Source organism: Oncorhynchus tshawytscha, linkage group LG05 (genome assembly GCF_018296145.1).
Source record: "Oncorhynchus tshawytscha isolate Ot180627B linkage group LG05, Otsh_v2.0, whole genome shotgun sequence".
Taxonomy (NCBI): Eukaryota; Metazoa; Chordata; class Actinopteri; order Salmoniformes; family Salmonidae; genus Oncorhynchus; species Oncorhynchus tshawytscha.
In genome coordinates this window covers 25950734-26011681 of record NC_056433.1, presented here as the reverse complement: position 1 = coordinate 26011681, position 60948 = coordinate 25950734, and the positions used below count along the sequence as shown (strand labels likewise).

The following is a 60948-nucleotide window of genomic DNA, read 5'->3' as shown; positions in this document are numbered from 1 at the left end:
TAGAAGGGAAGTGGGAGGCCCCGGTGCACAACTGAGTAAGAGGACAAGTACATTAGAGTGTCTAGTTTGAGAAACAGACGTCCCGGAGTCGCCTCTTCACTGTTGACGTTGAGACTGGTGTTTTGCGGGTACTATTTAATGACGCTGCCAGTTGAGGACATGTGAGGCATCTGTTTCTCAAACTAGACAAACAAAACATAGATAATACACAACAGATCAATGTATGTGATGTAGCAGATTTATTTGCATATCAGATTTCCACTTGTAAAAGTGTTGCACTAGAAAACCTTTGGGGTATCACAGTGTCATTTTCTTAGCTGTTACAGTACAATGTCAATGGGGGATATACTATTACTGGGGAAAAAATCTATTTGACTGGCAGAAAGATCCATAGAAACCGAGCTCTAATTGCTACAATAAAAGAACAGGTTCCCTGTGATTTTTTAACATAATGTGGACAGCAAAATACAGTATTGCACTTCAGTTCATGGACAAGTATCAGGACACATGACTTCCACCTTGACAACAACATGTCATACAACTACCTCATTCTGGCCATTGCACATTGCATTGTTCAAAATAGTTTGACATATCAGCTGTAGTTCTAGCATGCAAGTACTATATTAGACATCAGATATTGGCCAATGTTAATTCAAGTCTAAACAACGTATGTTAGCTGACATGACGGCAATATCAAATCAAAACAATATTCAACAAAAGACGAAAATGCTGTATCAGTGCAAAGAACGGAATTGGAACAGAAACAAGTCTATTTGAACTCACCTAAGACAATTTCATGGTTTGTAAATTGCAACAGAGAAGAACTACTGTGACACAATCAATATAACTATTATTTGCTCACGTCATTGTGTTTTTTTGAACCATTTATAGTAGAGCATGGTGGTTGCATGTATAGTAGAGCATGGTGGTTACATGTATAGTAGAGCATGGTGGTTGCATGTATAGTAGAGCATGGTGGTTACATGTATAGTAGAGCATGGTGGTTACATGTATAGTAGAGCATGGTGGTTGCATGTATAGTAGAGCATGGCGGTTGCACAAACTCTCATTTGAACCTGTTTGTTAGTCCAGGAGTTGGGGTCTGTGCAGCTGCTGCACAGAAGAACAGAAGAAATCTGACCAGAGAAGATTAAGCCATACCACCTCAATTCACCTTCATGGAGAGAAGAAGGACAAAGGTCTTGTTGTGTCCTAGAACATCTGGATCATAGACTCCCTGGCCTTGCCCACTCCAACCCATTTGACTGGAAAGAGAAAAAGTTGATTCCGTATTGATTTATTGAATTTTAAAATAACATGTAAGTCCTGCATTTGGAAGAGAATACTTACTGGGTACACCAACGTGGTTCTCCACAAAGCGAATGTAGTTCTGGGCTTTGCCTGGCAGATCTTCCCACTTCCTACAGGCTGAGGTGTCACTCTTCCAGCCAGGCAGTTTCTCGTACTCCACCTCCACTTTCTGCAGGACGTCCATGTTTGCTGAGGGGACATGGGTCATAAGGAATATAGAGAAAGGTTTCGTGTTAACAATTTCCAAATGAATCTTATAACGCCAACATCATCTTCTTTGTTTGATTCACCACGTATACATGTATGAAGCGAATATGTACACTTGTAGACAGTCAGTCTTACCTGGGAAATAGGGAATCTTTTTGCCCTTGAGTTTATAAGACACTCCCACTTTGATTTCATCCATCACATCAAGGATATCAAGTTTGGTTAATGCAAACCTGTTATTGAAAAAAACAGGGTAAAAACGTAACATATATCTATAATCTCTTGTCAACTCCTAATTAAATAAAGGTTAAATAAAAAATGAAAATGTAATTGAAAAATGGCATCTAAGCTTAAAGTTCCCAATAAGATCCACTAGGTGGCAAAGTAGCCCAACTTTTCTATTAAAAATACAGGACTGCACAACCGTAGGGCAGGGCAAACCCTGCAGTGAAACTCACGCCGTGAAGCCGTTTATCATATTGGCGTAACGCAGGATGACCAGATCCAGCCAACCACAGCGTCGTTTCCTCCCTGTGGTCACGCCCACCTCATGGCCCCGCGTCTGCAGCAGCTCCCCAACCTCCTGTAAGAACGGATGACAGCAGAGAAGCTGGTCTGAGCAATCAACTACTCTATTCTGTGTAGACTTGACTACTTCGAGTTGAATTCTAACATCATGTTCTACAATATAGATCTCCTCTAATTTGTATTTAATGTATCATGTTTGGGGTTCCACTCACATTGAGTTGTTCTGTGGGGAACGCCCCGATGCCCACCCTAGTAGTGTAGGCCTTCACAACCCCGTACACATCACCAATGTTCAGAGGTGGGATGCCCAGTCCTGTACACACACCACCCACGGTGCAGTTTGATGATGTCACAAATGGGTATGTACCTGGGAGACGAGCGCAAGGTTTTAAAGGAATGCATTTGTGATAGCCTCCTGGATGTGCACCAGACCCAGAACTATCGGGCAATGTCTACTTTTGAAATGTCCTTATTCCATTATAATGACTATATGTGGTGTCAACAGGTGTAAACAAGGACTGTGTAGACCCAAACACAAACCTACTCTAAGGATACATACCATGCCTATGAACATACCATCATTCTCGGGCCAACAGTGCTTACTCATATTCATGCATCTATACCCACCTCGTACGGTCAGCCATAGGGGAGTATAGTATTTCCTTACCAAAGTCAATGTCAAGCAGGGCAGCGTTCGCGCCCTCCACCAGAATCTTCTTAGGGGGTCCATTAATAGCGTCGTACATGAAATAGACACCGTCTCGCACCATGGGTCTTATCCGCTCAGCATACTCCTAAAAGGTTAGACAGGGTGCATAGGTGAGATTTGTTTATACTGTATGGATAGATGGATCATGAGAGCAGAGCTACTGTAATTGTCATCTGCTTCTCCGATGCTAAATTTAGACATCACCCCATGATGTGGTGCATTTCAGGGTCATTATGGGGTGATGATGATTATGATGAGTTAGGAGTATGCCCAATTCAGACAGACTTTTTCTACTAGCTGAGGGGGGTTGTTTACCCCATTGCCATGTCAACACATAGTGTACACAAACAAACACGTAAAAAAGTGCACTTCATGAAACTCACCTTTAATTTGTTCAGCTGACCGTCAACATCTACCACCAGTGTGGGGAACATAGCCTGGTACTGCTGAGCAAGGTTCTTGAACCTAGAACCAAGTCACCATCAGAAGAACATGAATATACTGTTATTTTCATAATAAATGTTCCTATTGTCCAGAGAGCCAAATGCCAACTGGTCCTCCCCATAACCTTACCTCGTAGAAAAGTCTTTGAAATCATCTAGGAGGTCACAGATACGCAGCCCTGTACGTGACGCTTTGCTAGAGTAGGTCGGTCCGATGCCTTTCTTTGTGGTTCCAATACTGTATGAAGTAAATGTTGAATTATAACACTAGAATTGAGGAAAATAATATTTCAACACTACAGGAATGCTAATAAAACACTTAATCTGGTAACACTTTGCTTAAAGCCTGCAGGTAATGCTTAATAGGACATGACAAGCGTTGTGTGCCTTTGTAATGAATCATGATTATGCCTGAGTGTTGGAGTGTTCCTCTGGATATAGGGAAATTATAAAAACAAGAAAAAAAAATCTGTCTGGTTTGCTTAATATAAGGAATTTGAAATGATGCATACTTTTACTTCTGATACCTACAGTAAGTGTAGTTGAGCAATTACATTTACTTTTGATACTTACGTACTGTAAATTCAAAACCAAATACTTTTAGACTTTTACTCAAGTAGTATTTTATTGGCTGACTTTCACTTTTACTTGAGTCATTTTCTGTTAAGGTATCTTAACTTTACTCAAGTAATGCAATTGGGTACTTTTTCCACCACTGGCATAACTAATGAATCTCAATGCATTACACCTGCAGGCTTTAGTAGTGTTGTTTGAGCCCTGCAGAAAAAGGTGTAATTTACTGTTCTTACTTTATCCCGTCCTGTGCTTGTCTCTGTACCTCCTGGAGCCCGTCGACTGCCTGGTGGAAGTCAAACACTGTCCAAAGGGTAAACAGGTTATTTCACGCCATGGACACAAACACAACAGCAGAACGTGTCATTGGAACATGTGAGCAACATGAGAGTCTATGGGATAAATGTATCTCCATGTTCTATAATTATCTGCAACCACTGTTGACAAACTGTTGTCACAACACCAACGACATGAAGTACAAACATATACATCAATTAGCAATTGATTTGCGAACAATCAGCAATAATCACATCCGTTACTGTGCTTGTTTGTCTGTTTTAAGTGCTATCTGAACTACATGTCCTTTGCCCTCTCTTTTAAATGCAGCTGTTTTCCCATGAGACAGTTAGTTACCAATGTGGGCCCTGTCTGAGATGATCAGTCTCTTCTCCCAGTCTTTAAGGCCTGTGGGAAGGAAAGATAAAATAGTGAGGCAAAATCACTCTGTCCTCTCATCTGCTGACTGCTGTTCCTTTCTAAATAGATGATCAATGTGAACATTCTAAGACAAACTATAGGCTAATTACTCCACTTAACATTGATATCTGAATCTTCCAACCTTTCTTTTCATTTTTTTCCGCTTCTTCTAACAAGCCTGGCAGATGAATGACCACACCATTGCCTGCAGAGACAGAAGGGATGTTTTGTGTAAAATGAGATGCGATTTCATAGGATTTTTACATACCGTACCAGTCAAAAGTTTGGACACACCTACTCATTGCAGGGTTTTTCTTTATTTTGACTATTTTCTACATTGTAGAATAATAGTGAAGACATCAAAACTATGAAATAACACACACGGAATCATGCAGTAACCAAAAAAGTGTATTTTATTTTTGAGATTCTTCAAAGTAGCCACCCTTTGCCTTGATGACAGCTTTGAACACTCTTGGCATTCTCTCAACCAGCTCCATGAGGTAGTCACCTGGAATGCATTTAAATTAACAGGTGTGCCTTGTTAAAAGTTCATTTGTAGATTTTTTTCCCTTCTTAATGCGTTTGAGCCAATCAGTTGTGTTGTGACAAGGTAAGGGTGGTATACCGAAGATAGCCCTATTTGGTAAAAGACCAAGTCCATATTATGGCAAGAACAGCTCAAATAAGCACGACAGTCCATCATTACTTTAAGACATGAAGGTCAGCCAATACGGAAAATGTCAAGAACTTTTAAAGTCTCTTCAAGTGCAGTTTCAAAAATCATCAAGCGCTATGATGAAATTGGCTCTCATGAGGACCACCACAGGAAAGGAAGACCAAGTAAATGCTTAACAGAGTCTCAACATCAACTGTTCAGAGGAGACTGAGTGAATCAGGCCTTCATGGTCAAATTGCTGCAAAGAAACCACTACTAAAGGATTGCGTGAATCAGGCCTTCATGGTCGAATTGCTGCAAAGAAACAACTACTAAAGGACACCAATAAGAAGAAGAGACTTGCTTGGGCCAAGAAACATGAGCAATGGACATTTGACTGGTGGAAATCTGTCCTTTGGTCTGAGTTCAATTTGAGATTTTTGGTTGCAACTGCTGTGTCTTTGTGAGATGCAGAATAGGTGAAAGGATGATCTCCACATGTGTGGTTCCCACCGTGAAGCATGGAGTCGGAGGTGTGATGGTGCTTTGCCGGTGACACAATCTGGGATTTATTTAGAATTCAAGGCACACTTAACCAGCATGGCTACCACAGCATTCTGCAGCGATACGCCATCCCATCTGGTTTGCGCTTATTGAGAATATCATTTGTTTTTCAACAGGACCATGACCCAACATAACTCCAGGCTGTGTAAGGGCTATTTTACCAAGAAGGAGAGTGATAGAGTGCTGTATCAGATAACCTGGCCTCCACAATCACCCGACCCCAACCCAATTCAGATGGTTTGGGATGAGTTGGACCGCAGAGTGAAGGAAGAGTATCCAACAAGTTCTCAGCATATGTGGGAACTCCTTCAAGACTGTTAGAAAAGCATTCCAGGTGAAGCTGGTTTAGAGAATGCCAAGAGTGTGCAAAGCTGTCACCATGACAAAGGGTGGCTATATTCGAGAATCTAAAATCTAAAATAAATTTTGATTTGCTTAACACTTTTTTGGTTACCACATGATTCCATGTGTTATTTCATAGTTTTGATGTCTCCACTATTATTCTACAATGTAGAAAATAGTAAAATAAAGAAAAACCCTTGAATAGGTGTGTCCAAACCTTTGACTGGAACTGAATGATTTGACAGTAGGCCTACATCTTCCTGGCAAACCAAAGAGCAGAGTGACTGGTCAGGGTGAACAGTGGCAAACTGCTGGTGATAGGGAATAGAAATGTACACACCGATCACAGAAACAGCTTTGGAGTTGATGATCCCACTGGGGAGGAGGTGGAAGTCATATTCCTTCCCATCCACGACCACCGTGTGACCTGCGTTGTTACCGCCCTGTGGTCCGAAAAACAAGAAGAACAGAGAGGGCACTTTAACAAACGTATGGGTTATTTTATCTAATCCAACAAGTCTCCCCTATCTAGGCCATCCCCTCCTCCCCTCTTCTCTGTTCCAGCCCCCCTGCCTGCAGATACACAAGACTGACTAGCCACTCTATAACATGCCCTGAGGGGAAGGGTGCCTGGGGAAATCGTTTTTCCCAGATCAAACTAACCGGCAGTCTGCAGAACTAGACTATAGGCTATTTTAGCAGCAGCAACGATCGGGACAAGGTGACACGACACCCCCACACACACGTACTCCATGTAGTCTGGGATATGGGGAATGGAGTGCAGTCTGCCCTTCTCATGTATCCATGCTTCCACAGGCATGTGACTCCTCTTTATCCCCTAGGCTGGCAGACACACTGGAGGAATGGGGGCATCCCAAACTGACACTCAAATCAAATTTTATTGGTCAGATACACATGTTTAGCAGATGTTATTGCGGGTGTAGGCGAAAAATGCTTGTGTTTCTAGCTGCAACAGTGCAGTAATATTTAGCAAGTAATATCTAAAAAATTCACAATACACACAATTTGAAGTATCTTTGTTTGAGGATGTTAAACGTTACATATAAGGACCTTGCATGATTGTCCTAAATGTGATGTGTACAGTATGTTGTTACTTCCAGTGTCCCCTCTGCAGCTGTATTTCAATCCTGTCTTTCTGCAGGAACCTCTCTTACGTCTCCACCAGTGGGATCACAGACTTACGCTGTCAGGTTTACCAATACCCGTCTCAATCCCTTCCTTCGGCAAAGACAAAGAGGAAACGAAATGTGCTAATGTTAACCAACACGTGTAACACCTCTGCCAATTACAGTAAATAAACATGAAGACATCTCTGTCATCAGCAGAAGCTTACTATAAACACGCTCTGCCATATTTGTAAGGCTACTTTCCGACAAAGACTAGTGTTGCCAGTCAAAGCCAGTCAAAGGACCAGAATGTTCTTGATTCAAATGATTTCCACCGGAGCACTGAAAATGAATACGGAGTGAACAGCGTGAGGCTAGTATGAAAGAATGAATCTAGAAAGATACTTACGTCAGTCAAACATGCAAACAAAAGTTCTGAGAAGAAACACCATTTGGCCATATTCAATAACATAATTCATTACATTATCCATGAAACAGCCTTATCTACACAAGACAACTCAGAATGATAGCATTGAGTGACCTTAGGACACTGCTGCCCATTTTCACTGCCAAACACTCTCAATTAGGATGACTGAACACCACTCTTCAAAAATGCCATGGTTTTGAATACCGAATAGAGAATATTTCGGCGTCCAATTGATGGGAGATTTTGGAGCGACGGCGCGGGCAATAACATAACCATGTCTCTTGTGTATCTCTGACTTGTAGTTTTGTGTTGTCGCTGGACAAAGTGGTCACTTAACGTCCCAAGCATCTCAAGAGAGTCAAGATACAATTGGATGAAACGCCAGGGGAAAACACTGTATTTTTCCACTGCAGTAACTTTTTTGTGACCAAATGGTAAACATGCTGAAGCTGCTAAAATTGATCCCTGATTTTAACATCTTTTATCTCAAAACATTCCGAAGACCCCAGTGTTAATCAGAGAACACAGACGAAAGCCAACATGTCTCTGTCACTTTGTATAACTATAACACGGATTAAATTCCCTTGGGTGACATCGGTGTCAGAAGTAGGAGAGATACAGTGTGTATACTGTCCACGTCAGTGGGGCTAGAGTTGCATAATGGAATGCATTATAAGCTGTATCCCATAGGAAGGGGTCAGGAGCCACTGACATGATGGGTGCAAACTGTCAAAGGCTTGTGGTCCATTTGCAAAGGGATGCGCTGACAGGGGGACTAACAAGGGTCCAAATCCCAGAAACCACACTGTCACCCTAATTGGTTGCAATATGTTGACAGGAGCCTTTCCAATAAATAAGTAATGTATCCCCTTCAGTCAGGACCGTTTCTAGCTTTGTGGGAGGCATAAGCAAGATTTGGAGAAAACAATTAGCATTTTGCTATAATTACTACAAGGTTCAGATAGCTGGCTAGACTAACTTACCTAGCAATCTATAAAGTGTGAGCTGACGGACTCAGTGGCAGCCCGTCCATTACAGCATTAGGGGCGGTGCCTCACTATTGCAAAAATATTTACAGTACCAGTCAAAGGTTTGGACACCTACTCATTGCAGGGTTTTTCTTTATTTTGACTATTTTCTACATTGTTGAATAATAGTGAAGACATCAAAACTATGAAATAACACATATGGAATCCCGTAGTAACCAAAAAAGTGTTAAACAAATCTAAATATATTTTATTTTTGAGATTGTTCTATGTAGCCACCCTTTTCCTTGCTGACAGCTTTGCACACTCTTGGCATTCTCTCAACAAGCTTCATGAGGTAGTCACCTGGAATGCATTTCAATTAAAAGGGGTGCCTTGTTAAAAGTTAATTTGTGGAATGCCTTTCCTTCTTAATGCGTTTGAGCCAATCAGTTGTGTTGTGACAAGGTAGGGGTGGTATACAGAAGATAGCCCTATTTGGTAAAAGGCCAAGGCCATATTATGGAAAGAACAGCTCAAATAAGCAAAGAGAAACATTACTTTAAGACATGAAGGTCAATCAATGAGGAAAATTTCAAGAACTTTGAACGTTTCTTCAAGTGCAGTCGCAAAAACCATCAAGTGATATGATGAAACTGGCTCTCATGAGGACCGACAACACAAAATAAATACCCAGAGTTACCTCTGCTGCAGAGGATAAGCTCATTAGAGTTAACTGCACCTCAGATTGCAGACCAAATAAATGCTTCACAGAGTTCAAGTAATAGACACATCTCAACAACAACTGTTCAGAGGAGACTGCATTAATCAGGCCTTCATGGTCGAATTGTTGCAAAGAAACCACTACCAAAGGACACCAATAATAAGAAGAGACTTGCTTGGGCCAAGAAACACGAGCAATAGACATTAGACCAGTGGAAACCTTTGGTCTGATGAGTCCAAATTTGAGATTTTTGGTTTCAACCGCCGTGCTTTTGTGAGACACAGAGTAAGTGAAAGGATGATCTCCGCATGTATAGTTCCCAACGTGAAGCATGGAGGAGGAGGTGTGATGGTGTGTGGGTGTTTTGCTGGTGACACTGTTTGTGATTTATTTAGAATTCAAGGCATACTTAACTAGGGGTCGACCGATTAATCGGAATGGCCGATTAATTAGGGCCGATTTCGAGTTTTCATAACAATCGGAAATCTGTATTTTTGGGCACCGATTTTTTTATTATTTTTTATTTTGTTATATCTTTATTTAACTAGGCAAGTCAGTTAAGAACACATTCTTATTTTCAATGACGGCCTAGGAACGGTGGGTTAACTGCCTTGTTCAGGGGCAGAATGACAGATTTTCACCTTGTCAGTTCGCAGAACCAATCTTGCAAACTTACAGTTAACTAGTCCAATGCTCTAACCACCTGCCTCTCATTGCACTCCACGAGGAGCCTGCCTGTTACACGAATGCAGTAGAAGCCAAGGTAAGTTGCTAGCTAGCATTAAACTTATCTTATAAAAAACAATCAATCAATCATAATCACTAGTTATAACTACACATGGTTGATGATATTACTAGTTTATCTAGCGTGTCCTGCATGGCATATAATCGATGCAACGCTGGGGGATGATTTAACAACAGCGCATTTGCGAAAAAAGGACAATCGTTGGACGACTGTACCTAACCATAAACATCAATGCCTTTCTTAAAATCAATACACAGAAATATATATTTTTAAACCTGCATATTTAGCTAAAAGAAATCCAGGTTAGCAGGCAATATTAACCAGGTGAAATTGTGTCATTTCTCTTGCGTTCATTGCACGCAGAGTCAGGGTATATGCAACAGTTTGGGCCGCCTGGCTCATTGCGAACTAATTTGCCAGAATTTTACGTAATTATGACATAACATTGAAGGTTGTGCAATGTAACAAGAATATTTAGACTTAGGGATGCCACCCGTTAGATAAAATACCGAACGGTTCCGTATTTCACTGAAATAATAAACGTTTTGTTTTCGAAATGATAGTTTCCGGATTCGACCATATTAATGACCAAAAGCTCGTATATCTGTGTGTTAGTATGTTATAATTAAGTCTATGACTTGATAGAGCAGTCTGACTGAGTGATGGTAGGCAGCAGCAGGCTGGTAAGCATTCATTCAAACAGCACTTTTGTGCGTTTTGCCAGCAGCTCTTCCAAGGCACAGCACTGTTTATGACTTCAAGCCTATCAGCCTAATGGCTGGTGTAACCCATGTGACATGGCTAGCTAGTTAGCTGGGTGTGCGCTAATAGCGTTTCAAACGTCACTCGCTCTGAGACTTGAAGTAGTTATTTCCCTTGCTCTGCAAGGGCCACGGCTTTTGTGGAGCGATGGGTAACTGTAACGGTTTTCTTTAGGTGAAGGAGAGGCGGACCAAAACGCAGTGTGGTGGTTATTCATGTTTTTTACTAAAGACACTAGACATGAATAAACTAACAAAAACAATAAACGTGGAAAACCAAAAACAGCCCTATCTGGTGCAAAACACAGAGACAGGAACAATCACCCACAAACACACAGTGAAACCCAGGCTACCTAAATATGGTTCCCAATCAGAGACAATGACTAACACCTGCCTCTGATTGAGAACCATATCAGGCCAGACATAGAAATAGACAAACAAGACATCCAACATAGAATGCCCACTCAGACCACTCAGATCAAACATAGAAACATACAAAGCAAACTATGGTCAGGGTGTGACAGTACCCCCCCCCCCCCAAGGTGCGGACTCCAGCCGCAAAACCTGAACCTAGAACCTATTGGGGAGGGTCTGGGTGGGCATCTGTCCGCGGTGGCGGCTCTGGTGCTGGACGTGGCCCCCACTTCACCGTAGTCTTAGTCCCCTACCTTGTCCGCTTCCGTGGCCTCCTAGCCACGGCGACCCTACTTAATGACCCCACTGGACTGAGGGGCAGCTCGGGACAGAGGGGCGGCAGCTCGGGACAGAGGGGCGGCAGCTAGGGACAGAGGGGCGGCAGCTCGGGACAGAGGGGCGGCAGCTCAGGACAGAGGGGCGGAAGCTCGGGACAGAAGCTCTGGCGCCTCTGGGCTGAGGGGCTCTGGGGCCTCTGGGCTGAGGGGCTCTGGTGCCTCTGGGCTGAGGGGCTCTGGCGCCTCTGGGCTGAGGGGCTCTGGCGCCTCTGGGCTGAGGGGCTCTGGCGCCTCAGACTCCGGCAGCAGCGCCGGACAGGCGGGAGACTCCGGCAGCAGCGCCGGACAGGTGGGAGACTCCGGCAGCAGCGCTGGAGAGGAGGAAGGCCCCGGCAGCGCTGGACAGGTGGAACGAACTGTAGGCCTGATGCGTGGTGCTGGCACTGGTGGTACTGGGCCGAGGACATGCACAGGAAGCCTGGTGCGGGGAGCTGCCACCGGAGGGCTGGTGTGTGGAGGTGGCACTGGATGGACCGGACCGTGAAGGCGTACTGGAGATCTTGAGAGCAGGGCTGGCACTAACCGCCCTGGCTGGATCTTCACCCTAGCCCGGCAGATGTGGGAAGCAGGGATGTAGCACACCGGGCTAAGCACGCGTACTGGGGACACCGTGCGAACCACCGCATAACACGGTGCCTGACGAGCACCACGCCCGCCACGGTTAGCACTGCTAGAAGCACTGTAGTGCTGAGATGGCACAGGACGTGCAAGGCTAGGGAGATGCACAGGAGGCCTGGTGTTTGAGGCTGGCACAGTCTTCACCAGACCCCTAGCACGCACCTCAGGATGAGTATGGAGAGCTGACCCAGGTGCCATTAAATCCCTGACACACTCCGTCGGGCGAATGTCGTGCCTCATGCACCAAACTAGCAACTCCCTCATATCTCTCTCCTCCAATTTCCCCATTAACTCCTTCACAGTCTCTGCTTCGCTCACCTCCAACACCAGCTCTGGTTCTGAGCTCCTCCTTGGCTCCTCACGATAAACGGGGGGAGTTGGCTCAGGTCTGACTCCTGACTCTGCCACACTCCCCCTGCGCCCCCCCCCAATACATTTTTGGGGCTGACTCTCGGGCTTCCGTCCGCGCCGCCGTGCTTGCTTCTCCAACTCCATTCTTCTATACCCCTCTTCGCACTGCTCCAGCGAATCCCAGGCGGGCTCCGGCACTCCTCCTGGGTCGACCGCCCACCTGTCTATTTCCTCCCAAGTAGTATAGTCCAGACATTGCTGCCTCTACTGCTGTTGCCCGTTCCCACGCCGCTTGGTCCTGTTGTGGTGGGTGATTCTGTAACGGTTTTCTTTAGGTGAAGGAGAGGCGGACCAAAACGCAGCGTGGTGGTTATTCATGTTTTTTAATAAAGACACTAGACATGAATAAACTAACAAAAACAATAAACGTGGAAAACCAAAAACAGCCCTATCTGGTGCAAAACACAGAGACAGGAACAATCACCCACAAACACACAGTGAAACCCAGGCTACCTAAATATGGTTCCCAATCAGAGACAATGACTAACACCTGCCTCTGATTGAGAACCATATCAGGCCAGACATAGAAATAGACAAACAAGACATCCAACATAGAATGCCCACTCAGATCACACCCTGACCAACCAAAACATAGAAACATACAAAGCAAACTATGGTCAGGGTGTGACAGTAACGCTGCTTCGAGTGTGGCTGTTGTCGATGTGTTCCTGGTTCAAGCCCAGGTAGGGGCGAGGAGAGGGACGGAAGCTACACTGTTACACTGGCAATACTATAGTGCCTATAAGAACATCCAATAGTCAAAGGTATATGAAATACAATTGGTATAGAGAGAAATAGTCCTATAAATTCTATATTAACTACAACCTAAAACCTCTTACCTTGGAATATTGAAGTCTCATGTTAAAAGGAACCACCAACTTTCAAATGTTCTCATGTTCTGAGCAAGGAACTCAAACGTTAGCTTTTTTACATGGCACATGTTGCACTTTTACTTCTCCAACACTTTGTTTTTGCATTATCTAAACCAAATTGAACATGTTTCATTATTTATTTGAGGCTAAATTGATTTTCATTGATGTATTATATTAAGTTAAAATAAGTGTTCATTCAGTATTGTTGTAATTGTCATTATTACAAATACATTTTTTTTTAAATCGTCCGATTAATCGGTATCGGCTTTTTTTGGTCCTCCAATAATCAGTAACCATCATGGCTACCACAGCCTTCTGCAGTGATACGCCATCACATCTGATTTGTGCTTCATGGGACTATCACTTGTTTTCCAACAGGACAATGACCCAACACACCTCCAGGCTGTGTAAGGGCTATTTTACCAAGAAGGAGAGTGATGGAGTGCTGCATCAGATGACCTGGCCTTCACAATCAACCCAATTGAGATTGTTTGGGATGAGTTGGACCGCAGAGTGAAGGAAGAGCATCCAACAAGTGCTCAGCATATGTGGGAAGTCCATTAAGACTGTTGGAAAAGCATTTTTCCAGGTGAAGCTGGTTGAGAGAATGACAAGAGTGTGCAAAGCTGTCATCAAGACAAAGGGTGGCTACTTTGAAGAATGTCAAAAGTAAAATATATTTTGATTTGTTTAACACTTTTTTGGTTACTATGTGATTCCATATGTGTTATTTCATACTATTGATGTCTTCACTATTATTCTACAATGTAGGAAATAGTAATGGTCGTTTTGTTATATCCCAAAAAGTTTGTTTAGTTGGCACCATCAATTTCAGCAATCCACTAGTTCAACATGCAGACAAAGGAGTCCAAAAAGCTACCGCTAAAGCGCTTTGTTAAAGCAAGCCAAACTACGTTTCTAATCAATCCTCAGGTACCCTAAAATCGAATTAAACTATAATATTTCATACGGAAAGAAGTATGTTCAATAGAAAAGTAAAATTGTCAAGTGTGCACCCACAGACTGATTTCCAAATGTGACTCCTTGTACCAAAACTCAAAATTCTTCCTCGTTTTGGGAGAAACAAGCCCGAAACCTTGAACAAATAGTTGACATCTAGTGGAAGCCTTAGGAATTGCATTCTGGAAGCTGGAATTGCATCGGACCCATAGCTTTCCATTGAAAGAGTATGGGATTTTCGGCTACCATATCAATTATGTTATAGTCTCATACATTATTTTAACATTCTACAAACGTCAAAGTGTTTTCTATCCAATGGTACCAATTATATGCATATCATGGCTGGTCCTGGGCACATCAGTCAGGCAGAAATTCTGAAAAAAGTGCCCTAGCCCTTAAGCAAATATAAAGAGCCCTTAAGCACATAAAAAGAGCTCCTAACTCCTGTTGAGCCGGGTTCATGTTACAACAGACAGGTATTTCCTTGAATAAACACAGGGTCTTTCAACCCAACATTTCACGGTGCTGCGTTGAAATAGTTAATGCCCAATCTGCTTTCTCTCATGCGCCTGGAAACAAAATTAACGTTAAGGCACTATGAATCAATAGATACAGTTTTCACAATGGCACCTACTTTACACTGACTGACATTGCATAGAGATGCACAGCGGAGCACCTGGAATTGTTAACAGGTGCGTAAAACAATGTGTCCAAATAAACATAAAGGTCTTGCAAGTGTAAACTTCTCAAATAAAGAAAAACGCAGACACATAACAATGAGTACAGAGTACATTTCTCTATGTATTTTATTTCCTCACCTGGCATCTGCAAATGATGTCCGACTCTGTCGCCAACAAATCCACCACTTTCCCCTTCCCTTCATCGCCCCATTGTGCACCAAGTACAACTGTCACCTTGTTCCCCTTGTCGTTTCGAGGTCGCTTCCCCCCAGTGCCAGGGTTTGTATAACAACTTTTGTGAGACATATTTATCCTACGCCAGCGCACTGCTCGCAGTAAAATGACAACTCGTATGTGATGAGAAAAATGTCAGTGCTCAAGAAGAATTCGGTCTAACCAAAAACGGGTTTGCCGCCTGATTACGAGGGGGTACACCAACCGTAGTCTAGACTGCACATGATCTCGTGTCTATATTTACCGTCAAACCCTTATCCGTTGGTCAAGACTACCACGAAAGCGAGTGCCAATGAGAATTCCTATAGTGTAGGCCTAATCATTCTCCGAGTGCTAGTCTCGTTTGGATGAAACTACTCGCACACGTTGCGCACACTATGTTGAACCACTGGACCGGCCATATGCAACAATTTTAACTGTGAACATACTGTCCCTAGCTATTAGCACACATATAAACGAGATAGAGAAATCGAATAAAAAAATGCATGGGAGTGTATCAGATTATTTTATTGTATTTGGAGTATTTTTATAGCCTACTAAATCCCTGATTAGCATAGCCTTTTTTTAAATGACAGTGTTAATGCAGAGTGCAATAAGAAACAATAACTGTTACAAAAGAGACTAGAGCAAATTATCACTATAACATTGTTGTTTCTGGAAAAACAGGTGAGTTTATTATTATGGTCTATCTATGCTGTTACCTTTTATATTTAATGGCTAACTGATCATGAACCAATATTCATTACAGTCATTACAACAATGCTTGGCTGTAGGCAAAAGAGGCCCTCTATTTGCCAAATGAAATGAGGGGCCCTCTATTTGCCAAATGAATCGAGAGTCTGTATCAACAAGTAAACATAACATGTAGACCTACTGTAAACATTTGTCTCAGTATCAAATTGAAACATTCTATACATAGACATGTTGATTTTTGTCAAATAATGTATAATATTTCAATGAAATTGTGTCCAATACATTGAATGTCCATGATGAAATTGTAACATGCAAATTATCCCATCATCATCATCATCATCATCATCCATACTTCCTGGGGTTGGTTGCAAAGCAGTTCCTGTCATATCATTGTCAAATCCTGTTATTGATGTAGTAAATCATACAAAGACCCCACTATAGGGGGTTAATAAGGAAGTCTCCATTTTGAAAAACAAGCATCACCTAGGTTCATTAGGTAATCCTTTGAAAAAAGTAGGAAAAACATGCATGGCTGATATAGATATTTGTAAGTACAGTATAATGTTAATGTATACCATAGTATATGTTTGGCAGACAGGGGTGGAGCACTGAAACATTCATTGTTTCTTTTTGCCTTTGGCCTTGTCCTTCTTCTTGCGTCCACCTAGAAATAGAGATACAAGATAGAATCAGTGTTGTTGCATATACCAAACACACAGCTATAGCTAATTTAATTTCACCCAGAATACAAGACGATAGACAGTTGAGACCCATTGCTACACTAGGAGCTGAAAGGAATAAGTAAAGTAAATCAACAAGATGAGAGCGCATGGAAAGGAAGCACCCCCAAACAATGGAGACAAGGACACAAATATAGGTTAAGCTTGATGTTGTGGGATTTTAGTGAAGCTGTGTACGTTCAGGTGAAGTCGGTAGAATTGTCCCGACAACTGATCTAGGGTCAGATATTTGAATTGCCCTAACGATAAATGGTAATCTGTGAATAAGGACAACTTCTGCCTCAAGTGTTTACATAACAAGGAAAGTGTACTGAGCGTCAGACCCATAGCAGTCCCTCTCTCCAGACTGCACACTGGCGGTTAGAAGATAATAGACCCATAGACCCCACAGGAATGTCATCTTCAGCGGACATCTGTGATTTAACATCCCTTAGCAGAGTGACAAAGATTTACAGCACACTGACGACAAATTGCTTCCCTGACATGTTCATTTATGAAATAAAATAAAAATGGGGGCAAAAATTCATAAAAGAAACAAAAAATGGGGGAAAATCTGGTAAAAAGGATTAGTTTGCAGTAGTAAGTTCCCACTGGGCTCACACTGGTTGAATCATTGTTGTTTCCACACCATTTCAATGAAATTACATTGAACCAACGTGGAATAGATGGCGTCTGTGCCCAGTGGGTTGTTCTTAATTAACATCAAATGCAACATAATTTTTATAGAGACTTGTTCCTTGCTAGGCACTACATGTAACATACACAAAATGTTGCTCAAACCAAGTGAATCAATAACAACCTAGAAATGACCCACAAAACCACTGGCCCAGATCTGATCTAATTCAATGATTTACTCTGTGTGTGTGTGTGCACGTGCATGTGTTTGTGTGTGGTGGTGGTTGTTGGTAGGGAGAACAGGCAGTTCGACTGAGGTCCTGCAGTGTTCAGTAGGTCGGTATGCGTTCCGCCAGGCGCGAGGTGTATCACATCTCCCATCATAAGGTCACCTTGGGTACTGGGGGGATCCAATGATGGCAAGCCTACAAATCTCCAACCACCCAGTGCTAGCTGACAGACAATATACACAACCAACAAAAAGCCCCTGGGAGTCATCCATAAAGCACCAACACATGGTCAGCCAGGCTAACCACACCACATACCCCCCAGACATGGAAGAGAGTTGGAGCAGGAAGAGTAACTGGTGTATGAAAGGGGAGGGATATGCAGGATGGACAAGACACCGAATTGAAAGGAAACCAGTGAAACAGGACCCTTAAATCACCCATTTATTATTACTTTTTTTTAACTAGGCAAGTCAGTTTTAAGAACAAATTCTTATTTTCAACGACAGCCTAGGAACAGTGGGTTAACTGCCTTGTTCAGGAGCAGAATGACAGAGGTTTACCTTGTCAGCTCAGGGATTTGATCTTGCAACCTTTCGGTTACTAGTCCAAAGCTCTAACCACTAGGCTACCTGACGCCCCACCAATGACCTGGTTAGATCCATGCAGGGTTAGTGGATGGTGTTTCTGGGATTCTGAAAAACCTGAAAGGAGGAGAACCTACCTCAATGTAACACACAACTCTTTTTAGGTTTAGTGTGGCCTTTTCCATAGCCCATGTCTGTTTTTAGGGAATTAAAGACAAGAAACAAAGTTTTCCTTACAGGACAAAAAAAATCTAGATAAGCAAGAATGGTTCATTTTCTATCAAGATGAGGCTAGTTCTGAAGACATTACCTTCTCTATGTCTCTTAGTATCCCCCCGTTTCTGTGACTGTGGTTTGGGCTCTGCGTCGCCAGCAGCTGTGTTTGAGGGGGACTCTGATGATTGACTCTCCTCTAACCCCTTTCCATCAGCTCCACTTTCCTGGTTCCCATCTATCTCTGTGTCTCCGCTCTTTGGAACATCCCCACCAGCTGAGAATGCATTCCTGTTCACATCCTCAACCTCTGAATCAGCAGCCTTAACCCTCTCCACCTCTGGGGACTCCTCCTCGACCAGGCGGTCAGCCAAGGAATCCATCCCAGGTTTGAGGTCCTCACTCTGTGTGTGATCACAGGTTCCCTGGTCCTTGGTGGTGGTGGTGGTATGGAGGTCTGAGGGGCCTAAGGTTTCGGGTGAATGTGAAATGAGTGAGGGGTGTGTGGGGAGGCCGGGAGAGGACTCCCCTACGACTGAATCTCTGTCTTGTTGTCTTTGGTCATTGGGTGATGTCACCTTTTCAACTTCATCTCCATTTTTAGCATCTATAGCAGGCAATCCCTCAGGCTGTGTGTCCTGCTCTAGGGGAGGAGAGAAAGGACAATTATTGATTAAAGATATTAACATAAAGCACAACTAACTACATTTACCTTATCTACAAACCTCTTCTACATTCTACATGCAAGCCTTTCAGATCTACACAAGTGCCTAGCGCTTAGAGGTAAGAGGGTGTTTCTGGACAGGGCCTTAGTAATATCTTTCAAACAGCTCAAGGCAGCAGCAGAATCAATGGCCAGTCCCATCCTCATGCTCACCCGGCAGACTGCTGTCCCTTTTCTTGTCTGCAGAGGGCAGGCTTGTCCTGTCGGCCTGGGGCCTGGTCTTCCTCAGTGCATAGCCCTTCCTGATGTCAGACAGCAGGTGGTCGATTATGCAGCCCTCTTCCTGGACTGGGGGGGCTTTACGAACTGGGGTTGAGGGACAGAGGGTTCATCTCAAAACAGTCAACCCTGATACATGCAATGCTCTGGTAGTGCGTTTGAATTTGGACTGGTGAATTGCAATTATCAAACATGCACTTATAGGTGTCAACTGTCCTTAGAAAGTGGCATAATTTCCTAGTCTCCTTTCCTTAATCTGCACTGAAAGACTGGACAGTTAAAGGCAATGGAAACCTTCTATTTTGTGGAGGAGGAGACGAGGAAAGGGATCTTCTGAAGACTATTGAGACACAGCCAGGGAGAATCCCTTTCAGAAGCTACAAATGATCCATGTATGATTATGATGTTGGTAATGGGTCACTGTTGAGTTATGACTATAGTCACCAGGGAGTGCCTTGAGGTAACAGTGTTATTTGGAGTGTTGGCTGGCGGTTAGACTCACTTATCTTTCCGTTATCCCCTCTTGGTCGCTTGGAATCCTCCTCCTCCTGCTGTTTCTTCCTCTTCTCTGCCTTGATGGCTTGCTCTTGGCGGGTCTGATTGTCCTGGGATTTAAACAAGCAAAAGAAAAGACAGTAATAGTAGGTATCCAGAATGTGAAACCATAGCAATGTGGTATTTAATCTCTGAACAAAATTGGAGGACCTATGCAGTCAAAATGTATGACCCAGTTTGTGGAATAAACACAGAAAGATATACTTAAATTGAATGGTTTTATATAGGAACGTCAATAGGTGAAGTAGGTCCATTAGTTATTTGTTTCTCTCACCTTGAGAGCTTTGATGAAGAGTCCCCTGAAGGTCTTTATAGTGCTGAACAGCTCCTCCAGAGAGAGACGGGATGAGTCCTCACACAGATACAGTGCCAGATCCTCCTTCTTCCTGTCAATGGAGAAAAACCTCTCCTCCAGCTCCCTGCAAGCCTCCAGGCTTCCCTAGAGTAGACAGCCAATTCAGGGGGATTTATTTAGTTATGATCTGGCAACAATCACGATGAAGTCACAAATCTCTAAAACCATTAAAGGGGAGCTTTTGCGAAACTACAAAGTCACCTGCTCTCTGGTGGTGAGGAGAGGTATTGCAACCCACCTGCATTGCCGTTAGATACTGCTCCTTGATGTCCTCCACAGAAGAGGAAGCCACCTTCTTCTCTGAATCTTTCAACCGCTTGATGAGCGAGCTCACCTCTGTCTGGATAGACTCCAAATTCACACTGTGGAAGTAAACAATAAACGTGGTAAGGTTAGCATAGCCTCCGTATCAAGCTTTGATTAGACTCCACAGTGTTCTATACAACTTTTTCCAATACCCAGCAGCCTTTTCACAGATCTCCAAATCATCTGGAAGGTTCAACAGGTCATCATGGTTCTGCTCCGCCTCCTGTAGGATGTGGTGGAGCAGAGTTATGCGACTTTTATTAGCCTTGGTCTCAGTGAGCTTTAGCAGGGTTCCGATCTTGAAGCCCTCCGCGTTCCCCGTGTGGCTCCCCTGTAGAACAGAGATAGACAGACAGTTCTCTCACTAACAACTAACAACTAACAACGTTGTTGTGAGACCATCTTTTTTGTGTTTGGTTATAAACTCAACAAAAAAAGAAACATCCCTTTTTCAGGACCCTGTCTTTCAAAGATAATTTGTAAAAATCCAAATAACTTCACAGATCTTCCTTGTAAAGGGTTTAAACACTGTTCCCCATGCTTGTTCAATGAACCATAAACAATTAATGAACATGCACCTGTGGAACGGTCATTAAGACACTAACAGCTTACAGACGGTAGACAATTAAGGTTATGAAAACGTAGGACACTAAAGAAGGCCTTTCTACTGACTCTGCAGACGTGGCCAATGCCCTTACTGTGAGACGCCTAAGACAGTGTTACAGGGAGACAGGACGAACAGCTGATCGTCCTCACAGTGGCAGACCACGTGTAACAACACCTGCACAAGATCGGTACATACGAACATCACACCTGCGGGACAGGTACAGGATGGCAACCAGGAATGCACAATCACTCCATCAGTGCTCAGACTGTCCACATTAGGCTGAGAGAGGCTGGACTGAGGGCTTGTAGGCCTGGTGTAAGGCAGGTCCTCACCAGACATCACCGGCAACAACGTTGCTTATAGGCACAAACCCCCGTTGCTGGACCAGATAGGACTGGCAAAAAGTGCTCTTCACTGACGAGTTGCGGTTTTGTTTCACCAGGGGTGATGGTCGGATTCGCGTGTATCGTCGAAGGAGTGAGCGTTACACCAAGGCCTGTACTCTGGAGCGGGATCGATTTGGAGGTGGCGGGTCCGTCATGGTCTGGGGCGGTGTGTTACAACATCATCGGACTGAGCTTGATGTCATTGCAGGCAATCTCAACGCTGTGCGTTACAGGGAAGACATCCTCCTCACTCATGTGGTACCCCTCCTGCAGGCTCATCCTAACATGACCCTCCAGCATGACAATGCCACCAGCCATACTTCTCGTTCTGTGCGTGATTTCTTGCAAGACAGGAATGTCAGTGATCTGCCATGGCCAGCGAAGAGCCCGGATCTCAATCCCATTGAGCATGTCTTGGACCTGTTGGATCGGAGGGTGTGGGCTAGGGCCATTCCCCCCAGAAATGTCCGGGAACTTGCAGGTGCCTTGGTGGAAGAGTGGGGTAACATCTCACAGCAAGAACTGACAAATCTGGTGCAGTCCATGAGGAGGAGATGCACTGCAGTACTTAATGCAGCTGGTGGCCACACCAGATACTGACTGTTACTTTTGATTTTGACCCCCCCTTTGTTCAGGGACACATTATTCCATTTCTGTTAGTCACATGTCTGTGGAACTTGTTCACTTTATGTCTCAGTTGTTGAATCTTATGTTCATACAAATATTTACACATGTTAAGTTTGCTGAAAATAAATGCAGTTGACAGTGAGAGGATGTTTCTTTTTTTGCTGAGTTTGGTACTATATGCCATCACATGTTATGGATTCTTACGTAGTTAAGGAAGTTTCCAACGTCCAGAATGAGCTTGCAGAAGCTTGGCAGTCGAGTGCTCACCCTCAGACCTTATAGGATAGAAATAATAACCGATTAAAGAGAATAAATAAAAGGAATTTTAATTAGTCGTAGGGGTGATGAAAGTGGTAGGGCAGCCAGCCTGGTGCCTGGACTTACTCTCACAGGCCTCATCCAGCAGCTCGGCTTTAGGCTGCATCATCTGTAACACTGAGCTGATCTCCTCACACAGCAACATGCACTCGATCCTCAGGGCATAGCTGGGGGTCAAACACATACACACAACCAAGGTCAACATCCAGGGTGAATCGGTCCTAGCTCAGTGAACAGCAAAAAGGTGGAGAACTTTACCAAGGAACAGCTAGGAGCTGGAGATAAAACTGGTCCACACCAGCTAACTTCTGTCTCTCTCCCTGGTAGGACGTGAGGTTATCCATCTGAGTGGTGGGAAGAAAAAAAACTTTCTATGAACATAAACTGACAACAAACATTTGGTTCCCAACACTATGTCCCTATCAAAATGGGAAATGTATTTAGATCTAGAAATACAGTGTGGCCGCTTGAAATGAACAAATTAACTTGGCAGGGATTCCTGTGCCGGCACGCACCTCATGCTTCTCTGGTTGTAGCTTCTGTAGCTGTTTCAGCACCTCCACATCGAACTTGGAGCGGTCCCCTTTTCGGATCATGGCCACAATGTCCTCATGTGAGCTGTTAGGGGACATACAAATTACAGTGTCTTCAGAAAGTATTCATACCCCTTAACTTATTCCACATTTAGTAGTGTTACAGCCTGAATTCAAAATGTATTAAATTGATTTTTTTATCTCACCCATCTACACACAATACCCCATAATGACATAACATGATGCAGCTACCACCATGCCTGAAAATATGAACCGTTGTACTCAGTGATGTGTTGGATTTACTGCAAACATAACACTTTGTATTTGTATTTATTAAAGATCCCCATTAGTTAATGCCACGGCAGCAGCTACTCTTCCTGGGGTCTGGCAAAATTAAGGCAGTTATACAATTTTTTTAAACATTACAGTACATTCATTACAGAATTCACAACACATTAAGTGTGTGCCCTCAGGCCCATACTCCAGTACCACATATCTACAACACAAAATCAACACAAATATAATGTGTATATATGCATGTGACTGTGCCTATGCTTGTGTTTCTTCACAGTCCCCGCTGTTCCAGAAGGTGTATTTTTATCTGTATTAAAAAAAAAAAGATTCTTCTGCTTGCATCAGTTACCTGATGTGGAATAGTTCCATATTGTCATGGCTCTGTGTATAACTGTGCGCCTTCCATGGTCTGTTCTGGACTTGGGGACTGTGAAGAGACCATTGGGTGGCATGTTTTGTGGGGTGTGCATGGGTTTCTGAACTGTGTGCTAGTTGTTTTAAACAGACAGCTCGGTGCTTTTCAACATGTTAATAACTTTCAAAGGTCCCTTTTTGTGGCACCTGACTACAAGACTGAACAGTAGTCTAGGTGCGACAAAACTATAGCCTGTAGGACCTGCCTTGTTAATAGTGCTGTCAAGAAAGCAGAGCAGCACTTTAGTATTGACAGACTTCTCCCCATCTTAGCTACTGTTGTATCAATATGTTTTGACTATGACAGTTTACAATACAGGGTTACTCCAAGCAGTTTAGTCACCTCAACTTGCTAAATTTACACAATGATTTGTCCCAAATACAATGCATTTAGTTTTTGAAATATTTAGGGCTAACTTATTCCTTGCCACCCATTCTGAAACTACCTGGAGCTCTTTGTTTAGTGTTGCAGTCATTTTAGTTGCTGTAGTAGCTGACGTGTATAATAGTGTTGAGTCATCTGCATACACAGACACAATGGCTTTACTCAAAGCCAAGTGGTATGTCGTTAGTAAAGATTGAAAGAAAGTATGGGGCTTAGACAGCTGCCATGGGGAATTCCTGATTCTACCTGGATTATGTTGGAGAGGCTTCCATTAAAGAACATCTTCTGTGTTCTGTTAGACAGGTAACTCTGTATCCACAATATAGCAGGGGGTGTAAAGCCATAACACATACGTTTTTCCAGCAGCAGACTACGATGGATAATGTCAAAAAACTCCCTGAAGTCTAACAAAATGGCTCCCACAATCTTTTTATCATCAATTTCTCTCAACCAATCATCAGTCATTTGTGTAAGTGCTGTGCTTGTTGAATGACCTTCCCTATCAGCGTGCAGAAAGTCTGTTGTAAATTTGTTTCGTGTAAAATAGATCTGTATCTGGTCAAACACAATGTTTTCCAAAACTTTACTAAGGGTTGGTAACATGATGATTGGTGGGCTATTTGAGCCAGTGAATGGGGCTTTACTATTCTTCGGTAGCGGAATGACTTTTGCTGCCCTCCGGGCATGAGGGCACGCACTTTCGAGTAGGCATAAATTTAAGATATGGCAAATAGGACTGGCAATATCGTCCGCTATTATCCTCAGTCATTTTCCATCCAAGTTGTCAGACCCCGGCCGGTGGCTTGTCATTGTTGATAGACAACAATAATTTTTTCACCTCTTCCACACTCACTGTAAGGAAATCAAAATTACTATTCTTGTCTTTCCTAATTTGGTCAGATATATTTGGATGTGTAGTGTCAGTGTTTGTGGCTGGCATGTTGCTGGCAAGTTTGCCAATGAAAAAATTATTCAAGTAGTTGGGAATATCAGTCAGTTTTGTAATGAATGAGCCATCTCATTCAATGAATGATGGAGCAGAGTTGGCCTTTTTTCCTAGCATTTCATTGACGGTGCTTTTTACTATCATTCTTTGTCATTTATCTTTGTTTCATAGTGTAGTTTATTCTTCTATTTATTCAGTTGTCACATGATTTCTCAATTTGTAGTACGTTTGCCAATCGGTTGTGCAGCCAGAATTATTTTCCATTCCTTTTGACTCATCCCTCTCAACTAGGGTTGCAAAGGGTTGGAAACTTTCCAGTAAATTTCCGGAATTTGTACAAAATTTTCCATGGGAATTTAAGCCCTGGAATTTGGTGAATTTTGATTAAATTCCTCAAAAAAGCTTATAACAGTGAACCTTTTTTAAGGCAATTCTAGATCTTGTGGCATATTTTGGTTAAAATATCCCCAATTCAATGGAATTGCAACCCTCTGCATGCACAGTGCATTCTTCCATCACATGTGCAGTGCACTCTTCCATCACATGTACAGCTGATTCTTAAGATCTTCCACCCTAATGAGATGCTATTGAGCCCACACTACTACACTGTCTAAGCCAAGGATTACATTCTTTCTGGTAAGTTTTGATTACAATACTCAGTGATGTGAATATCTTTTATTTGACATGCATTATTTTTTTCTTAATTAGTAAATAGTAGCCTACAGCAAAGTGTGTTTAAATTATTTCTAACTAACAATTTCTGCTAGTTAGTTTTTGCTACCATGTGAGATCTAGCTTGCTTGAGCCTGCTAAATGAGGAGTGTTAATTCACCTGTTTCCATACATGTTTCATTTGAAATCATGTATCTTACAAAGGAGTTGTTTAATCTAACTGCTTAACTATTTATCTGTACATAGGGTTTATTTGGCATTTTTTACAAAAAAAATTCTGATCTTTACAGGAAAATGCCACAGGCACTATCTGATGTGTGGAGAAATTTCACTGCAGCTAATGTAGAAAGAAAAGCTGTGTACATTTGCAAATACAGTGCCAAATCATATGTGAAGAATGCAACAAAGATGCAGAATCATCTGACCAAGTGCATAAAGTTCCCTCAGCGCTCACAACAAGCAGCCTCTGACAAAAGTCCCTCTACTTCTATTTGAGGTGAAAATTATGAATCAGACACCTTATTGGTAGCAACAGCTCATGGTCCTTCTGGAATCAGAAGTTTTTTTTTTACACAATGGAGGAACGTAGTCAGAGAAATGCTGACGAATGTCTTGCTTGAGCTGTGTATGCAACTGGTTTACCTCTGATGCTCACAGGCAATGTGTATTGGAAGAGATTTCTGAATGTTTTTCGCCCAGCATACACCCCTCCAACCAGACATGCTTTATCTACTCATTTGCTGGATGCAGAGTTCAACATAGTTCAACTGAAGATCAAGCAAATCATAGAGAAAGCAGACTGTATTGCAATCATCTCTGATGGGTGGTCGAATGTTCGTGGGCAAGGAATAATGAACTATATTTCCACGCTTCAACCAGTATTCTACAAGTGCACAGACACAAGGGACAACAGACACACTGGTCTCTACATTGCAGGTGAGCTAAAGGCAGTCATCAATGACCTTTGACCACATAAGGTATTTTCACAAACAATGCTGCTTGGTCTAAAGTGGAGGAGTCCTACCCTCACATCACACCCACCCAAGGACATCATGGCACTGAAAACAATGGATACACTCTACAAGAGATCCAAGGAAATGGTTTGGTATGTGAAGGGTCATCAAGTTACAGCAGCAATCTACCTCACCAAGCAAAGTGAGTGGAATAAGAGCACCACATGGAAGCTGCCCAGCAACACCTGTTGGGGTGGTGCTGTCATCATTTTTGACAGTCTCCTGGAGGGGAAGGAGTTTCTCCAAGAAATGTCCATATCACAGTCTGCCGATATGGACAACCCCATCAAGAGCATCCTCCTGGATGATTTATTTTGGGGGAGAGTGTTAAGCAGCCTGAAAATCCTGAAACCTATAGCAGTAGCCATTGCACGGATTGAGGGAGACAATGCCATCCTGTCTGATGTTCAGAATCTGCTTGCAGATGTAAGAGAAGAAATCCATACTGCCCTGCCCACTTCACTGTTGCTCCAAGCAGAGGAAACTGCAGTCACAATACATAACAAAGTGTGATGACTTCTGCCTGAAGCCCATACGGAGTAGGCACAGCGGCTGCAGCACAGGTAACCCCAGCGACGAAGGTGCAGGAAGATCAGGCCCCAGGGCGGCGAAACTATTCGTTGTTTGTATCTACTCCAGGCCTCTCATTGGGAGTGTAGTATTGCTTTGCGGCAGGCCGCTGTCTTCGGCTTACACGGCTCGTGGCATGTGACCATTGTTGATTGCCATGCTCCTCTTTCTGTGCTCCTTCGACTCCGCTATCAGATTGGGGAGAAGAGGCAGGAGATGGCTCCCCTGGCGAACAAACTCCGGGCAACACCGGCCAGTCCGATAACGACAAACGACAAGACGGAGATGCATCCAACATGTTCAGAAGCCATCCAGCAATTGGCGTAGAAAAGGTAAACATTTTACTCTGCGTTTTTCCCAATTTCTTACGTAGGCTGGCTACCTGCGGGATCAAGGAAGCCACCTCAAGCCTATAATCCTCGACAAGCAAACAATTGCCGCATTGTAACTCTGAGTGATCCAGTTTGTCCTAAAACACAGAATAATAGATACAACTCCTACAGCGCTGGAACCGTTAATTTACCTCTCCAGACAAAGAGGGCCCCATTGGAAAACTCATCTGGGGCTAACTTTGTTAGCTTTATGGCTAACGTTAGCAGCTTAGCTAGGTTAGCGGCTCTTTCAAGCAGACTTTAACCTGTATTCAGGACATACAGTTAATTTATTTGCCATATTTTTTGCAGTTTTACTTTAGTAAAACTTACTTCATTTACTTTATTGCAAAGAGGATGCATATTTTGAAATATTTTAATTCTGTACAGGCTTCCTTCTTTTCAATAGGTGCCCTTCAAAGCGAAGCATTGGAAACCCTCCCTGGTCTTTGTGGTTGAATCTGTGTTTGAAATGTACTGCTTGACTGAGGGACCTTACAGATAATTGTATGTGTGGTGTACAGAGGTGAGGTAGCCATACAATAATCATGTTAAACACTATTATTGCACACAAAGTGAGTCCAATGCTACTTATTATGTGACTTGTTAAGCACATTTTTACTCCTGATCTTATTTAGGTTTGACATAACTGTCATGACTCCTACCGAAGGTGCCTCCCCTTCCTGTTCAGGTGGCGCTCGGCGGTCGTCGTCACCGGCCTACTAGCTGCCACTGATCATTTTCCTCCCACTTGTCTGTTTATTAGTTACACCTGTGTTTTAGTTAAGTTAATTGGTTGGCCTTTATTATCCAGCCGGCCCGCCTGCTGGATGTGCGGGATTGTTTTATGTGTACTCTAGTGCACGCCTGTAAGTCACGGTTTTGCGTATACGTGTGTTGTTCGGGACTGTTTAATTCCCCTGTGTTTTGGGGCATTTGTTTGAGTGGCGTTGTTTTCACCTGTGTGGTGAATAAAGAAGTATCGCTACTCTGAACTCTCTGTTTCCTGCGTCTGACTTCTTCCTCCACTACATCCCGGGCATTACAATGAGTTGAATACTTATTGACTCAAAACATTTCAGCTTTTCATTTTGAATTCATTTGTACAAATTTCAAAAACCATCATTCCACTTTGATATTATAGAGTTGTACGTGTAGGCCAGTGACATAAAATGTCATCCATTTTAAATTCTGTCTGTAACACAACAAAAAGTCAAGGGGTGCGAATACTTTCTGAAAGCACTGTATTTCAACACTCTTCTACAGTACCTATCAATTCTTGTGTTGCCTCCTTTACTAAGACTCTCTTCTTCATATTTATTGCCTGAAAATACTCACCATCTGAATTGTTTTAAGAATATGTTCAGGTTGAGATTTTTCTTGGCATCGATGAAAGAAATCTGTTGATGGAGAAAAGGTGTGATGCTTGAAATTAAAACAGGGGATGTGTTAAGGAAAATGACAATAATGATGAAGGGAGAAGAGAGAGTGAGATTATAAGGCCATTTCAAAGTCTAATGGGATGGGGTAAGACCACATTGATTACTCTCTCTACCTCTTTGGGCTCCTGTTTGACCGCAGGGGCGCTGCCTTTGGCCTTTGACTCTGTCACTGGCAGACAGAAGAGCTCCTCAATACTGGAGTAGTCAGGCTCCAGAGAATCTGACTGTACCGATGTCCACATGGAGTGACTGTCTGGAGCAAAAGAACAAAATGGTGTACAGTATTTGAATTATGACTTATACACTACACTCTTGAGTTGAAATGTATCCAATTTGCACTTGTCAGGGTCAACTGTATTTGTTGGTTTAATTCAATGGTGACACAATCTGACAGGTCCCTTACCAGTCACCACTCTGGATGGCAGTTTCTGCCAGTTGAGCTTCTTCATGCGTAGTGTGGGGCAGCGGCCCGCCTTGGGTGGAGGGGCATAGTAGGATCGGCCCAGCGTCTGCACACTCTGGGCCATAATCATGTCACCGCCACCAGGGGAGGTGGGGGGCCCATACCAGGCAGTGGTGGTGGGGGTGGGGGACCCATCCCAGGCAGGGGTGGTGGTGGTGGGGGACCCATCCCAGGCAGGGGTGGTGGTGGTGGTGGTGGTGGTGGACCCATCCCAGGCAGGGGTGGTGGTGGTGGGGGACCCATCCCAGGTAGGGGTGGTGGTGGGGGACCCATTGTGCCAGGTAGGGGTGGTGGTGGGGGGGACCCATGCCAGGCAGGGGTGGGGGAGGCGGTGGACTCCCATACCCCATCCCTGGTAGATGAGGTTGGGTAGGAGGGAGACCGGGGAGAGGCGGGGGAGGGGGAAGGGACAGCATCCCAGAGAAGCCAAGAAGTGGTGGGGGTGGAGGTTGGGGTGGGGGTGTGCCGAAAGCTGCCATGCCTTGTAATGGTGGTGGTGGAGGAGGAGAAGGAGGGGGGGGTGCAGTGGCAACAGGGGAGGTAGATCCTTTAACGAGGACGACCAAATGATCGGTCAATCTTTCTCTCAGGTCTATCTGAACGCCCCTGTCTGTGGTCTTGACCTTGACCTTAGGTGGCCCTTGCTGAGCCTTGGAGGACACCAGACGTTCCATCAAGCGCTCGATGGAGTCAACTTCAGCTAAAGAACACACACACACACAGGCAATGTCAGAGTGACATAATATAAACCAGCCAAAACATGTCAGCGTACATGGGCCCCACTAAATAAATGGTGAAAATGATGTTTTTATGGACTATGAAGGTGATTGATCTCAGACTCACGTTCCTGTGCCAGCAGACTAGCACGGTCAGCCAGGGCCTCCAGGGCCAGCCACACCTCGCTGTGTTCCGGCCCCAACAACAACAGCGCGTGCAGGATGGACAGCAACTGCACCGAAGCTGGGAGCTACTCACCTGGAGCGAGGGGGGTTAGATTACTTGTATTATCTGCTGTGGGTTTTAATTACAAATAAATACACCCTTAATTGGTGCTTACTTTGGTGAAGAGTATGGCGAAGACTTCCTGGTGACTGCTCATGTCAATACCTCCGTACATGCTCTCCATCTCAGCATCATCATATGCCATGGTGTCCTCAAAGGTCTCACACTGGATGTTCAGGTCCACATCATCCGTCTCCCTGTAACACACACACAAACATACACAAATACGTATTTCCACAGGAAAAAAACAAGTAGCAGTGTGAAAGAAAATTGGTGTGCTGTGCATAACAGAGCATTTGCTTATTCCGAAAAAGTTGATATATATTTGAAATAAATAAAAATGTATTTTGCAAAAGACTCAACTTACCTCAGTTTTGGAAGTAAATCCAGTAATTGTAGCCCTGCGAGACAAAGAATAAGTCACAGTTAGACATTTTCATTCAGTTTGACATGTCCACATAGAGATCCTATTCAATTACTAGAGTGGCTATGTTACAAATCCTAAAAGTTCTACAATGGGATGAAAATGGCAGCCATGTTGGACAGGGAGAAATCCAAACCAGTCTAATTGAATTAATGGCAGTTGAGGCATAATCCTGATTTTACTTATAAAGTAAGGCATGTGATATATATCATAAATTGTGTAATAGAATTATTGTCAAACTAAAATATTGTCATATAATTATAAATACTGTTTAAACAGGTTTTATACCATTTTTTTGTATAAAAAGCATCTAAAATATATTTAAACAGAACATGTCAACATGCTATTGTGTATACAGTGTATATATAATAAATCAAAAAAATATGTTTTACTATTTTGCTGATAGGTGCAGTGAAATGTGTTGCTTTACAGGATCCGCCATAGTAGTACAGCACCACTGGAGCAAATTAGGGTTAAATACCTTGTTCAAGAGCACATCGACACGTTTTTCACCTTGTTGGGTCGGGTATTCAAACCAGCGACTTTTCGGTTACTATCACACTGCGCTAACGGCTAGGCTACCTGCCGCCCTATTATTTGATACAATATCAGTGCTTGTTGCATTTACAACTTTTCTAAGTCCTATCATCTACTGATTTCCGCCAGCGTATGGCTGTGGACTGCATTGTTTGGATATTGGCATACTGGCAATTAAACAAATTAATGGAATCATTCCTCTAAAACTGGCTGGCTATCAAACTAACAAACATACAGTGCAGATAAATTATTCAAATTCATTATTTTACGCAATAATCTTATCGCAGCACGGGCAAACCATGGTTGACCAACTCCCTGACCAAAATGGCTGACCTCTAGTACTCTAATTCTTAATTCTATGAATGGCCATCTCTATTTCCTGTATTCAAGCCATTGTTTATAACGACTGCAATATCTTCATCATTATGATAGATTTTTCAACATATGAATCACTCTACACCATGTAGGCTACTGTATATAAGCATTATTGTGGTACTTCTTGATACTAGTAATACATTTGTGCATGGTTGATCTTTAAAGGGCTACAGACACTCCTTAAGCCTCTCCGTTTCCTGGGCAACAGTATTGGAAGGTCAAGTAGACATATACATGGCAATGGAAACCTTTCTCAAGAAACAATACGTGAATCTAAAAAATAAAAAGCATTATTGGGAAGATACACAAAACTAAAATTGGAGGTAGTGAAAGCAGGGTCTCCTTGTTTCTTTTCTTCCATTCACACCCGTGCTTCTCTATGTATGTGACTGTTGAAAAATCATGATGAAGAGGTAGTGATACCGATGAACTCTTTGCGTAGTTTGTCCCTCTTCCTCAGGTCCTGTACCCTGTAGATGATCACGTTGACCACACTCATGAGGATGACCATATACGGCACGTTGTCCGTCGCATGCAGCTCGTTCATGATGACGCTGAAGCGGTACTGGTGGATCTTCACACTCTGACAAAGATATATAGTTATGAAGATAACATAAGTCAGCATCCCTAATTCATGAAGAGCAGGGAGATGCCTTATCTAAAATAGGTTTTCCTTATCTTAGACGAGGTACAATACGTTTTCACAGGCCTCGTTTAATACTTTGTATGAATTCAAGGGGGTATCAATGCTGCTTCAGCTGACATTTGCTTTGAAAGTAAACCATATGAAAAGAATTATCAGAATTTGTCTTTGTGTATATTTATGCTGTTCTGTATAAAAAAAGGTGATGGCAGGGTTACACCTTACTTTATAGTGATCCAGGGCGTCCATGACCAGGTGGTGTCCCTGTGGGTTGAACATGGTGAGGGCTGCCAGCAGCTCAAACACCTGCATCTTCACCATGGTGTTGGACGTGTCCAGTGCTGCCAATCAAAAAAAGAGATCATGTTCCAACAGGCAGGCAGGCAGGCAGGCAGGCAGACAGACAGACAGACAGACAGACAGACAGACAGACAGACAGACAGACAGGCCTTTGCCAAAACTCTTGCCACCCTTCTTACGAGCCCTCTTTCTCACCTTGTGACAGGGTCCTGACGTATCCCTCATTGTCCAGTATAAAGTGCAGCCCAGCAGAGGAGTTCATCACTGCCTTCACACAGGCCACACAGGTGAGCTGGAGGATGGCATCAGCGATGCGGGCACACCCACGGCCAGACAACCTTTCCAGGGCCTCCATCAGCAGATCCAGCCCATTGAGCTCCAGGAACTGCACCATCCAGTCCTGGTCACTCCCCTCCAGACGCCTCCGCAGCCCTGAGTAGTTGACCACCGTGGGTACCTGTAGCAGTCGTATGCATAGCTCTGGATCTGCGTTCTCCAAGTTGGCCTCTAGGTGAGCATCTGGGTCCGGGGGGCTGCTGGTCAGGTGCTCCTTTAGGGCCTCCCACTTCCCTTTGGATGCCTTGGCTGCCATGGCAACCAATAAAGGTGAGCTAGAGGTAGAGAAAAATTGTGCAATGTTCGTGTTGTGACACATACGAGTGAAACAGAGACCCACAACAATTGAAACAAAATGTAAAAATAAGTCTGTAAATTATGCATTGGTTTGATTTGGAGGAACTACAAAGCATTATTGGAAAGATACACAACACTAAAATTGGAGATCGTGAAAGCAGGGTCTCCATTGTCAAAGACCTGCCTGAAGAGGAACTTCCTCTGAACTCAGGGGGGGGTAAAAGAAGAGGAACTCATCAGGAACTGCCCGAAGAGGAACTTCCTCTGAACTCAGGAAGGGTAAAAGAAAAACAAACATCCTTTTATGCTGAAACTCTGAAAATCCTACTTGTGAACTGGGAGCAACAAGTTGTGTCCATTCACATGCTTTGAACTTGGTGATAAACCCTAATTGGCTAATGGCAAACAAGCTGGGTCAACCATGAACTAAAAGTACAGCTATCATGCTCATAACCAATTTATAGTGTTCCGAAACCATATTAATAGATGTATTTTTATAAATAATGTTTTGTTGTTGCATTTAACAGCAAATAATGCTGTTATTGAGGTAATTTCCTTAGTACACTAGGTGCTATCTATAGGATAACCCATAGGATAACCCTTTGTAGAACCCTTTTTGGTACTAGGTAGGACCATTTTGGATTCCATGTAGAACCCTTTTCACAGAGTGGAGACCAAAAAGGCTTCTCCTATGGAGACAACCAAAGAACCCTTTCGGAACCCTTTTTTTCAAAGAGCCTAGGTGACGTCAGAGTTCATCATGTGGGAGAAGTCGGAGCTCAGGATGAAATGACACAAGAGTTCCACCTATCAATTAAGATTTGGATGGGCATTGAAGTGGATTGTTCAGTTGTATGTTCACATTTACGAATATATGAGATGCTATGAATGCAGCGTTAGCATCGTATAATATGCTGAAGTTGGTTGCTGTCGCTTGTAGAGGTCGACTGATTATGATTTTTAAACTCCGATGCCGATTATTGGAGGACCCAAAAAAAGATGATACCGATTAATTGGCCGATTTGTATATATATATTTGTAATAATGACAATTACAACAATACTGAATTAACACTTTTATTTTAACTTAATATAATACATCAATTAAATCAATTTAGTCTCAAATAAATAATGAAACATGTTCAATTTGGTTTAAATAATGCAAAAACACAGTGTTGGAGAAGAGAGTAAATTGCTATATGTAACATGTAAAAAAGCTAAAGTTTAAGTTCCTTGCTCAGAACATGAGAACATATGAAAGCTGGTGGTACCTTTTAACATGACTCTTCAATATTCCCAGTTAAGAAGTTTTAGGTTGTAGTTATTATAGGAATTATTTCTCACTATACCATTTGTATTTCATTGGATGTTCTTATAGGATGTTCTTATAGGCACCATAGTATTGCCATCCTAATCTCGGGAGTTGATAGGCTTGAAGTCATAAACAGCGCAATGCTTGAAGCACAGCGAAGAGCTGCTGGCAAACACAGGAAAGTGCTGTTTGAATTAATGCTTACGAGCCTGCTGCTGCCTACCACCGCTCAGTCAGAATGCTCTATCAAATATCAAATGATAGACTTAATTATAATATAATAAAAACACAGAAATAAGAGCCTTAGGTCAATAATATGGTAAAATCCAGAAACTATCATTTTTGAAAACAAAACGTTCATTCTTTCAGTGAAATACGGAACAGTTACGTATTTTATCGAACGGGTGACATCCCGAAGTCTAAATATTGCTGTTACATTGCACAACCTTCAATGTTGTCATAATTATGTAAAATTCTGGCAAATTAATTACGGTCTTTGTTAGGAAAAAATGGTCTTCACACAGTTCGCTACGAGCCAGGCGGCCCAAACTGCTGCATATACCCTGACTCTGCTTGGACAGAACACAAGAGAAGTGACACCATTTTTCCAAGTTAAAATAAATTAATGTTAGCAAGCAATATTAACTAAATATGCAGGTTTTAAAAATATACTTGTGTATTGATTTTAAGAAAGGCATTGATGTTTATGGTTAGGTACATATTGGTGCAACCTCAGTGCCTTTGTCGCGAATTCGCTTGTTAAATCATCACCCGTTTGGCAAAGTAGGCTGTGATTCGATGATAAATTAACAGGCACCGCATTGATTATATGCAATGCAGGACAAGCTAGATAACTAGTAATATCAACCATGTGTAGTTAACGAGTGATTGCTAAGATTGATTGTTTTTTATAAGATAAGTTTAATGCTAGCTAGCAACTTATCTTGGCTCCTTTCTGCACTCGCGTAACAGATGGGCAGCCTGCCACGCAGTCTCCTCGTGGAGTGCAATGTAATCGGCCATAATCGGCATCCAAAAATGCCGGTTACAGATTGTTATGAAAACTTGAAATCGGCCCTAATTAATCGGCCATCCCGATTAGTTGCTAGTTGCTGGGGTGTCTATTTTGTGAAGTGCACCAGTCCCTGCTGCAGCAAAGCACCCCCACAACATGATGCTGCCACCCTGTGCTTCACAATTGGGATGGTGTTCTTCGACTTGCAAGCTTCCCCCTTTTTCCTTCAAACACAATGATGGTCATTATAGCCAAAGAGTTCTATTTTTGTTTTATCAGACCAGAGGACATTTCTCCAAAAAGTACAATATTGTTTATGGTGGTTTTGGAGCAGTGGCTTCTTCCTTGCTGAGCGGTCTTTCAGGTTATGTTGATATAGGACTTGTTTTACTGTGGATATAGATACTTTTGTATCTGTTTCCTCCGGCATCTTCACAAGGTCCTTTGCTGTTGTTCTGGGATTGATTTGCACTTTTCGCACCAAAGTACATTCATCTCTAGGAGACAGAAAGCGTCTCCTTCCTGAGCGGTATGACGGCTGCATGGTCCCATGGTGTTTATACTTGCGTACTATTGTTTGTACAGATGAACATGGTACCTTCAGGCGTTTGGAATTGCTCCCAAGGATGAACCAGACTTGTGGATCTACAATTTTCTTCTGAGATCTTGGCTGATTTCTTTTGATTTTCCCCTAATGTCAAGTAAAGTGACACTGAGTTTGAAGGTAGGCCTTGAAATACATCCATAGGTACACCTCAAATTGACTCAAATGATGTCAATTAGCCTATCAAAAGCTTCTAAAGCCATGACATAATTTTCTGGAATTTTCAAAGCTGTTTAAAGGCACAGTCAACTTAGTGTATGTAAACTTCTGACCCACTGGAATTGTGATACAGTGAACTATAAGTGAAATAATCTGTCTGTAAACAACTGCTGGAAAAATTACTTGTGTCATGCACAAAGTAGATATCCTAACTGACTTCCCAACATTATAGTTTGTTAACAAGAAATGCGTGGACTGGTAGAAAAACAAGTTTTAATGACTCCAACCTAAGTGTATGTAAACTGTACCACTTTCAGTATAAGATCAACATTAAACGGAAATTAAAGTTGGGTGAACTATCACTTCCACTTCAGTTCTGAGTGTTGACTGTTTGGACAGAGTTCTATAGAGGGCACACTACTAGTAGGCCTATGCCCTGTCCCAGACAGCAAGCTCAAATATCAGTCACTATTGCTGTGTCTTTCACTGAGGTCATAAGATCTGACTGCAGGTCATGCAACTGGAGATGGACGGCATGTGGCAGAAATTAAGCCCCATGGGCCAGCACAAAAAGGAGGTGAAAAGTTATAATGGACGAATGTGAGAAGAGGGGCATTTACTGATAGACAAGACAGTTAATAGACGATCACCTAGCCTCCTTTGACTTTGATTGAAAAAGTTAAAGGCTTTTGTATTGTCATGTTCAATTGAAAAGCCATTCTGTAAAATTTGCTGCAACCAACAGCCATCAGCATAATATGGGATAATGCATAGTACATTTGGTGTCATACTTGCTGAATTTGCAACAGCTCTGTGAGTATACTGATTCAGTCCCATTGTTGCTTGGAGCTGCGGTTTAAAGTGTATTCAGTGCCATTGGGACATAGATTAGTGACTGACAGATTGGCACATTTACAGCCACTCAACTTTGTGAGGACAGACAGACAGGGAGTGACCTAGGCTTGGGCGGTATACCGTATTTGCCGTATACCAGGGTATTATAAAATACAGATGGTATGATTTTCAATACCGTCAAGCTTGAGTTATAAGCCACTGCTTAGAACTAACTATAAGTTAACTATCTAAAACGTGCCAAATGTCTTATCTCCAGCTCAGGGCTCCAGCTATTTATTTGGTTTGCTAACTTGCTGGCTAAGTGGCTAGCTTGCAAGATTGGTTACGGTAGAGACAATCAACCCCCTCCTGGATGAAGATCCCTGATGCCTATTTTTTATTAAATGTTTTCTTTTGGAAAGAAATAACGCCCCATATGTGCACTGCCGGTAATACCGTATACCCCGGTATGCTACAGGAACAGTATAAAGGTATGAAAATATGGATATCACCCAACCCTAGAGTGACCCAGTCAGCTATTCAGGCCTGTTAGCCAATATGATCACATCCTTCGCAGTGAATCTGATATGAGTGCTCCGTCTCTCTCTCCCCCTCACACACAAACATTTTTGTCCTGTCTGTCTCTCTCTCTTGGACACTTCCTCCCATCTATTTCTCTTTCTATGACTCTTTTTCCCTGACCCTCCCCTTTTCTCCCTCTCTCACTCACCCTTTCTTTGTTTCTCAACTTTGTTAGAGTCTTTACAAACCAGTAGTAACAAATAGGAACTTCAGGTGGTATGACATCTTAAACTGTCAATGGGTGTGTTTCATAGATTAAAGCGTCAGACTCTTACCTCAATGAGGCATTTCTCAAGTGGAGCTGCACCAATTGTGCTAATTTTAACAATTTCCACTGAAGATTTACCAAAAACATATTTACAGGAAAAACTGTGCAGATGCAAAGTTTGGTAACAGAATAAAACTTAATCTACAAGTTTTTCCAGTAAATGTTTTTCTTTTACTGTGTAAATTGTTCAAAGTAGTCATTGTGCATAGAGTTGTATGGTTTGTTAAACTTTGAAATCAATTGTTTTTGTTTGGAATACATTTTAAAGCGAAAAATCTGAGTCTCAATGAAATTCCTTTACCATTGCCCTATGGTAGATAAATCCACATTCCAGTGATTGCACAAGAATGCAAAGAATTCATGCCAGACTTATTGGTGAGGTTGGAGTATCCTCCTTCTAGCATAGGGAGAAGAAAATCAATGAAGTGCTCCTTTAAGAGACCATGGTTCTGAGAATGGGTGGGGTCCACATGAGCAGAAACCTCAATGTGCAGAATGCCCTCTGCACTACACTACGGAGACATCCTACTGAGGAAATGTGACTCACACAGTTCAGGCTAGTGAATCATATCCTCCTGCTGTAGTCTGTGTTCTGTCCACTCTCTCTCTCTATTACAGTGCCTTTAAACTCTGCATCCGTTTGCATTGATTATCCAAGCCAGGCTTGAAATATATTACTGACAGAAAAAATAATTCATGAATAAACTCAACTGTTTCCAACAGAAGCTACATTATGACATCCCGTGTGTGTCTATTTGAAGTTGTGACATCAACTTTGAGGTCAGTTTGAAGGTTTTTAATGTTGCGCTTTCCAGTGGTGCTGGAGTAGAAAGGCTAAGATTTTCCATAAACACACAATCCTGATCTGTGCTGATGGCTTTTTTCCCTATTGCTGCTCACTAATCCTCAGGCTTCCTGTCCAACCGGAATGACACCATACCTCTACCTTAGAACATGCATACGGGGCTAACAAGTAACAACCAATCCACACTCAGTGGCATTATAAGGAAAACAGTCTTGCTATGTGACTGGAATGTTCATGCTTCGTTTCCTAAACTAAGCACATGCTGACATTCAACAAGTTGTGGAATTTCGGGAGCTACAATGACATAGTCTTGAGAACACATTATCGTGGATACAGAAATCTCTGGTCTGAAAGGGTACATTATTTGAACAGGCTTCTGCTTCTATGCTGCCTGGAAGGGAAAGGCTGAAGGAAACAGACATATTTCCTGTAGCTTAAGATGGGATGCGGACAGACAGAGAGACAGAGAAAAATATACTCTTTAGGAAAGAATTATTAACTTTTGTTGTGTTGTTCTCTCAGTCACATTCCTCCCAAAGTTGACCTGGGGTCATTTATATGGATTTGCTTGTTGGGTTCAACTGAATTAAATCAATTCAGGAACTTACAGCGAGCACGGATGTGTTTGCAGTCTAAGACATACAGTACTGTGTCGGATGTGATACGCATGCAAAGTATGCAGAAACTCTGGTTATTCATTCATTCACACCCCACTGCCATTTACGCACATTCTGTCCCGTAGAATGTGTAGCATGACATTCCTGGAGTGCTGGATATACTGTACAATGGGACTTCTTGTCAACATCAACATTATCCAGACCAGCATGACCCTGGCAGAGAGAATCTTCCTGGAGTCATGTGAAATAAGGAACCAGGCCATGGGCTATGTAATGTGACCTCCTTAAATGCTTACAGAGCAACTGAGCAATCTATGCAGTTTATGATGATGGAATCACTATAAAAGACCTGAATAAAGATGTTCAGTAGCCATGGAAGTTTGAAACATAATAAACCTTGGCTCAACTCATGCAAAGGAATGGTTCTATAACAATATCATATCTGGTGCAGTCAGTGGCGGACTTACTATTACACAACTAAGGCAATTGCCTGGGGCCTCGCATCCATCAGGGGCCTCGTGAACTTGCCATTATTTAGTTTAATAATACATAATTTCTCTGTTATCTTGCCTCCTCCACTTGAGGCCTTCCTCCACTCGTGAGTTACCTCCGAGGTACGCTATTAGCAGTAAACGGAGCGGTTTCTGTTTTGTTCATAAAAATGTATTATCTGGCCCATCTCAAAATCCTTTTGTTTTCTTTGAAAATGGCTCCAGCTTTTGAACGGAAGTTATTACCGATTGATGAGACTCACTCACGGTTTGATGCAAAAAAAGTGAGATGGTTTGGGATGAGTTGGACCGCAGAGTGAAGGAAAAGCAACAAGTACTCAACACATGTGGAAACACATGTGGAAGCATTCCAGGTGAAGCTGGTTGAGAGAATGCCAAGAGTGTGCAAAGATGTCATCAAGGTAAAGAGTGGATACTTTGAAGAATCTCAAATCAAAAATGTGTTTAACACTTTTTTGGTTACTACATGATTATTTACTACATGTTATTTCATAGTTTTTATGTCTTCACTACTATTCTACAATGTGCAAAATATAAAAAATAATGAAAAGTCCTGAAATGAATAGGTGTGTCCAAACGTTTGACTGGTACTGTAGGCATTGGCCAGAATTTCTATCCACCATAGAGATGGATAGAGAAATAACCCGGTTTTGCATGGACATTGCCATTGAGCGCTTCCACCTTTTTGAAGTATTCAACTGGGTGGGACTTGGGTTAAGGAAGGATCACATGATCTCATCTAGGTCATCAGGTGGGCTCAGCCAATGAATTCTACTTGTGAGCATTCCATAATTGCAGGTGGCAGTAAATCACCAAAATTGACATTATACCTGTTCAAACAACAAACTCCAGGTGGTAGTATGTACCATTTAAGTTTGTTTACCAAGTCATAGAAGTAGTATAAGAAGAAAATTGAGTACTTCAAAATGGAGATGGCCTCAATGGTGCTGCCCGGTGCTCTCACAGACACCATAATGGGACAAAAGATGAGTTGTCTATGGTCCCTAACTTGAACATCTAAAACTAAATAGAAAACATGTAGAAATGTTAATGGACTTATCTATTTAAAAATGACTGCCCTTTTCTGGCCCAAAATTGCTTTTGATTAACAAATGGGTCCGGAACAAAACTGACACCTCAATGTGACCCTCGGAACAAAAGTATTGCCCACTGCTGTTCAATGTAGTGATACAAAGACCTTACTAGTGAAGGGCATTTCAAATCTTTTCAGTTAGCCTTTTCATTTTGGTTCATTCATCTAAAAGAGCCGGCCCCCGAAAAGCTCTTCGTTCAGTAGCCATGAATGTGTTTAATAGACATGGGCAGTGGCCTCAGACTGGCCTCAGCATAGGGCCTCCAAATCACTAAGTCCGCCCCTGGGAGCAGTAACATAATCAACAGCTGTTGACCTTCTACCTAGCTGCATGTGCACCTTAGTCAGCAGAGGATCTCCACTAGCAGTTCCTCTTCCCTATAAATCCAGGGCATCACCCTCTGGGACCCAGTCAGCAGATTGTTGGTCAGCATCACCATGCCAACACTAGTGGTGCCCGGGTCACCCGCACCCTTCTGCAATTGCTAATAACCCATCGTCAACCACCAGATTATATGTGATTAGGTAAAAATCTGAGGCCAGCACCCGGCCCTAGCCCACTAATATAGAAAATGCGCTGTAGGCTACAGTCAAAGACAGCTGAAGATTTAACCCATCTGAACAGTAGGCTACAGTTCCCTTGAATTTCCCTATTTGAAGTCCCCATCTTGTAACTGTTGAATTTGTATGGCTCTTCACAATCATCACATATAGTCCTAACATAGCTGCTATCATCCTCTTTTAGCCTACCATTTCACCAAATCTTTCCCAAACATTTACTTTTCTGTCCCTCTTTATTTTCAACTCTCCATTTCACAGCTTTTCTCTAATTAAACTGCGACATTGTCCTTTTTGCCTCTGTGGATTGACGAGTTCCCATTCCCAAAAACATGTGGCGATTGGCGTGTAGACTATTTGGCACGCCTACAGTTAGGCCCTAAAGCTTATAGGCTTACGCACTAATGCCATTTAGCCTAAAATAATTAAAGAGAAACCTATAGACTATAGATATAAATTGCACAATAATTATACATTTATGGATTTTTTAAGGTATTTTTTTCTCTTTATTCAATCCGCCCTTCATCCACACAATATTTAATGACCCTAAACCCATCTGCCCAGTGGATATAACCGCGGGAACTGCAGGGTATGAGTCAACCCGTGCCTCACTAGCCAACACAACACAAATATTATTCTGTATGAAACTGTGCTTACACATCCATTTGTCTTGAGCTTCCTAAATAGCATGGTCCCTATGGAAATAAATCATGTAGCCTTCTTAAACCTATCGAATTTCATTCTAAACTAATGGGCCATTCTGTCTTATTAACAGCAACATCAAACAAGAGCAGTTCAGTGAATGAAGTGACCTTTGTCTTCTGATCAAATCCGGTCAGTGATCTACATCATTGATTTTGAATCAAACACATACATCTAATTGGCCGCATTTGTGTGGCTGTGTTTTATTTTGTTTACAGAATGCATGGTTGTGCCGCATGCACAACTGCATACAACACATAACGCACACACCCCATCTCATCTAATCTGTAAAGCCTATGTGCCTGTAGAAACACCAGACTGTCATGGTCAGCTGTGTTTGTGAGATGGGCATGCCATGGTAGCACTGACTGCCCCCTTGTGTCCGTCCCTTTGTGTCACTCACACATGTAAACAATACATGGACATAGGAACAAATTAGTCCCTCTAGAGTTCAGTGGACATAGCCCACTTACATAATCCAGTCATTAAACAGACATACACGTCACACTATCACCTAGCCATATCTATGACTAAAAAGAAAATACGTTTTCTAATCTGAGTTCTTTGTATCTCTTCTTAGTCAAAGATATGGCTAACATTCACCAAATGTGAAGTGCAATGTCAGTTCTCTAGGAACAGACACAATCCCATACTAACATTTGTACATATATCTTGATCTTTACTACTAATTGGTAAATTAGTAGTAAAGAAATAGGCTACCTTGTGACATATTGTGCCCATTGCTATCTTCACAAGACATTGAAGGTTTGCAGTGGAACTTCACATTTGCCCCAGCCTGGTCTCTCACACCAGATGTTACATAATACATTTAAATCTAACACACTCAAATTAGTATAATTAGTATAAATTAGTATAATGTTAGGTTTGGTATGGTTACATAAGACAGAAGGATACCTAAGGTAAAAAAATGAAAGTAAGGTGGTTGGTCAGGATAGGCATATATAACGTGAACGTCTAGCAACCCAATGGTTCGTGTTTGAATCACTTCACAGACAACTTTTAGCTCATTTGCAACTTTGGAACTATTTACTACTTTTTAGCTACTTTGTGACTACTTAGCATGTTAGCTAATCCTAACCCTTAACCCGTATCCTTAACCCCTAGCCTAGTTAAAGTTAATCACTTAGCTAATGTTAGCATTAGCAACCTAGCCACCCTAACTAACTACAGCTACAACAAATTGGATTTGTAACAAATCATACGTTTTTGCAGATTCGTGACATATTGTACGAATTCCAATTCATAACATAAGAAATTGATGAAGGACATCATCAAATTAGTACCAATGGAACTTAACATACAGCATCATACTAATTAGAGTATGTATCCCGGATTTACATTTACTATGTTACGTCTACCCCTGAGTCTAGGCTGTTTGCCCAGGCTATGAACGAGCAAGACAATAGAATTCGCATCATGGTACAGTATACAACTATCTTATGTTGGACAAAAAGTTATTGTTAATGAGTGATGTGGTTCTCTCCGTACAATTGCTTAAGTTGAACAAATTACAGATGTTACCATTTTTTCCAATAAAGTCTTCATTATGAAATGTGTTACTCTTACGTTACTGAGTCCCTTAGCCTGCACGAAGGACGAATTCCACAGCAAATCGAAGGCAACACTTATATCGAAAAGTAACCGCTTTCCCACAATTCCTGCGTTCTAGTAGAAACTATGGAATATAGACTGTTGTGTCCAAACCCTGCTGCGCTGTTCTCTGCATCTCACGAACTGCGCGTGACAAAAATTGTGAGGGTAGAGAGTAACATAGCTCCGCCTCCTCACCCACACATCTGGATTTTGATGAATTCAGCGAAATGGACCAGTCTGGACCAGTCGTCCTGTTAGTTGTTCAATGGCTCAATGCTCATGTTATATCATTCATCTTCTCAAATGTTCTAGACTAGGTAATATGAAAAGGGTTGTCATACTGAGGGAAAATTGGTTTCATATTGGATATCTGTACCTAATATTGGATCTCATCAAGTTGTTTCCTACTAATTATTTGCCTACTTTAGCAATGTCATCATATTTCCATGCCAAGTTAGACGAAACAGTCACATTAGCCTGAGAGGTGCAATGCATGTCTAGGGCCTTCATCTTCCCCTGATTCAGAATGTCTCATTTTATATTATGTATTTATTTTGGATCCCTATTAGCTGCTACTCTTCCTGCCCTGTTCTGAACCAATTGCAATTTACCTACGTCCCTATTTGTGGCACCTGTTCACATGACTGAACAGTAGTCCAGGTGCGACAAAACTAGGGCCTGTAGGACCTGCCTTGCTGTTAAGAAGGCAGAGCAGTGCTTTATTATGGACAGACTGTTGTATCAATATGTCACCTCATCTGGCTCAATATCCACATTATTCATTACACGATTTAGTTGAGGTTTAGGGTTTAGTGAATGATTTGTCCCAAATACAATGTTAAACTATTTAGAATTAACTTATTCATTGCCACCCATTCTGAAACCAACTGCAACTATTTGTTAAGTGTTGCAGTCATTTCAGTCGCTGTAGTAGCTGACGTATATAGTGTTGAGTAATCCGCATACACACTGTGTAGTGGCATGTCGTTTTGTAAAGATTGAAAAAAGTAAGGGCCTAGACAGCTGCAGTTCCTGATTCTACCCGCATTGTGTTGGAGAGCCTTCCAGTAAAGAACCCCCTCTGTGCTCTGCTAGACAGGTTACTCTTTATCCACAATATAGCAGGGTGTGTAAAGCCATAACACATATGTTTTTTCCAGCAGTAGACTATGATGGATAATGTAAAAAGCTGCACTGAAGTCTAACAAATCAGCCCCCACAATCTTTTTATCATCATTTTCTCTCAGCCAATTGCTGTGTAAGTGCTGTGCTTGTTGAATGTCCTTCCCTATAAGTGTGCTGAAAGTCTGTTGTCAATTTGTTTACTGTAAAATAGCATTGTATCTGGTCAAACACCATTTTTCCCAAAAGTTTACTAAGGGTTGGTAACAGGCTGATTGGTTGGCTATTTGAGCCAGTAAAAGGGGCTTTACTATTCTTAGGCAGGGGAATTACTTTTGCTTCCCTCCAGGCCTGAGGGTAAAGACTTTCTAGTAGGCTTAAATTGAAGATATGGCAAATAGTAGTGGCAATATCATCCGCTATTATCCTCAGTAATTTTCCATCCAAGTTGTCGGAGCGGAGTTTGCCATTTCGCCCAAAATTTCATTTAAGGTGCTCCAAAGCGTTTAACTATCATTCTTTATGTAATTTATCTTTGTTTCATGGTGTAGTTTCTTCTTGTTTTTATTCAGTTTAGTCACATGATTTCTCAATTTGCAGTATGTTAGCCAATCGGTTGTGCAGCCAGAATTAGTTGCCATTTCTTTTGCCTCATTTCTTTTAATTTAATTTTATTTCACCTTTATAACCAGGTAGGCTAGTTGAGAGCAAGTTCTCATTTGCAACTGCAACCTGGCCAAGATAAAGCAAAGCAGTTCGACACATACAACAACACAGAGTTACACATGGAATAAACAAGAGTACAGTCAATTACACAATAGAGAAACAAAGAAAGTCTATATACAGTGTGTGCAAATGGCGTGAGGAGGTAGGCAATAAATAGGCTATAGTAGCGAAGTAATTACAATTTAGCAGATTAACACTGGAGTGATAAATGAGCAGATGATGATGTGCAAGTAGAGATACTGGTGTGTAAAAGAGCAGAAAAGTAAATAAAAACAATATGGGGATGAGGAAGGTAGATTGGGTGGGCTATTTACAGAAGGACTATGTACAGCTGCAGCAATCTGTTAACTGCTCAGATAGCTGATGTTTAAAGTTAGTAATTGAGTCTCAGAGAAAATCAGAACATGAATGCCATCTGTTACTAGCAAATTATTGATTTAATGAACCTTATTTCTTAAGTTACATATGTTAATGTGGGCTATTTTTAGCACTTTTCTGTTTTTATTGCTTTACTCAGAAGCTTAGCAGAGGTATACATGCTCAGGTTATTTACGTTAGTGCAGGGTGAGCTGCACACAGTGGACTTCCTGCTAGAGGACACCGCCTCATTGTCAACAGTATAACTCTGGTTCATAGGCACGTGATTACTGCATACAATAGCTGTAGGATCAGCAGAGGCATTTAGGACAGTAAGAGGGACATACATTAGGGTACTTACATTAAGTCCTTCAGCCCCTCTGGGATAATGTACATTTGCTGAAGCATTATGACAACTCAGCGACACAATGGTAGGGCTTAAATGAGCTGGGCTTGAGTCATTGATAAGTCATTGTTTCAACGCAGCCTTAAATTGTTGTGAACGGATCCAGGAGTCCAAATGATGTGGGTGGATCCCATCCTCCTTATAACATGAGCTTTGTTTCCAGAAGGTATCAAAAGTGTCAATAAATGTAACACCCGCAGAGCTTCAATAGTCTCGTAGCCAGTTATGTAGGGCTAAAAGTCTGCTGAACCGTTCAATGCCACGATTTAGGGATGGCAGAGTGAGCCAATCAGTTCTTTAAAATACATCTTCAGCTGTTCTGAGCTGCCCTTTGTAATGTAATTGAACACCAAATGAACTATGAAAGACTCAATTTCCTGATGCTGGTTTAACATATTTGGGAGCAGCTTATTGATGTCCTGTACTCGTGCTCCCAGATAGCACAACATTTTTGCTCCAGGGACTGAGACATTTCTTGCCATTGAACTGTTCAATACAACGGCCGGAGAAGGGAATTCCCACCCCTCACACAATTCGTTGAGTCTTTCACAGGCCCATGAGAAGCAGATTAGCGTATGCCCGCTGCTCCCGGCGATCGGTCCAGAACTCCCACAGTAGGCAGTGCCCCGTCAGATGAGAGAGCGAAAGGAGCCGAACTCGATGACGAAGCCGCTGCTGTAGTCAGCGTAGTTGGAGTTAGCCCTGCCGTCGCAGACACAGGCAGTCCCAGCGATGAAGGCGAAGCTATTCCTTATGACGATCTGCTTCGAATCTCAGTCATTCCCATCCACTTAGCAGCTTGCCACTGCTTTCAGTTTCCACAACTTGTGATATGGGACAAAATAACGACATTTCATGAACAAGAACAACCTGTGGATTTCTTTTCCCATTTGCCCCATGTTCAGAATATGTCATTTTCATTGTCATAGGGCTCTGTGGAAGAGCTATGGAAGATTTAAAGCTCCCCCCCCCAAAAAAAACATTTTGTTATGGTACAGCCTTATTCTAAAGACAAGTCAGGATCGAGGGAAACATGAACAAAGCAAAGTACATAGAGATCCTTGATGAAAACGTGCTCCAGAGTGCTCAGGACTTCAGACTGGGGCGAAGGTTCACCTTCCAATAGGACAACAACCCTAAGCACACAGCCAAGACAGCACAGTAGTGGCTTCGGGGCAAGTCTCTGAAGGTCCTTGAGTGGCCCAGCCAGAGCCCAATCGAACATCACTGGAGAGACCTGAAAATAGCTGTGCAGCGACGCTCCCCATCCACCCAGACAGAGTTTGAGAGGACTTGCAGAGAAAAATGGGAGAAACTCCCCAAGTACAGGTGTGCCAAGCTTGTAGCATCATACCCAAGAAGACTTGAGGCTGGTGCTTTAACAAAGTACTGAATAAAGGGTCTGAATACTTATGTAAATTTGATATTTCAGTTTTATTTTTTATAAAATTGCAAAAAATGTCTCAACATGTTTTTGATTTGTCTTTATGGGGTCTTGTGTGTGTGGATTGATGAGAGGGGGGGGACAATTTAATCAATTTCAGAAGAAGGCTGTATCGTAACAAAATGTGAAAAAAGTCAAGGGGTCTGAATATTTTCCAAATGCACTGTATATCAATACCGGTCAAAAGTTCTAGAACACCTACTCATTCAAGGGTTTTTCTTCATTTTTACTATTTTCTTCATTGTAGAATAATAGTGAAGACATCAGAACTATGAAATAACACTTATGGAATCATGTAGTAATTAAACACGTGTTAAACAAATCAAAATATATTTTATATTTGAGATTCTTCAAATAGCTACCCTTTGCCTTGATGATAGATTTGCACACTCTTGGCATTCTCTCAACCAGATTCACCTGGAATGCTTTTCCAACAGTCTTGAAGGAGTTTCCACATATCCTGAGCACTTGTTGGCTGCTTTTCCCTTCACTCTGCGGTCCAACTCATTCCAAAACCTTTCAATTTGGTTTAGGTTGGGGGATTGTGGAGGCCAGGTCATCTGATGCAGCACTCCATCTCTCTCCTTCTTGGTAAAAATATCCCTTACACAGCCTGGTGGTGTATTGGGTCATTGTCCTGTTGAAAAACAAATTATAGTTCCACTTAGCGCAAACCAGATGGGATGGCGTATCGCTGCAGAATGCTGTGGTAGCCATCCTGGTTAAGTGTGCCTTGAATTCTAAATAAATCACAGACAGTGTCACCAGCAAAGGGGGAACAACCCGAACAGGAAGATCACGTCATTGTCTCAACCCACCCAAGTGACGCACCCCTCCTAGGGATGGCATGGAAGAGCACCAGTAAGCCAGTGACTCAGCCCCTGTAATAGGGTTTGAGGCAGAGAATCCCAGTGGAGAGAGGGGAATGAGTCGGGCAGAGACAGCAAGGGCAGTTTGTTGCTCCAGTGCCTTTCCGTTCACCTTCACACTCCAGGGCTAGACTACACTCAATCATAGGACCTACTGAAGAGATGAGTCTTCAATAAAGACTTAACGGTTGAGACAGAGTCTGCGTCTCTCACATGGATAGGCAGACCATTCCATAAAAATGAAGCTCTATAGGAGAAAGCCCTGCCTCCAGCTGTTTGCTTAGAAATCCTAGGGACAATAAGGAGGCCTGCTTCTTGAGACCTTAGCGTACTTGTAGGTATGTCAGGTAGGACCAAATTGGAAAGATAGCTATGAGCAAGCCCATGTAATGCTTTGTAGGTTAGCAGTAAAATTGAAATCAGCCCTTGCCTTAACAGGAAGCCAGTGTAGAGAGGCTAGCACTGGAGTAATATGATCAAATGTTTTGGTTCTAGTCAAGATTCTAGCAGACGTCTTTAGCACTATTTAATTACTGTTTATTTAGTGCTTTATCCGGGTAGACGGAAAGTAGAGCATAGTCTAACCTAGAAGTGACTGTAAGAGGTGCGTAACTGGCTGCAGGGAAGTCAGGCGCAGGAGAGCAGAAATGGGTAACAACCGGAGCAGTTTAATGAGGCAAAACAAACTGCACCCAGAACAACAAATTACGGTTGAAATAATCGCAAACCAGTCTGAATTGCACATACACTTTACAACAAACAATTCCACACACAGACATGCACGTCAAGTAATGAGGGAATGTAAACCAGGTGTGCGGAAAACAAGACAAAATAAATGGAAAATGAAAGATGGATCGGAGATGGCTAGAAGACCGGTGACGTCGACCACCGAACGCCGCCCGAACAAGGAGAGGAACCGACTTCAGCGGAAGTCGTGACAGTACCCCCCCTTGACACGCGGCTCAAGCAGCGCGCCGACACCGGCCTCGGGGACGACCCGGGGGGCGAGGCGCAGGGCAATCCGGACGGAGACGGTGCGCACTGGAAGAGGGAGAGGTTAGTGGAGGAGTGGTGAAGTGAGTTCTGGGCCATCTCTGCCCAGGGCACGAACGCTGCCCACTCCCCCGGCCGGTCCTGGCAATAAGACCTCAGAAACCTACCCATATCCTGGTTTTCTCTCTCGTACCTGCCCGTTACTCTCGGGGAGAAAACCTGAGGTAAAGCTGATCGAGACACCCAGACGCTCCATGAATGCTCTCCAGACCCTCGACGTGAACTGGGGACCTCGGTCAGACACTATATCCTCAGGCACCCCGTAGTGCCAGAAGACGTGAGTGAACAAGGCCTCCGCAGTCTATAGGGCCATATGGAGACCGGGCAGGGGAAGGAGACAGCAGGACTTGGAGAAATGGTCCACAACGACCAGGATCGTGGTGTTACCCTGTGATAGGGGGAGATCTGTGAGAAAATCTATCAACAGGTGAGACCATGGCCATTGTGGAACGGGTAAGGGGTGTAACTTACCTCTGGGCAGGTGCCTGGGAGCCTTACACTGGGTGCACACCGAGCAGGAGGAAACATAACCCTCACGTCCTTGGCCAAGGTGGACCACCAGTACTTCCCACTCAAACAGCGCACTGTCCGACCGATACCTGGATGACCAGAGGAGGGTGACGTGTGAGCCCAATAGATCAGCCGGTCACGGACAGCAGACGGAACGTACAGACGCCCAGCGGGACACTGGAGGGGAGCGGGCTCTGCACGTAACGCCTGCTCAATGTCCACATCCAGCTCCCACACTACCGGCACCACCAGGCAGGAGGCCGGGAATATGGGGGTGGAATCCATGTGCCGCTCCTCTGTGTCATACAGCCAGGACAATGCGTCTGCCTTGACATTCTGGGAACCTGGTTTGTATGAAAGGGTGAAAACAAAATGGATAAAAAACATGGCCCAGCTTGTCTGGCGAGGATTCAGTCTCCTAGCTGCCCGGATGTACTTCAGATTGCGGTTGTCAGTCCAGATGAGAAAAGGGTGTTTAGCCCCCTCAAGCCAATGTCTCCACGCCTTCAAAGCCTTGACGACAGCCAACAGCTGCCGGTCCCCCACATCATAGTTTTGCTCCGCCGGGCTGAGCTTCCTCGAGAAGAAGGCACAGGGGCGGAGCTTCGGTGGCGTACCCGAGCGCTGAGAGTGCACGGCTCCTATCCCAGCCTCGGACACGTCCACCTCCACTGTGAACGCCAAAGAGGGATCCGGATGGGCCAGCACGGGAGCTGAGGTAAACAGGGCCCTAAGGTGAACAATAGCCCTGTCCGCCTTAGCCGACCACTGCAACTGAACCTGACCCCCCTTCAGCAGTGAGGTAATGGGAGCCACTACCTCACCAAAACCCCCGGATAAACCTTTGGTAGTAATTGGAAAACCCTAGAAAACGCTTGGTCAAATATGCACGGCTGAAATGCGGTCACTTTCCATCTCCACCCCTGAGGTGGAAATGCGGTATCCTAGGAAGGAGACGGACTGCTGGAAGAACAGGCATTTCTCAGCCTTGACATACAGGTCATGCTCCAACAGTCAACCAAGCACCCTGCGCACCAAGGACACATGCTCGGCGCATGCAGGGGAGTATATCAGAATGTCATCGATGTACACCACTACACCCTGCCCGTGCAGGTCCCTGAAAATCTCGTCCACAAAGACTTGGAAGACTGACGGAGCATTCATCAACCCGTATGGCATGACGAGGTACTCATAATACCCTGAGGTGGTACTGAACGCTGTCTTCCACTCGTCTCCCTCCTGGATACGCACCAGGTTGTAAGCGCTCCTGAAATCTAGTTTCGTGAAGAAGCTGTGGCTATGAGAGGTAGCAGGTAACTGTACTTCACAGTGACCTGGTTAAGAGCTCGATAGTCAATACATGGGCGCAGACCCCCTCCTTCTTCTTCACAAAAAATAAACTTGAGGAGGCGTGTGAAGTAGAGGACCAAATGTACCCCTGACGCAGGGATTCGGAGACATATGTTTCCATAGCCGCCGTCTCCGCCTGTGACATTGGATACACGTGACTCCTGGGAAGTGCGGCGTCTACCAGGAGATTTATCGCACAATCCCCCCGACGATGGGGTGGTAATTGAGTGGCCTTCTTTTTGGAGAAGGCGAGAGCCAAATCGGAATACTCGGGGGGAATGCGCACGGTGAAGACCTGGTCTTGACTTTCCACCGTAGTAGCACCAACGGAAACCCCTAAACACCTCCACGAGCACTCTCGCAACCACCCCATTGCCATGAAACAGTGGGGTCATGACAAGCTAACCAGGCTAGGCCTAGCACCACGGGAAACGCAGGAGAGTCAATGAGGAAGAGACTGATTCTCTCCTTGTGACCCACCTGCGTCACCTTGCCTAAGGGAGCGGTGGCCTCCCTAATCAACCCTGACCCTAATGGTCAACTGTCTAAGGCATGAACTGGGAAGGGCATAGCCACTGGAACAATGGGGATCCCTAAACTAAGGGTGAATGATCGGTCTATGAAATTCCCAGCCGCGCCTGAATCGACGAGCGCCTTATGCTGGGAATGCGGGGAAAACTCAGGAAAAGTAACATACAAAACAGGTGTGCAACAGAGGGCTCTGGGTGAGAATGGTGCCGGCCCACCTGGGGTGACGCCAGAGTGCCCTGCCTGCTGCCTCGAACCCCAGAGGAACCAACCTGGCACTGACCGGCAGTGTGACCTCTGCGGCCACAGATGGTGCATGTGAAGGTTTCTCCTCCGGTCTCCCTGAGAGCAGCACCTCCCAGCTCCATGGGCATCGGAGCAGTGGTGCTGGGGGATGGAACCAACAGATTCCGCTCTGGACTACCACGGGTAGCCAGCAGGTTATCCAGCCGAATGGACAGGTCCACCAGCTGGTCAGAGGTGAGTGTGGTGTCCCTGCAGGCCAACTCCCGACGGACGTCCTCGCGCAAACTGCAGCGATAGTGGTCGATCAGGGCCCTGTTGTTCCATCTTGCGGCCAGGGTCCGAAAGTCCATTGCGAACTGTTGGGCGCTCCTCGTCCCCTGCCTCAGATGGAAGTGAAATCCTCGAAGTGGTCCAGCGCCGCGTCCCCTTCTCCCCACACAGCGTTGGCCCACTCCAGGGCTTTCCCCAAGAGGCACGAGACGAGGGCGGACACCCTCTCACGGCCCGAAGGAGGCGGGTGGACGGTTGCCAGGTCTAGATCCAGCTGCAGCAGGAAACCCTGGCAGCGTGCAGCCGTCCCATCGTACTCCCGGGGAAGGGCGAGACAAATCCCACTGGAACCAGGTGCAGGGGGGTTGAGTAGTGGAGATCCATGTTGTGCTGTTGGAGGCACTGGAGGAACTCCCTGTCTCTCCCAGCGGTCCATGGTTTGGACGACACTGTCCATGGCGGCGCCGAGATGGTGGAGCATCGCCACGTGCTCCCAGACGCGCTCCTCGACTCCTATACCAGGGGCACCTGCTCCTGCTGACTCCATATTCAGGTGTGGAATTCTGTAAGAGGTGCGTAACTGGCTGCAGGGAAGTCAGGCGCAGGAGAGCAGAAATGGGTAACAACCGGAGAAGTTTAATGAAGCAAAACAAACTGCACCCAGAACAACAAAATACGGGTTGAACTAACCCATCGCAAACCAGTCTGAAGTGTACATACACTTTACAACAAACAATTCCTCACACAGACATGGGGGGAACAGAGGGTTATATGCACGTCAAGTAATGAGGGAATGTAAACCAGGTGTGCGGGAAAACAAGACAAAACAAATGGAAAATGAAAGGTGGATCGGCGATGGCTAGAAGACCGGTGATGTCGACTGCCGAACGCCGCCCAAACAAGGAGAGGTGCCGACTTCGGCGGAAGTCGTGACAGTGGCAAAAGCATGGATACAGTTTTCTGCATCATTTTTGGACAGAAAGTTTCCGATTACTGCATAGTTACAAAGACACGGTTGGATCCAAAAATCTCGAATTTGGACTCAATACCAATTTTCCACCAGTCTAATGCCCATTGCTCATGTTTCTTGGCCCAAGCAAGTCACTTCTTATTATTGGGAAAGGATAGTCAGTTGTACAACTGATATGTGTCTTCCGCGTTTAACATAACCCCTCTGAATCAGAGAGGTGCAGGAGCCTGCCTTAATTGACATCCACGTCTTCAGAGCCCAGGAAACAGTGGGTTAACTGCCTTGCTCAGTGGCAGAACGACAGATGACCTGTCAGCTCAGGAATTCGATCCAGCAACCTTTCGGTTACTGGCCCAACGCTCTACCCACGAGGCTACCTGCCTCCCCTGATGTCCTTTAGTAGTGGTTTCTTTGCAGCAATTTGACCGTGAAGGCCTGATTCACACAGTCTCCTCTGAACAGTTGATGTTGAGATGTGTCTGTTACTTGAACTCTGTGAAGCATTTATTTGGGCTGCAATTTCTGAAGCTGGTAACCCTAATGAATGTATCCTCTGCAGCAGAGATAACTCTGGGTCTTCCATTCCTGTGGCGGTCCTCATGAGAGCCAGTTTCATCATAGCGCTTGATGGTTTTTGCGACTGCACTTGAAGAAACTTTCAAAGTTCTTAACATTTTCTGTATTGACTGATGTTGATGTCTTAAAGTAATGATGGACTGCTGTTTCTCTTTGCTTATTTGAGCTGTTCTTACCATTATATGGACTTGGACTTGGTCCTATTTTACCAAATAGGGCTATCTTCTGTATACCATCCCTAACTTGTCACAACACAAGTGATTGGCTCAAACACATTAAGAAGGAAAGAAATTCCACAAATTAACCTTTTAACATGCCCTCTCTTTTTAAGAAGGCACACTTGTAATTGAAATGCATTCCATGTGACTACCTCATGAAGCTGGTTGAGAGAATGCCAAGAGTGTGCAAAGTTGTCATCAAGGTAAAGGGTGGCTATTTGAAGAATCTCAAATATAAAATATATCTTGATTTGTTTAACACTCGTTTTGGTTACTGTATATGAATATCAACAGCAAAATAAAGCAGTGGATTTTTCTCTATCCTCCCGATTCAGAATATATCATTTTCATAGTCATGCCATGCTTTGTGTAAGAGCTATTGAAATTTGAAAGCCAAACAAATAACACAATAATGACATTTTAACATCAACAACAAAAAAGCTGGGAATTTTTCTCTGTCCTCCCCTATCATTCTCATAGTCATGCCACCTTTTTCTGTAAGAGCTATTGAAGATTGAAATCCAAAAATCGTATTTAATTTATTTTCACACAAAAAAAAGGTATATTGTTTTCCATCAACTCCTGATTCAGAATATACCGTCTTCATAGTCATGGCATGCTTGGTTCAATAGCTATTGACAAGAGAAAATCGAATATCCAAGATAAAAACTATTTTACCCCTGGTGCTTGACATCACTATTCACACAGTTACATGTTAAGTGTAGGAGTACACTTGAAAAGTTTTAAATGTCTATAAGGAAGTCTTCAACATTAATCTAGCTGGAGAAGTATGGGTTGTATAGGTTAAGATAAAAGGTGAAGGGTCTAGGTCTACATGAAACGTAAAGCCATCTGATAGTCAAATCCACCCAGGCTAGGTCACAGGAGGATAAAGTGAGGACAGACATTTCAAAACAAGTCTATACATGCTCATGCAGGCGATGTGCTCTCCTTACCTGACATGCCTTGTACGCAGGGCTATAACTACATATGAGGACATTGAGGTCCGGAGCGTTGCAATTTCATTGAATTTTAAGCAGTTTTCCTAATGTTTAACCTGTATGTCACTCACTGTCACTTAATTAGCCCATGTCAGTAAACAATTTTTAGATTAGTAAATTAGTCTAGCCAGCAATCTAAACTAGTAGTAATCATGGCCCAATTACAGATCGGGCACGCAGGGCATGTGCCCATGGGCCCTGAACTCCAGGGGGCCCCAATTTATTTTGTTAACTCTCACTTAGATATATTAACATTGCATAAGTCATGGCAAAATGTGTAGAATTGCAAGGAAATTAGCTGTAAAACTGCAACAAAAAGCTATGTAGAGCTAACTCATTTATTAACTTTTTGTTAATTAAATCTGTTTTTTTTTGCTAACAGATCTATGTATTATTAAATTATATTGTTTAATCCCGGTGCTGAGTTAATGTGAGTTAATGTGTAGTGGCTAATTGTATAGCTAATTGACTATGTGTTTTGTAGATCGACTGAGGTGAATGAAGTTCCAGCAAACAATGTGTGTCACGGATAGCTAGGAGTGGTGAGTGTGTAGTCAGGCGCAGATAGCAATGTTTCCAATGCATACATTTATTAAGCTTGGTCTAGCCAAAAAACAGGCAAAATGACCAATAATCAGGTATGTCCCCAAAGCCAGGGAAAATAAGACAGCAAAATACGTATAAGCAAAACAATTTCACCACTGACAGTGAGAATAAGCCCGCACAAATGTAGGCGGGTCCTGGAAGTTTAGATAGGCCAAAATTAACAACAAATAAGTAACAGGTGAAAACAATCAAGAACAAACTAACAGAAAAGAAAAGGGAATCGGTGGCAGCTAGTAGACCAGTGACGCCGACCACCGGTGGAAGTCGTGACAATGTGATAATTGCAGGGGTTATTTTTCTTAGTTTTTGCTGTTCTCCAAATAGCATTTTAGAGTTTTAAAATTATATAGAAATGCAGTAAATGAGCTTTAATGAGCCACCTGTCTGGACCTCACTAAAACTCAGACCCTGGTTACGGCTATGCTTCTATGTACCATGCCCAATGCATTTCCGGTATTACCACCGGTCATTGGAATGCCAACCATGCATAGATAGATACCTATCTTTAATGATAGATAGTCATAAAGAAGCAATCCTCATCTCAACAGTCCGTAAGATACACTCTATCCTGTTGCTACAGGCTACCTGCCAGTGTCAACCTAGCTCATATACGAACATGACCATGCCAGTTTGGATAATGGATGATCATGTTGTGACTGGGTCAGTCACTGCACATTACAGGAAGATGTCCCTCAAAGCATAGGCCTACTTAGGCACCTTGTCGTTCTCCTTAAAACAGTAAACTGATCAATAAGGAGTGGGTGTCACGGATTTCTTCTGTTGAAGGAGAGGCGGACCAAAACGCAGCGTGGTTATTGTGATACATCTTTAATGATGATATATGAACAATATCCAACACAAGAAATGTGAAAAACCAAAAACAGCCCTATCTGGTGTAACAAACACAAAGACAGGAACAATCACCCACAAAACCCAACACTAAACAGGCTACCTAAATATGGCTCCCAATCAGAGACAATGACTAACACCTGCCTCTGATTGAGAACCATATCAGGCCCAAACACAGAAACAGACAAACAAGACATCCAACATAGAATGTCCACTCAGATCACACCCTGACCAAACAAAACATAGAACATACAAAGCAAACTATGGTCAGGGTGTGACAGTGGGCCACTATGCTTTAGCTCAGCGGGTTAACACATTCTAGGGACACACAGACGATTCAAGTTCAAAGTCAGTCAATCACACAGGCTGTCTGGGTAACTAGAGAAAACATGACTCTCCAAATATAACCTTTTTATGTGGTTGTCCTAACCCATGATATTTTGAAGAATGCTGCTCTTATTCAGCCTGTGATGGGATCTGTATTTGGAACTTTTGTTTCAATGCTCCTCCAAAAGGTACAGTAGTTTAGCTTCCAAATTTGATTAAAGCTGAATAGATTTTTCAGCACTGGGTGTGCGAACATTGAGTCATGCTGACTGCAATCGTTATCTCTCACACATCCGGCATTTAACTAAGTCGATAAAAACAGACTATAACCCTTAATCAGTTACCTTTATTTCGATTTTTAAAGAACGGAAAATTAAGCGAACCCAGATGATGATAAGACTGTAGCGTGGATTAATTATTACAATACAATGACCATGTCAACAAACCCAGCAAATGTCTTTGGAACAGTGGCGGCTTGCTAAAGGATAACCTATGCCATGCCCAGGCTTCTACCACACCTGTGAAAGAGACTGCTAAAAGCGAGACCTGTCAAGAACAGCTGTGTGTTTGAATGAGTCAGCAGTAGTGGCTTCAGCCCCGGATGTTTCCGGTCCAGCCCTGAACCTTTTGATGGTCAAAAATATCTAGATTTTATATATTTTTTTCAGTCTGATAAGAGTTTCCATAACCACAGATCACTTGCACTATTCAGTATATAAGAAAAAAAATGTTGACAAAAAAAAAATACTGACAAACTTATGACAAAAATAAAGAATACAGAATACCGTGTTAGGCAGGTAGCCTAGCAGTTAAGAGTGTTGGGCCAGTAACCTGAAGGTTGCTGGTTCAAATCTCTGTGCTGATTCAGTGAAAAAGCTGTCAATGTGCCCTTGAGCAAGGAATTTAATCCTAGTTGCTCTGGATAAATGCATCTGCTTAAATGTAGTAGGGTTGTCACTACTTAACAAAATCATAAATATGACTAAACCCCACCCATTTCCACAATTTATATTTTTTAAATCAGATTTTAAACCTAACCGTAACCACACTGCTAACATTATGCCTAACCCTAACCTTGAATTAAGACCACAAAGCACATTTTTGTAGCCAATTTTAACTTTGTGGCTGTGGATTCTGACTTTGTGGCTGTGTTACCTAATGGAAACCCAGTAGTTTGTACCGCAAGAAGCCTTTGACGTGACACGGTAGATGCTGTGATACGTCCCTGGTTAGATGTCAATGTCATCATTCAACAAAACGCCTGTCTGTAGTATAGCACAGAGCATATGGCTATTCAGAACTTCTTCCGAAAGAGAGGCAAAAAAAGCTAGCAGGTTGAGCACAAGCAGGCAGGGGTGGAGAGGGCAGAACAGCCAGAAAGTCAAAGTGCAGCAGCAGCAGTTATCCACATGTTTGTGTAGGGTTGGTTGTAGCTGACTAGCTAGTTTCCCTCAGCATCAAGGTTGAATAATGCTAATAAACTAGCGTTAGCACTCAGCATCCTTAGGCTATTGGGTGTCAGTTATTTAACAGTATGTTTAGTTGATAGGCAAGCTAAGAATGTTGATATACACTACCAGTCTAAAGTTGGGACACACCTACTCATTCCAGGGTTTTTCTTTATTTTTTTATTTTTTTTCCTACATTGTAGAATAACAGTGAAGACTTCAAAACTGTGAAATAACATATGTACTAACCAAGAAAGTGTTAAATAAGTCAAACTATATTTTATATTTGGGATTCTTCAAACTAGCCACCCTTTGCCTTGATTACAGCTTTGCACACTCTTGGCATTCTCTCAACCAGCTTTTCCAACAGTCTTCAAATCAAACTTTATTTGTCACGTGCCCCGAATACAACAGGTGTAGATCTTACAGTGAAATGCTTACTTACAGGCTCTAACCAATAGTGCAAAAAAGTTATTAGTTGAACAATAGGTAAGTAAAGTAATAAAAACAACAGTAAAAAGACAGTGAAAAATAACAGTAGCGAGGCTAAAAAAGTAGCGAGGCTACATACAGACGCCGGTTAGTCGAGCTAATTGAGGTAGTATGTACATGTAGATATGGTTAAAGTGACTATGCATATATGATGAACGGAGAGTAGCATGACAGGATGACTCCTTGCTGTCCCCAGTCCACCTGGCCGTGCTGCTGCTCCAGTTTCAACTGTTCTGCCTTATTATTATTGGACCATGCTGGTCATTTATGAACATTTGAACATCTTGGCCATGTTCTGTTATAATCTCCACCCGGCACAGCCAGAAGAGGCCTGGCCACCCCACATAGCCTGGTTCCTCTCTAGGTTTCTTCCTAGGTTTTGGCCTTTCTAGGGAGTTTTTCCTAGCCACCGTGCTTCTACACCTGCATTGCTTGCTGTTTGGGGTTTTAGGCTGGGTTTCTGTACATCACTTTGAGATATCAGCTGATGTACGAAGGGCTATATAAATAAATTTGATTTGATTTGATTTAGCAGTAGCGTAAAAGAGGGGTTGGCAGGTGGTGGGTGGTGGGTGACAGGACACAATGCAGATAGTCCGGTTAGCCAATGTGCGGGAACACTGGTTGGTCGGGCCAATTGAGGTAGTATGTACATGAATGTATAGTTAAAGTGACTATGCATATATGATAAACAGAGAGTAGCAGCAGCGTAAAAGAGGGGTTGGGGTACACAATGCAAGTAGTCCGGGTAGCCATTTGATTACCTGTTCAGAGGTCTTATGGCTTGGGGGTAAAAACTGTTGAGGAGCCTTTTTGTCCTAGACTTGGCACTCCGGTACAGCTTGCCATGCGGTAGTAGAGAGAACATTCTAAGACTGGAGTAGCTTGGATCTTTGACAATTTTTAGGGCCTTCCTCTGACACCGCCTGGTGTAGAGGTCCTGGATGGCAGGAAACTTAGCCCCAGTGTTGTACTGGGCCGTACGCACTAGCCTCTGTAGTGCCTTGCGGTCGGAGGCCGAGCAATTGCCGTACCAGGCAGTGATGCAACCGGTCAGGATGCTCTCGATGTTGCAGCTATAGAACCTTTTGAGGATCTCAGGACCCATGCCAAGTCTTTTTAGTTTCCTGAGGGGGAATAGGCTTTGTCGTGCCCTCTTCACGACTGTCTTGGTGTGTTTGGACCATTCTAGTTTGTTGTTGATATGGACACCAAGGAATTTGAAGCTTTCAACCTGCTCCACTACAGCCCCGTCGATGAGAATGGGGGCATACTCGGTCTGCCTTTTCCTGTAGTCCACAATCATCTCCTTAGTCTTGGTTACGTTGAGGGATAGGTTGTTATTCTGTCACCACCCGGCCAGGTCTATGACCTCCTCCCTATAGGCTGTCTCATCGTTATCGGTGAGACAGC

General features: G+C 43.2%; 1 protein-coding gene and 1 pseudogene across 1 annotated transcript; both read right to left on the bottom strand.

Annotated features, from left to right (window-relative positions):
• Window positions 1-224: 224 nt before the first annotated feature.
• LOC112250386 (adenylosuccinate synthetase isozyme 1 A) lies at window positions 225-15703 on the bottom strand. The gene is made up of 13 exons (XM_024420477.2): window positions 15209-15703; window positions 6369-6471; window positions 4610-4672; window positions 4405-4455; window positions 4008-4074; window positions 3329-3436; window positions 3139-3220; window positions 2714-2840; window positions 2259-2413; window positions 1977-2101; window positions 1654-1751; window positions 1351-1500; window positions 225-1265 (listed from the first exon to the last, which is right to left on the bottom strand). Exons 1-13 carry the CDS (start codon window positions 15374-15376, stop codon window positions 1213-1215), a joined length of 1350 nt encoding a protein of 449 aa, XP_024276245.1. The 5' UTR covers window positions 15377-15703; the 3' UTR covers window positions 225-1212.
• Window positions 15704-15793: 90 nt separating this feature from the next.
• Window positions 15794-44329, bottom strand: LOC112251499 (annotated as a pseudogene).
• Between the last annotated feature and the right edge of the window lie 16619 nt (window positions 44330-60948).

Excerpts from the sequence above, each read along its gene's own strand:
- LOC112250386 (XM_024420477.2), bottom strand. The coding sequence starts at position 15,376 with ATGTCTCACAAAAGTTGTTATACAAACCCTGGCACTGGGGGGAAGCGA. Across the intron at positions 3,437-4,007 it reads CAAGCACAGGACGGGATAAA|TATTGGAACCACAAAGAAAG; the intron begins GTAAGAACAGTA and ends TACTTCATACAG. Across the intron at positions 2,414-2,713 it reads CCTGCTTGACATTGACTTTG|GTACATACCCATTTGTGACA; the intron begins GTAAGGAAATAC and ends CTCGTCTCCCAG.